General features: G+C 44.1%; 1 protein-coding gene across 2 annotated transcripts; it reads right to left on the bottom strand.

Annotated features, from left to right (window-relative positions):
• Positions 1–29,036: 29,036 nt before the first annotated feature.
• LOC120996008 (transmembrane protein 198) lies at positions 29,037–64,123 on the bottom strand. 2 transcript variants are annotated; one of them, XM_040425603.1, is made up of 5 exons: positions 63,838–64,123; positions 39,579–39,818; positions 36,973–37,548; positions 31,623–31,771; positions 29,037–29,954 (listed from the first exon to the last, which is right to left on the bottom strand). In XM_040425603.1, the coding sequence occupies exons 2-5, from the start codon at positions 39,766–39,768 to the stop codon at positions 29,805–29,807; spliced, it is 1,065 nt and encodes a 354-aa protein (XP_040281537.1). In that variant the 5' UTR covers positions 39,769–39,818; positions 63,838–64,123; the 3' UTR covers positions 29,037–29,804. The 2 variants fall into 2 exon arrangements, with proteins under 2 accessions (XP_040281537.1, XP_040281538.1); XM_040425604.1 differs by lacking the exon at positions 31,623–31,771 and having other exon boundaries at positions 29,818–29,954.
• Positions 64,124–72,089: the final 7,966 nt, after the last annotated feature.

Here is a 72,089-nt window from a genome sequence, read left to right as displayed (position 1 = left end):
AGATCTGCACATGATCAAATTTTTAAGCACCTAGCTCCAATCTGTGGCATATGGGAGGGACATAAAAGCGAGATTGAAAGTTTTTAGTCACATGAAAATTAAAAAATCGTATTAAGTCATGTGGGATGATTGTGTGATGTCTCCTGTGTGTCGACGTGTCAGTTATCGTCACTTATTGCAAACTGAGAGGGACAGAATCCTTGAACTGACAGACCTTGGTTTATCACTCTAAGACCCCTTTCACACGGGCGAAAATTCTGTGCGGGTGCAATGCGTGAGGTGAACGCATTGCACCCGCACTGAATCCGGACCCATTCACTTCAATGGGGCTGTGCAGATGAGCGGTGATTTTCACGCATCACTTGTGCATTGCGTGAAATTCGTAGCAAGTTCTATATTCTGAATGGGTCTGCGTGAAAATTGCAAGCATCTGCAAGCAATTGAGGAAGCGGACAAAGGTGGGAACGTGGTACTGTGGGATATGGGGATGTATATGAATGAAGCCAAACGTCAATTGGGTAATAGAGTTTTCTATACTCCTATTCCATCAGATCCCACTATAACGTTCAAGAAAAAATTGGATCAGCTTTTAAGAAGGGCCTTTGACATGAGGATCATTACTAAGCGGGAATTCCAATTCCTGGAGGTGAGTTGCCCTATTACATTTTACATGTTACCTAAGGTGCATAAACATTTAGACAACCCACCGGGCCGCCCAATTGTGGCGGGCATTGGGGGCCTATGTGAACAAGCCTGTATTTATTTAGATTTCTTTTTACAGTCTTTCGTTCTGGGCCTCAAATCATACATTCGTGATTCCAGGCATCTCATACAGGAATTGAGGGATGTTGTCTTGCCGCCTGGCACTTTGATGGTTACATGTGATGTCAAGTCACTATACTCCAACATTTCCCATAGTGACGGGATAACTGCTGTCAAGTCCTTTCTGTCCAACTCTACCACTGGCGATCCAGCCCACCACACTTTTTTGGTGAGTTTACTGGAATTTGTGTTGACGCATAATTATTTTGTTTTCGATCGCACATTTTATAGACAAATCTCCGGCACAGCCATGGGGGCACGGTGTGCGCCCTCCTATGCCAACCTATTTTTAGGTTGGTGGGAGGCCACCCAGGTATACCCATTGGACCAGTTTAGGGACCATGTGGTGGGTTGGTATCGCTTTGTTGACGACATCCTCTTTTTCTGGCAGGGATCAAGGGAGGATTGTGAGCATTTTATTGGCTACCTGAATGAGAATCTGCTAAACATATTCCTAACATACAAAATTTCGTAAACGGAGGTTAATTTTTGGGATCTCCGAATTGGGGTGAAGGATTCCCATATTGTGACATCCCTGTTCCGTAAAAGTACTGCAACTAACAATCTACTCCACTATGACGCACCCGACGCACTTGAAGAAAGGTATACCTAGGGGCCAGTTTCTACGCCTACGACGTAATTGTACTAATTTGAGTGATTTCAAGGAAGCCTCACAAAATCTGTCATCACGACTACACGAGAGGGGTACCCCAAAAAGGTTATGTCCCGGGCCTTTGAAAGAGCTAAGGAGTCTAATCGTGAGGACTTGTTTGAACCCAGGAGTAAATCACGGGACAATAAAATACGAGTGATCACCAGGTATAACAACCAGTGGTCGGACCTCTACAGAATCTTAAACACCCATTGGTCCCTACTTTTAGCAGATGGTAAACTTGCTCCACATGTTGACAATGAACCCAGGATTATAGCGCGGAGGGCCTCTAATCTAAAAGACACCCTAGTGCGCAGTCACTTTCAACACCCAGGAGGTACCACGGGAAGCGGTGGTACATTGAAAGGTACATATCCCTGTGGTGGTTGTAATATCTGCCAATTCATGCTGAATTCGAACAGCCTTATCCATGGGGAGAACTGTAGAGTTGATTTAAAACATTATGTTAATTGTCACTCCAGGAATATAGTTTATGCCCTTCTGTGCCCCTGTAATAGGATATATGTGGGCCAGACTATGCAGGAGCTAAGGAAGAGAGTACAACAGCGCACATCCAACATTCGGTTGGCAGCACGGGACAGAAGCAAAGGGGAAAAACCTTTAAAATTGGTGGCGGCCCATTTCTTGGACTGCCATGAAGGTAGGTATGACGGCCTACGGGTTGCAGGGTTGGATTCAATCCGTCGAAACATTTGGGGCACACATATCTCTCAGAGATTGCTCCGATCTGAATCAAGGTGGATATTCAACCTGGGTTCACAGGTTCCACGGGGCTTAAATGAGGAACTCACCTTCACTGGTTTTTATACATAGATTCCTACTCTTATGCTGACTGATCGAAAAGCAATAGAATAGGTCTATGTATTATCTATCACTTAATTGCACTTTTTATTTATGTTTGTTCTTACTTTTCAGGTTTCAAAGGCCTGATGACACAGGGATGCAGGACTTATTGTTTCATTGGACTTCCTCTCCTTTTTTTACATAGATATTTGTTCACTGTTTGTAAAAAAATGTATATAGAATGGCACTTAGCACTTTAATAATCATTGGTTATTTGTACACATACAACCCTATGGTCGTTATATCCTATCTGTGTATTTTTGATGTTTTATGGATTTGTATTGCTACACATTATTATGATGGAGTATTTATCCCCTTTGCATTATATATTCATTATTTATATGATATTCATACATGTATTCATCTACTCTCTTTCTATTTTGCGCTTGCTTCTTGGCCTCTTTCTCCCTGGTGCATGGTCCGTCATCCCCTTGGCCCGCTGAAACTTTTGGTTGGAGGATATGGGTTTGGATTGAATACTTGTACCCTTCATTGATTATTAAAAACTACATAGGTTGATTTTTTAAATGATGATAAATAATTCAATATTTAGGGTACAAGAAGAATATAGGTACGGTATGGTAAGTGAACAATGATACATAGTTATATAATAGACAGCCTTGTAAATCAGTTTATATAAATAAAAATAAAAATAAATAATAAAAATAAAAATAGATAAAAACATAATAATAATAATAAATAAAAAATGATGAATCTATCCATGATCTGTTGCACCCATGTAATCATCCATGATCTGTTTTACTTATGAAATCATACTAAGGAGAAAAGTGATTGACTTTATTATATAATTTCTATTTGTTTGTTTATGCACTGTATATCACATATATATATGTACAATACACTTTATGATTATGCTTTATTGTTCATGATGTGCATATTTTATTTATTTAGTACTGTATTTTATATATGATCATGGAGTTATTTTGATTGAATGGCATACAATATTGAATCACGTTTTGATACTATTGTAATCCTATGAATTGGGCTTTCAATTGACATTTGTTCTACATATTTTTTTGCCTTGTTTACATACCGGAACTAATAGTACCTTTCTTTGTTTTGGTGATCCATTGGGGGATGTAATTGTGCGGCTTGGCGCTCTGTGGCGTTGGCGAGGCCGTGATGTGTTTCCACTTTTTGGTACGCATCGCGGCGTCGACTTCCGCTCGGGCGCCATCTTGCGCATGCGCGTTTGTTCATCCAGCACGCCGGTCTTCACCGGCGCCTGCACTCGCGCTCGGACCATGCACCGGGGAGAATCCAGGTAATACCCATGTGCGCCCCCCTCCTTCCTTCATTGTTTTAGGTATTTGACCACAGCCATATTTGATTATTGACTAATTATAAAGGCTATAAGAATGTTGAAACGCTAATGCATATTCACATGGACCTCTGAGGAAGCTAGTATATGCACTAGCGATACGCGTGAGGGTTTTCGCCTTCCCCCCTATGGGTCTATATTTTCCATGTGCCACCACTGTGTTTCTGATAAGTATAATATTGAACAGATTGTAGGCATTTGTTGCTATATCTTTGATAATTGCATATATATTGATTGTTTCTATGGTGGCTCTGGATGAAATTTTGTACATGATTTTACCCATTAGTGGGGATTGCTCCATGAATTGATGTTTTTAATGAGTATGTTTCAATAAATTATGTTTTATTTTTGGAGGTGCGGTCTAGTTGTAGTATTTCTTTACTTGGTTTAGTCTAAGCAAGTGCGGATGCGGTGCCTACTTGTGTGGTTTTCCCGCAATGCACACGCGACGCATCCAGAGCAAATCCGGGACGCCCGTGTGAAAGAGGCCTAATGGTCCATTCACAAGTCTGTATGTGTTTTGCGGATCCGCAAAACACAAACACCGGCAATGTGCGTTCCGCATTTTGCGGACCGCACATCGCCGGCACTCTCATAGAAAAAGTCTTGTCTTGTCCGCTAATGCGGACAGCGCATTCCGGCCCCATTGAAAATGAATGGGTCCGCACCTGTTCTGCAAAATTGCGGAACGGATGCGGACCCATTTTGCGGACGTGTGAATGGACCATTACAGATCACTATGCGTCTAGGCCGAGATGTCAGCACTGTTCAACACTGCGTGTCCCAAGGATTGGGAGAACAATGACAAAGTGGATTGACAGCAAGAGGGCCACAGAGGCAAACCTCTGCACAGACAAATCGTCTGATTACAAGAATGACGCATAATGATCAATTCTGTACTGCAAGTCAAATTAAACGTCACATCCCAAGCCTAGGGTGGCAAACAGTGTCTACACAAACCATCGGAAGGCGTCTGCATGACATTGGGCTAAAAGTCAGATGTCCAGCTACAGGTGTTCCATTGACCTCACTCCACTGCTCTCAAAGGCTATCATGGTGCACAGCAAGACAACAACAAAGGCTTAAAGGGGTATTCCAGTTACAACAGCTATCAGATTGGCGGGGATCCTATCGCTGAGACACCCACCAATCATGAGAACGGGGGCCCTATACCTTGTGGAACCCCCTGAAAGGGGAAGAGCGGATGGTCGGAAATCCATGCCACCGCTCCTTTTATTTCAATGATAGCGACAGAGATAGCAATGCACTTTACTCGCATTCTAGGACAGGTTGCTTGCTGCAATTTTAAATCATTTATGGAGAACCCCTTTAAATGCATATCTGAATGTTATTTGTTTTTGGAGCAGCTGTCTGACACTGATGTCAAATTGCTTATTGCTAATTGCTGATTTTAGATATTGAAAGCTTAAAGTACACTTTAAGTTTAGTTGCATACATCTGGACTATTGCTCAATTCAGATTAATTCCAGATGTGGGACCAAAGATGAGAAGGAGAGCTTCTGTATACGTGGATGGAGGATACTGGTAAGTAGAGAAATTTCCTTTATTGATACAATAATAATAGAATAATCAAATACATCACATGCCAGCTGAGTGTTGCGCCTCCAGCGCAACCTAACCTGGTAGTACCTGTCATCTGGGCGTCCTGGATCTGCCTTATGGTACTCCCTATGTGTCCTCTCCCTTCTTCTCTCTAATTCAGATTAATTGGTGCAGAAATACTTATAACCAGGCATGACATTCAGGATGGCAGGGGGGGGGGGGGGGGGGGAAGGGTTTTCAAAACTGGGACATTAATTGCTCACACCACTGGAAAAGAAAAAGAAGGTAAATGGACTGCAAATGCTGCTCATTATGACATTCAAGTACAAAACAATATAGGCGAGGCATTGGGCTGGCTTCTGAAGTCTCCTCCCTGGCAGAAGAAGGGTTTGATGCTGGGGAAAGGCCTGAGCTAGCTGTCCCTCTCTCTCTTCAGAAGGCTGGTACCAGGGTCCAGGGCTGGTGATCCAGAGTCTGTGGCAGCGTATCCCCATCACAGCGTCTTCTTCTGGTAACTAGTCTGGCAGTCTCCTCTTCCAAGCACTGTTCCCTAACTGCAGAACACTAGGGGCTCTGACTGCTCTCCTTATATACAGTTTCTAGCTAGACTAGAACCTTCTAGTGGGAGGGGTGGAGTGGAGAAACTCAGTACAAACAGATACATTGTTTTAACTCCTGTCTGGTATAGACTTACATTAGAGCTTTAATGATACTCAATGGCAATGACACAGCAGTTTTTCCAGACATAATAACAGAGCTAAAACCAGACATTTAAAAGGTTAGACCGTCTGCTTTTGGTGGTAAACAAGTCTGGGTTTTTCCCTCCAAAACAGGGTGGTAAACTAGTCTGGGTTTTCATATACATATATATAATGCAGTAACATAGTAATAAACAGTATAAGTTAACCCTTTTAAGAGAAATAAAGTAAGAAATTTTACCTTTGCATAGGGGATATAGGCAAATGTCCACAAATGTCCAGACTTCAGAGTGTCCCTGCTCCAGGGCACAACATAACCAATCCTTTTTCTTGTCCTTCGCAGTTTATTTTCTTACACTTCTCTTTTTACACTTCTTGATTCTTCAACCTCTAACTTTTTCCTTTGCCATTTCCTACTATTCCTTTTCTTCTTTAGCTTTCTCCAATTCCTAACTTTAACTACTTTTTTTTCCCCTATTCCTCTTCCACTTCAATTCTCTTCTTTTTCCTCTTGCACCTCTTCATCTGTGACTGTCTTTTTTCATTTTCTATTTCTCTTTCACTTCATCCTTTTTCTCTTCCTTTTTTCTTCCTCATTTTTATATTCCTCCTCTTCCATTTCCTCTTTTCACCTATCTCCTCCTCCACTTTCAGTTTATCTTTCCTTATCGTCCTGCAGGCATCACAACACAAAGGATTACTGTCTTGCTCCTCCAGTCTAGGACAGAAGATAAATCATTAGTAAATCTAGACTAATTAACCCCCCTATAAAGGAGTGTACACCCACTAGGTAGATGTGTTTTTCCCATTTCATCCACCATGACGGCCACAATGAGAGATGACCCTTGACCTCTGTAGGTGCAGGAACACACAGAGAGAGCTTAAATAGCCCCCACCCCACCACCCCCTCAGTGTTTTCTTGCCCCTACGGGGGTTAACATACAGAGAGAGGCCTCCCTATTGTGAGGTGAAGAAAGAAGACAGGAGAAAATTACCTATATATCCCGCTGTCCTCCCGCGGCAGGGGCTAAGGCTGGACAGTGGGGGCAACAAGGACCCTCATTCCGGCTTAAGCTGGGGCCTGCGGTCCTTACTATGAGGCAGTCTCCCTTCCACTTGGTGGAAGCAGTCAGCCAGAGCCGGCTCCAGGTGAGGCACGCGCACAGTGCTGTGGTGTCTCCTATCTTGTTGGGGCCGGCTGACGGGGTAGGTGCGATGCGGCACATGGAGCGAATCTGAGGTTCATCGGGATGGTGCGGCGCATGGAGCGCTCCAAAAATGCAGTATAATACCGGGCACAGTTCTATGTCATAAGACGCTGGGAAATTTACATTACATGGTGCTCATACAGATTGTTACGCTGAGCGCTCCGGGTCCCCTGCTGGCCTCGGAGCGCTCACAGCGTATGCCCCCAGGCAGCACTCCAGCGTCTCGGCGTGTGCGTCCTCGCTCTCTAGGGGGGCGCGCGCCGGGACTCTTAGATTCAAAGGACCAGTGCACAGGTGATTGGTGCCTGGTCCAAAGGGGTTATTAAGGGTTAAGGTTGTGAGAGGCAGTGCTGACTTAATTAGGCTGCACCTGTGCACTGCCCATTTATACCTTCTCCTCCCACAGCTTTCTGCCGGATCTTTGTGCCTTGTGCCTCAGAGAAAGCGTTCCTTTCTATGTTAGTTTGCCTTACCTGTTGCCGTACCCGTTGCTAACGTCCACTCGCCTTTGAACCTTTGCCGCCTGCCCTGACCGCTGCTACGTCCGACTTCGCTCTTGCCTTCTCCCTGTGTACCACGCCATATCACCAGCCAGAGAGGTCGAGTTGTTACTAGGGGACACGACCTGGTAGTTACCGCCGCAGCAAATCCATCCCGCTTTGCGGCGGGCTCTGGTGAAGACCAGTAACTGCTTAGAACCGGTCCTCTAGTACAACCCGCGCCATCGCCTCTCTGGTCCAGAGGATCCACTACCTGTCCTGCCGGTACGTGACACAGATCTTTCTCTGCATCTCCGCCGTGATGTCCGCCTCAGAGACACCTACACCTCGTCTGGAGGGTCCGGATCCCTCTTCAACTGCCAGTACTGTGAATCTCCTGAGGGGGTGTCTATATATATATATATAGATCTTGCACCCGCGCTATTGGACTAGTGCTGCTGTGGAATTTTTTGTTTGCTATATACAGTTGCAAGAAAAAGTATGTGAACCCTTTGGAATGATATGGATTTCTGCACAAATTGGTCATAAAATGTGATCTGATCTTCATCTAAGTCACAACAATAGACAATCACAGTCTGCTTAAACTAATAACACACAAAGAATTACATGTTACCATGTTTTTATTGAACAAACCATGTAAACATTCACAGTGCAGGTGGAAAAAGTATGTGAACCCCTAGACTAATGACATATCCAAGAGCTAATTGGAGTGAGGTGTCAGCCAACTGGAGTCCAGTCAATGAGATGAGATCGGAGGTGTTGGTTACAGCTGCCCTGCCCTATAAAAAACACACACCAGTTCTGGGTTTGATTTTAACAAGAAGCATTGCCTGATGTGAATGATGCCTCGCACAAAAGAGCTCTCAGAAGACCTACGGTTAAGAATTGTTGACCTGCATAAAGCTGGAAAGGGTTCTAAAATTATCTCCAAAAGCCTTGCTGTTCATCAGTCCAAGGTAAGACAAATTGTCTATAAATGGAGAAAGTTCAGCACCGCTGCTACTCTCCCTAGGAGTGGCCGTCCTGTAAAGATGACTGCAAGAGCACAGCGCAGACTGCTCAATGAGGTGAAGAAGAATTCTAGAGTGTCAGCTAAAGACTTACAAAAGTGTTTGGCATATGCTAACATCCCTGTTAGCGAATCTACGATACGTAAAACACTAAACAAGAATGGATTTCATGGGAGGATACCCCAGAGGAAGCCACTGCTGTCCAAAAAAAAACATTGCTGCACATTTACAGTTTGCACAAGAGCACCTGGATGTTCCACAGCAGTACTGGCAAAATATTCTGTGGACAGATGAAACCAAAGTTGAGTTGTTTGGAAGAAACACCCAACATGATGTGTGGAGAAAAAGAGGCACAGCACACCAACATCAAAACCTCATCCCAACTGTGAAGTATGGTGATGGGGGCATCATGGTTTGGGGCTGCTTTGCTGCGTCATGGCCTGGACAGATTGCTATTATCAAAGGAAAAATGAATTCCCAAGTTTATCAAGACATTTTGCAGGAGAACTTAAGGTCATCTGTCCACCAGCTGAAGCTCAACAGAAGATGGGTGTTGCAACAGGACAACGACCCAAAGCATAGAAGTAAATCAACAACAGAATGGCTTAAACAGAAGAAATTACGCCTTCTGGAGTGGCCCAGTCAGAGTTCTGACCTCAACCAGATTGAGATGCTGTGGCATAACCTCAAGAAAGCGATTCATACCAGACATCCCAAGAATATTGCTGAACTGAAACAGTTCTGTAAAGAGGAATGGTCAAGAATTACTCCTGACCGTTGTGCACGTCTGATCTGCAACTACAGGAAACGCTTGGTTGAAGTTATTGCTGCCAAAGGAGGTTCAACCAGTTATTAAATCCAAGGGTTCACATACTTTCTCCACCTGCACTGTGAATGTTTACATGGTGTGTTCAATAAAAACATGGTAACATTTAATTCTTTGTATGTTATTAGTTTAAGCAGACTGTGATTGTCTATTGTTGTGACTTAGATGAAGATCAGATCACATTTTATGACCAATTTGTGCAGAAATCTATATCATTCCAAAGGGTTCACATACTTTTTCTTGCAACTGTATATGCATGTTATAGAGCTGGAGGGTTGCTCCAGAATTAACTGCATAACATTACTGATCTGAAAGTGGTTTCCACGATTTATTTTTCCCATCGGGGGTTTCCATGGGAGGATTGAGCTGAGATTTATCTTGGAGGTTCCTGGTGAGTATCTCGTATGCATCGGGTGTTCCCTGCAAACTATCTATGTATGTTTCAGGGTGTGTCCCTATGAGAAGTGTCGGTTTGACTGTTACAAGCACTGTTATTGCAATCAGGTTTGCAGAAGTGTCTCCATCTCAGGAGCCATTTTGGGGTAGAAGTATACAGGTGCAGCTGAGCTAAACTTGATGGGTAACATGTTAAGTAAAAAATGGCACAAGAGGTTAACTAACTCTTTCAATGTATTTCATTAGTTTGTCAAAATGCTATGAAATAACTCTGTGCCATGTGTTATCAGAGTCGTTTTTAGCTCAGCTACATCTGTGGCTCTGCACAGTGTGAGATATTACTGCAGCAGCGGAATCACAGCAGCTCTAAGGATCCTAGGTTTTGGAATGGCTTATATGTAGCTTTTATGTATGTGTGAGCTAATTATTATGTTACAATTACAGAACTCTGCAAAGAATCCCATAAAGCCATAAATGTCAGTATGTGCACCAACTATAGACAATGTAGGAGATGTCTGACTCTGCACCATTGCCTCCCAGCTGAAGGTCTCCAGCGCAGAGATTGTGGAATGGTTTACTTCTCAGGGGTCAGAAGCTTTCACTCTCTGGTCCTTTCTGCTCATATATCTATAAGACCTTGCTTATCTACAACTCCTTTACCTTATCTCCTGCCTCATCTCACCTGGATGTGGACTCGGTCTCTGTGATCAGGTGGATTTGCAAGATCTTTGTTTCATAATGGCGTACCTTCATTTACCTTCATTATTAAAAGCTGTGCTAGCTCACCTTGAAATGGTTGCACCCAGAGGGGATAAGCCCAAAATGGAGAGAAAAAAAAAAAAAAGAGTATGGCAGGAGTGTGGTTTCAGCCACACAGGTAACATTATGTGGGAGCTAGATTACAGCCGTGTCTTACATATCCTGCAGTCTCAGCTCAGAGGGGTAACCTTTTTTCTGCCTGTCAGGTTATACCTATGGTCAGAAAGATTGTTTCCTTCTGAAACATAGTAATTCCTTGTCTATGGCAGAGAGCAAAGCTTCTTTGGCTTCAGTTTCCTAGTGTCATAGGAATTGCTTAGTCACTAAGATTGGGGGTCCATTCATAGAACCATATCCGATTTTGCGGACCACAAGTTGCGGATCCATAGGACATGGATCCGTCATTGCAGATCAGAACTTCCTGCCCCATATGGTAATGCCCATTCTTATCCGCAATATGGAAAAGGGTGGGACATTTTCTATCTCTTTCGGGGCCTCGAAATGGATGTGCGGATGTGGTCGGCACACTGTGTGCTGTCCGTGTCTCACAGTCCCATGTAATAATGGGTCCGCATAGGATCTACAAATTGCGGGACGTGTCGGAATGAAAAAAATTATTTCATGTGAATGGACCCTGAATGTCCCTCTGAGTTCATGTGATCCCCATAGACACTCTGTGCAGAGGGACATTCTGTTAGAATCAATCGTTGTTACAGAGGGGTCTCCTTTCCACAATATACCTCTAGGTCTAGTTTCATTCTTGTCATTTTCATTCGAAAGATCACCTAAGAGGAGCTCAGAAGGAACAGATAGAGAAAAGTAAGTTCTAAGTGTTCAGGCTCTCCAAGCACTAGAAAGTAGAAATTTTGAACAGGGAAACATCAAATTTAGGACACCAGGCTTCCGGTGGGATTACAGAACCTTTTCTCAAATTGGGCAAGGATTACGTCAGACTCCTGGATAGAATCTTGTACCCAGGTCACTCCCTCAGGTTAAAGAAGTTGCCCCCAAGCCAAAATGGTCAACCCTTCACAAATCCTCATATGGTGGTTATTTCAGGACTTCACAGGAAAATCTTGACCTCTTTTCCAGGAAATTTCTGTGGTCTTTTCAAGAGTGTATGTAGTGTCAATGCCACAGGTAAGATGGAGGTTAGATCTGATGTGTTTAAATAAATACCTTCTCGGAACAATTTCACGATGTAACATTCACCAGCAGGACAATTGTATAGCCAAGATCTCATATACAGTAGATATAAAAAGTCTACACACCCCTGTTAAAAATGTCAGGTTTCTGTGCTGTAAAAAAATGAGACAAAGATCTCAACTCAAATGAAAAACAAACTGAAATCTTTTAGGTAGAGGGAAGAATTTTTTTTAAAATAAAATAATATGGTTGCATAAGTGTGCACACTTATATGAGTCTATCAGCATAGCACATTTTGACTTGGCAAGATTTGTCCACTTTTCTGTCAGATTGTGAGGGCATCTCCTGTGCACAGCCCTCTTCAAATCACCTCACAGGTTTTCAATCGGATTCAGGTCTGGGCTCTGGCTGGGCCATTCCAAAACTTTAATCTTCTTCTGGTGAAGCCATTCCTTTGTTGATTTGGATGTATGCTTTGGATCGTTGTCGTGCTGAAAGATGAAGTTCCTCTTCATGATCAGCTTTCTAGCAGAAGCCTGAAGGTTTTGTGCCAATATTGACTGGTATTTGGAACTGTTCATTTCCCTCTAGCTTAACTAAGGCCCCAGTTCCAGCGGAAGAAAAACAGCCCCAAAGCATGATGCTGCCACCATGCTTCACTGTGGGTATGGTGTTCTTTTGGTGATGTGCAGTGTTGATTTTGCGCCAAACATATCTTTTGGAATTATGGCCAAAAAGTTCAACCTTGGTTTCATCAGACCATAACACCTTTTCCCACATGCTTTTGGGAGACTTCAGATGTTGTAGCCTGGCTTGGATGTTTTTCTTCGGAAGAAAAGGCTTTCGTCTTGCCACTCTACCCCATTGCCCAGACATATGAAGAATACGGGAGATTGTTGTCACATGTACCACGCAGCCAGTACTTGCCAGATATTCCTGCAGCTCCTTTAATGTTGCTGTAGGCCTCTTGGTAGCCTCCCAGACCAGTTTTCTTTTTGTTTTATCATAAATTTTGGAGGGACGTCCAGTTCTTGGTAATGTCACTGTTGTGCCATATTTTCTCCACTTGATGATGACTGTCTTCACTGTGTTCCATGGTATATCTAATGCCATGGAAATTCTTTTGTACCCTTCTCCTGACTGATACTTTTTAACAATTAGATCCCTCTGATGCTATGGAAGCTCTCTGTGGACCATGGCTTTTGCTGTGGGATGAGACTAAGAAAATTTCAGGAAAGACCAACTAGAGCAGCTGAACTTTATTTGGAGTTAATCAGAGGCACTTTAAATGATGGCAGGTGTATGCTGACTCCTATTTAACATGATTTTGAATGTGATTGCTTAATTCTGAACACAGCTACATCCCTGGATCTTCACAAAACAAGTGTGAAAGTACCCTTAGATCACACTCAACTCAGTCCACTTAGTCGCTTGGGCAGAGGAAAGAGAAATAAAAAAATAAAAAAAACAATTATGCAGAGCCTTTACATGGTCTTCTCCATGCATCTTTACAAAACAATAAGTTGGATGTATCTGGTGCTTGCGATTTAGCCTTTGACAGACAAGTGATTATTAAGGGTGAAATTTCGTCTGTCCCCCCCCCCCCCCCTTGTTTAATACTGCTTTTCAGATCCCTGTGTGTTGTGCTGCCTGTAGGACGATAAGGAAAGTCTAAATTAGCTTACCGAAATGTATCTTTCCTTGAGTCCAAAGGCAGCACAAATATCCCTCCCTGAGAAGAAAATGGTAGAAGAGGCAGTTGAGGGAAGAATGTAGAGAAAGTGGAAGTGATTGAAAAAGCGTTAAAAAGAAAGTAGTAGAAGAAGAAGAGAAGGAAATAGAAAGAAGGGAGTGTAGTGAGAAAGGAAGGAAGTTGAGGAAGAAAAGTTGGAGGTAGAACAGAAAGTGGATGAAGAGGAAGAACGGGAAGTGGAAGAGATGGTGGAGAAAGGAGAGAAGAGTGTGAAATGGAAAAGGAAGAAGACAAAAGAAAGTTTCAGTTTAAGAGAACAAGGAGGAGACAGATAAAGAAGAGAAGGTAGAGGAAGAAAATAGAGTGTAGTGAGTGTAGAGGAAAGGTGAGAGGAAGAAGTGGATGAAGAAAAGAAAAAGAAACGGTGAAAGAAGAGAAAATGGATTGGCAGGAAAAGAGAAATAGGTGGAAATGAAAAAGGGAGTGGAAGAAAGAAGGAAGGATGAAAAGGAGAAGGTTGAAGAGTAGAAAGTATAGGAAGAGGAAGAAAAACAAGAGGAAGGGAATGAAAAGGAAGAAATAAAAGAAGGAAGTAGAATAGGAGGAAAAGTTGGAAAGGGAAGTAGAAGAGTGAGAGGAAAAGGAGTAAGATGAAAAAAAAGAAAAGGAGGAAGACAAAGAAAGAAAGAAATAGAATAAGAAGAGCAGTAAGTGGGAAAGGAGGAAAAAGAAGATGAGGAAGAAAACAAAAATTGGACAAAAAAGTGGCAGAGAAGGAGGAAGAGGAGAAAGTAAGCAAGGTTGTCTCTTATGTATATGTGCTGTGTATGGGAAACATCATAGAAGCTAGTCTCTACCCATCCTGAAGTTGGTGATAAGTATAGTTGGTGATAAGTAAAGGAGCCCAACAGACAATTAGATATATAGCCTACAAAGGGTAAAAGTAGTGATAAATGCAGGATACAAGTAATATAATGGTCAGAAAGGGTTATTTCTCATGTGTCATAGTGATAGCCATGCCAGTTTCAAACATTTTTTTAACTTGTGTTTCTTTTTGCTAGGATGCATCTACTAAATCCATTCTACAGTAAGTAGAAAGATAAACTTTTTTTTTTTTTAAAGAATACTGTACGTGGAGGATGAGTTTAATAGGTGCTAATCAGATGTAATATACTGGGGGTTGCCACGGATAAACTAGTACTTTGTGTGGCAGTGGGATAGCACAGCTCACAGATATATACCCAAAAAGAGCCCATACTGGAAAGAGTTCTATGTTGTGGTGGATATGTGTACAAAGTAATGAATGAATTTGTGTTCAAACTGTCTGGATATGAGAGAATACTGATTGAAAATGGTAGAAGTCCAGCTACTCTCCCCATACCCAAAGCAGACAGAACCTACTATGTTAACAGTTAAAAAGCTACAGTTTGGAGATATGTATCCCCTATGCACTATTTTCAGGGACATTCACAAAAAAGGGACTGAGGAAATATGTCTGATAAAATGAACACGGGGGTTAGGAGCTGGACACTCTTGAGGACTATCATTATCTGCGACATGAACCACTCCAAGGTTTAGAAAAGTTAAAGTGTTTAGTTATTTTATGTAGTAGTTGTGCTTCCTATCATGTGGTGATGCTGATGACGTGTCCAGATGTGGGGAGAGAACTGTAGTTCTGGTAGGTTTCCTGTAGGAAGGCTACATCTGGTTCAATTTTCTTTCAATGTGTGAGAACGCTGTTACATTTTACTGGGCAGATCAAGCTAGTCATGACAGAATGAATAAAAGAATAAGGGGATGATAGCGGTGGTTTTGTGGCGTTAAAGGGAGTCCGTCACCACCATGGCCCATTTTTAACTGTTTGCATTGCACAATAGCTCTCTTAATATCACATCCAAATATACCTTTAAATTCTGATCCCTCTCCTTTTGGCCTTGAAAAAAAGTTTTTTTATAAATACGCAAATAAGGATAAAAGAGAGAAGCTATACTTATCAACAAAGGAGACCAGCTGCGGCAATTAGAACGGAGCCCCACTCCTCCCCTTTTCGTTCACCTCCTACCCTTTTCAATGTCATCATGCCTCGCAAGGGCATACATCTTGCTTATGTCTGCGCCCTTCTGTGGCCACGGCTTCATCCACTGAACAGCCATGCACCAGAATTATGTACAGTTCAGTGGATGAAGCTGCTGGCCACACGAGCACAGACTGCGCAGGATCAAACATAAAGGAGATGTGATCCTATGCGAGTCATGATAATGATGGGGGTCTTGGCCCAGCAAACAAATTCAGTCTCTATTAACAGGTGATGTTCCTGAAGATTGGAGAATAGCCAGTGTTGTACCCATCCACAAGAATGGCAGCAGAGAGGAAGCTGGAAACTAGAGACATCTGTAGTAGTAAAAATAATGGAAACCCTACTAAAAAAGAGGTTAATTGACCATCTAAAAATCAACATCTTATTGGACCCAAAACAGCATGGCTTTACTGAGGGCCGATCATGTCAAACTAGTCTTATTGATTTCTTTGACTATATATCACAAAAGTGTTGGACGAAGAAGGTGCAGTGGATAGTGCCTTTCTGGATTTAGCAAAGCCTTTGATACAGTTCTACATAATGAGCTGATTGATAAATTACTGAAGATTGGACTAAATCCCTGGACAGTTCAGTGGATCTGTAGTTGGCTGTTGGATAGATATGACAAGTGGTGTACCTCAAGGATCCTCCCTGGGTCCTATTCTTTTTAATATTTTTGTAGGTGACATGGGAGGTTTGGTAGGTAAAGTTTGCCTGTTTTCTAATGACACAAAAGTGTGTAATAGGGTTGATATTCCTGGGAAAAGATTTAGATTCACTAGATAAATGGTCCAAACAATGGAAACTGCAGTTCAAGGTTTCCAAATGTAAAATAACGCACTTGAGGAAAAGGAACAATCAGTATGAGTATCGCAGGGAACCGCAACCTCTGGCACTTCAGGTGTTGTGAAACTACATCTCCCATCATACACACTTACTAGGCTGTTCTCTGAACTCCCACAGAAGTGAAAGGAGCATTGCTGGGAGTTGTAGTTTCACAACAGCTGGAGTGCTAAAGGTTGCTGACCCCTGGAGTATCGTATGGGCAGCTCTGTGTTAGCAAGGACTTCAGTAGAGAAGGATTTAGTTCTGATAAAAAGCAAGTAGGATGCTTTGCTCTATATCTAGAGGTATAACCAGTAAGAGAGATTGTGATCGCACTGTATAGAGCGCTAGCGAGACCACATCTGGAATACTGTGTCCAGTTCTGGAGACCCCACCTACAAAAAGACATCGCTAAAATGGAACGGGTGCAGAGATGGGCTACAAAAATGGTGGAGGGTCTTAAAGGGAACCTGTCACCTAAAAAACGCCTCCCAAACCACCAGCATTACCTTAAAGTAGCCAGCAGTATGTTCCTAAAGATCCTTTTCTTCCTCCGGCCAGATGCACCAAAATCTTGAAAAACAAACTTTAATCCCCTGCACGCGCTATGTAACAGCAGAGTTTGAAGTCAAGGGGGCAGCGACCTCCTCGCTTCAGTCAGGATAACCACGCCCCCTTTCCCTGCCCCTTCACTTTTGATTGACAGCCGATAGCTTTCGGCTGTTCAGCAAAGCCGGCCGAGTGTGAGTGCGCGTCAGACGCTCAAGTGCGCGGCTGTCAATCAGAGGTGAAGATGTCACGACTATTTCATTGGCTTGGGCATATCTAGCACCATTTACTTCAAGGTTTCCACCCAGGCAATTGGCTCTGTCCATAAGTGTTTTTTTTTTTAGGGGAAAGTCAGTCCAAGGGTCAGAGTTAGATCTTGGGCTAATGAGATCATCCTCCTTGATGGTCCTAAGGATCCCCACTAAACTAAGATCACTTCAGGTGCTTCTGTATTCCAGATTGTCCATTTTGTTCATTGGATGGTGAATGGTAGTCTCAGGTTGAGAAGAAGTTGACTGTACTGAGGAATGGTTAATTCACACTGACTTCTCAAATATCTTTGTAAAATGAGGCAGAAGACATTTTGTGCAACAGTAGTGGCTCGTAGGTGTTCTGAGGGACCCGGCTCTACCCGTCTAGAGGTCGGGGGCCATTGCGAAGAAAAAAGACGCCCTATGTCAGCAGGGTCTGTGCATTCATACAGACAGTAGAGTAGATGATATAGATGGCTTCTCAGTAGATTTTGGTGATGTAGGGTGGGTATCTTTTGTGATTTTTGGGTCATACAGTATATGGAAGACCTTTCTCAAGATATTCATCAATTACTTCACATTGTGAGGGATGGGTGATGTGCAGCATGTGCACTGGTGCCTTACATTGATTGCATTAGGGCAGTAGTGTGTATTGGGGCGAAAGTAACTAATAAGTGGAGGGAGGGCAGGGTGAGCCTGCATTTCATGAGTACATCAGACTCCTTGTTCACAGCACTGACAGCGTGCTGCAACTACTGGACGGTGGATCTAGCCAGAATACACAAGCTGATTGCAGAAAACACAAAGGGCTTCAATTACTGACACCACTGCGTACATCCCCCAGAGGGCAGTATAAATATCCTGACAGGCTCCCTTTACACCGGCTAAATAAATACCCCCACTTCTATACTCAGCTCTGCAATCCTCATAATCACGGCTATACAAATTGAAGAAGAAATAACTATTGGAAGGCAATTGAGTCTACTGTGAGATACACAATACATTTTACAAGTGTAAAAAGGAGTGTAATGTTCTCCAACATCCTCACACGCCTTGACCTTGTGCTTTCCCATAAATATCAGAAGGCATCTTAATGGAACATGAAACATTTGCAACAATAAAATCATATTCTTCATGCTCAGGTTTAAAAGCGCTGAGAAAATTATAGTAAGCTAAGGTCACTGCAGGGTAATCTGATCAATAGAAGCCTCTAAACATGTCCGGCTCATAAAACTCTTAAGCCCCTTTCACACGGGCGAGAATTCCGTACGGGTGCAATGCATGAGGGGAACGCATTGCACCCGCACTGAATCCCGACTCATTCACTTCAATGGGGCTGTGCACACGAGCGGTGATTTTCACGCATCACTGGTGCGTTGCATGAAAATCGCAGCAAGCTCTATATTGTGCGTTTTTCACGCAACGCAGGCCCCATAGAAGTGAATGGGGCTGCGTGAAAATCGCAAGCATCCGCAAGCAAGTGCAGATGCAATGCGATTTTCACGCACAGTTGCTAGGAGACGATCGGGATGGGGGACCCGATCTTTATTATTTTCCCTTATAACATAGTTATAAGGGAAAATAATAGCATTCTTAATACAGAATGCTTAGTAAAATAGTGATGGAGGGGTTAAAAAAAATTATTAATAAATTCACCTTAATCCACTTGAACGCTCAGCCTGGCATTTCTTCTTTCTTTTTTGATGAAAAGAACCTGTGGTGACGTCACTGCGCTCATCACATGGTCTGTCACCATGGTGATGGACCATGTGATGAGCGCAGTGACGTCATCAAAAGGTCTTTTAGCCAGGTCCTGAAGAAAGTAGAAGAGATCCGCTACGCGATCAAGTGGATGGGGCGAGTTAAATTAGATTTTTTTTAACCCCTCAATGGACATTTTACTAAGCATTCTGTATTAAGAATGCCATTATTTTTCCTTATAACCATGTTATAAGGGAAAATAATAAAATCTACACAACAGCGAACCCAAACCCGAACTTCTGTGAATAAGTCCGGGTTCGGGTCTGGGTACCAAACATGCCGATTTTTCTCACACGCGTGCAAAACGCATTTAAACCCTTTGCACTCGCGTGGAAAACCTGCATCTTTTCCCGCAATGGCCATGTGAAACTAGCCTTAAAAGTGCAGGGACAAGGATAGCGTTATTTCTGCACTTGGCCACACTGTCATCACAGTGTCTTTCTAGATCTAAAATAATCTAAATTGATTTATTTGTAGAATTAAACCTATCAATGGCCAATGAAGTCAACGGAAAACTGCAAGTGTGGAAAAAAAAAACTCCTTTATTTGTAAATGTATTTTAATAAGGTAGTCTAAGGCCTCCTTCACATTTTCTTGTCCATTTGACTTCTGTGGAAAAATGCAGATAGAACAAGTCTGTGAAAAGCAGAAACGTGAATAAGGCCTTAGGCTTCTTGCACATGGATTAAAAAAATATGGTTGTGTGTGCATAATAAATAGTTGATTGGAGGGAGTTCCAGTCAGATGCGCCTTCATCAGTCCATGGGATGTGGCAGACACACAGGCTGTGTCTCCCAGACTGCATATGGTTGTGTGCATGAGCCCTTACGCACGTTTGTCTGGCCCTTTGACATGGCTAGCATCATTAGCGTCCTCTGGCCTGGCCCTGTAATCCCACTCCTGTAATGTGTGGCGCAGGCACGGGATTATAGGAATTACACACAAATACAGAAAAATGAACATGTTGATCTTTCAACACCATTTTCCATATGAAATTGCTATACATCACAAAGTAATTATGTTACTTGTACTGAATCCGAGTAGTCTCTTGTATGAAAAACTGCGCAACAGCTATAGGATCTTCGCACAACTTTTCGGATTAGGTCTGTGGACAAGCTTGTCAACTGTTTGCAATAACAAACAGCAGCATTACGAATGCAGCTCTGGGCTATAATACACCCTGTCATTCAAGATGGATACAAGCCTGAAATCAATTATGCAGTCTTTTTTATAGCCAAAGCCAGAAGCGGATCAAATAGGAAAAATATAGAAAATACTTTGCACTTTTGAATCCAATCGCGATTTTGGCTAAAAAAAAAAAAAAAAAAATTAAATAAAAAAAGTGTCGAGAAGGTTAATATATCCTTTAGACAAAACCACAGCATACTTTTTAGATCTGGCTCTGAAGTGTAAGATACAAGACTTTGGCCTGATTTCTGCATTCCCAGTGAAAACTGAATGCATCACACATTTGTCAAGTCTAACAGTTAAAATGCTATATTCAGTTATGAACACAAGGGGGAGACATAGCAGCTGATAATATCCTAGACTGGGCATCTGGTAACCATTATCCACATATCCTAGGAACAAAATTGAAAAATAATTAAAACACAAGACAGAAAGAAGATGTAGTCATTGTGCATCACTGTTTGTTCCTGCAGAGTTTCCAATACATTAGTAATACATACTCATGCAAGATTTAGTGGTTTTCTAGAAGAGCATCGACTACGGAGTGTACTGCACTAAAACACAATATAGAGGACTTTAGTTGCGAAAGCACATACAGAAATGATCAGACATTGGAGGCATCAGTAGATAAGGTAACAGACCATAGGAACAGAAGACAGACTGAGCATGCATTCACACAGATGTATAAATGGATCATTCTTTCAGTGTTGTAAGTTTTGGGCCCCAAAAAAGGAATGGATCCCAAAAGCAAGGAACAGACTGTATGTAAAACACAAAAAAAAAAGTCAACATCCCATTAAGTATAGTATAATGAAATGTGGCTAGGCATGGATGGCTAATATCTCAGCCAACAACAGGAACTAGACATCCCTGGTCTCAGGTGTAGTGGGAGTCACGGCAGCAGGACCACCACCAGTCACATAGTTATAACATATGCCTCACTTAACTATGGTGAGATCATGCCATGAATCTTCAGTATAAAAGGGCAGTCCTCTAATTTAACACAGGAAGTAGTAATCGCACTGGATAATTTACAACATTGTAGGGGACATCATTATCAAACTGAACCCTCGGAGACGACCCATAGTGACAGCCACAGAATATATATTTTCACCACTGGCCATATATTTGGATAAGATACTAGGATTAAAAGCTCTCAATCCTTCCTACTTGACACAGATTATGTTCTAGACAAATAAACTTCTATTGAACACCACAAAAGGTATTAGAGCAGTTTCATATTTTTTAGGGTCAGAGTTTAACCTTGATGCCTCAACATCAGGGATTCTGCATGACTCGAGATGGTACCATCTTAGCAGATCTATATGATAAGCCTACAGATCACAACAGCCTTCTTCATTATTCTAGCTGTCATCCCAGGGCCACCAAAAACTCCTTCCCAAATTCTCAGTTTAAACTGTTGTGTCCGATTCACCCACTAGAGACCATAGATTATATAATATGAAGGAGAGATTTTCTGTACAAGGTTATCCTACCTCATTGTTAGAAAAAGAACTAATGATATCTAACATATCTACCAGTAGATATCTGAAATCCCCTAAACCCAATAGGGTTAGCCTGTGTGACCACTTACCACCCTGTCCTTCCCAAGATACATCAGGCCATAAGGAAACACTGGTCCCTACTTCAGAAATTATACCCCCAGATAGAAGAATTTATTTATCCACCACACACGTTACAAAAGAGCTAGTAACTTACGAGACAAACTTGTAAGGGTAGATATTGGCAGCCTGACCATTACAACAATGTCCTAAGAATGGCATATTTGCTGTTTAGGGTGCGCACAGTGCTCAGGTGTGTTTGAAGGTGACCAAATTCTACACCTGTATAATGGTTGAGGCTAGGGATGAGTATGAAAACATCCAAAATCGATTCACATAAAACTCAGTTTCAATACTGTACAGAGAATGTATTGGCTCAGATGAGCCGTTATCATAAATTGATTTCTACTGTAAAAAAAAAACATTTCCTGAACTCTGGTTCGGTTCCAAGGCACAGTACAGTATTGAAAATAAGTTCTATGCGAATCGAATTCGGATGTTTATCCGAAGTCGATTCACTCATCCCTAGTTGAGGTTTATTAGTTTTTTTTTTCTTAAACTCCACATTTGTTGTATAAATGCTGAAACGTCCGTGTGGCTTTCACAACCTACCGTATTTTTCGGACTATAAGACACACTTTTTCCCCCTACAAGCAAGGGAAAGGTCAGTGCACCTTACAGTGAATGCTAATGTCCACTTTATTATGGAAGTGGTCATTAGTATGCAGGTGACACTGGCTGTACTCACCATTCTCTGCATCAGGGTATAGTGCACTATGACCTAAAGCTGTGGGATGTCAGGTCACAGTGCAGCACTAGGCCGGAAGCTTGGGAGTCCAAGGTCTGATGGAAAAAAAAAAATAAAAAATAGAGAGAGAATATCCCCATCTCTCTCTATCTATATATAATCTCTCTCATATATATATATATATATATCTATATCTCTATATATATCTTGACAAAGGCTCCATAGAGAGAGCTGAAATGTTGCTGCCTTCACATGGGGGAATAAACACCCTATTTTTCACGGATTATTGTGTGCTGCCTTGGATTTTCTAATTATATATATATATATATATATATATATATATATATACACACACACATATACACACACATACACACACAATCTTTTTTCATTATCCTCCTCTATATCCTAAGTGTAATTGTAATTATATAAATCCTCAACTCAATGTCGCAATTTGTCATTACCCATTCCAGCCTATTTTGACTAGTCCCAACACAGTATCTCAATTGAAATTTCAAGTATTGGATCATTTTCTTTCTACCTCTTAGGCCCCTTTCACACGGGCGAGTATTTCACGCGGGTGCAATGCGTGATGTGAACACATTGCACCCGCACTGAATCCTGACCCATTCATTTCTATGGGGCTGTGCACACGAGCGGTGATTTTCACGCATCACTTGTGCGTTGCGTGAAAATCGCAGCATGCTCTATATTGTGCATTTTCCACGCAACGCAGGCCCCATAGAAGTGAATGGGGCTGCGTGAAAATCGCAAGCAAGTGCGGATGCAGTGCGATTTTCACGCACTGTTTCTAGGAGACGATCGGGATGGAGACCCGATCATTATTATTTTCCCTTATAACATAGTTATAAGGAAAAAAAATAGGATTCTGAATACAGAATGCATAGTACAATAGCGCTGGAGGGGTTAAAAAAAAAAAAAAAAAAAAAAAAAATTTTAACTCACCTTAATCCACTTGATCGCGCAGCCCGGCTTCTCTTCTGTCTTATTTGCTGTGTGCAGGAAAAGGACCTGTGGTGACGTCACTCCGGTCATCACATGATCCATCACCATGGTAAAAGATCATGTGACGGACCATGTGATGACCGGAGTGACGTCACCACAGGTCCTTTTCCTGCACACAGCAAAGACGACAGAAGAGAAGCCAGGCTGCGCGATCAAGTGGATTAAGGGGAGTTAAATTATTTTTATTTATTTTTTAACCCCTCCAGTGCTATTGTACTATGCATTCTGTATTCAGAATGCTATTATTTTCCCTTATAACCATGTTATAAGGGAAAATAATACAATCTACAGAACACCTAACCCAAACCCGAACTTCTGTGAAGAAGTTCGGGTACCAAACATGCCGATTTTTCTCACGCGCGTGCAAACCACATTACAATGTTTTGCACTCGCGCTGGAAAAAAAAAATAAAAAAAAAAAAAAAAAATCACAACTTTTCCCGCAACGCCCATGTGAAAGAGGCCTTAGACAAAGAGGTGACCAAAAAGCCTTACTTGGAAGGAAGAGTCACTGTAGATACACAAATTGGATGAACCTAGGGGACTGAACAGGGAATGCGATTTTAACATTAACCTTTGACCTCTTTAAAAACTCATTGAATGGACAGATTTTTAGGGTGAGAGCCAACCCACTAATCCTTTTTTTCTCTTCTTACTCTTTTCAACTTTACCTTCTTACATACAGCATATTTACCTGCATGATCTTATGTCACAATGACTCAATTATCCCACCGCTCTGCATCACCCAATACTACTACCCCCCTCCTCTCCCTATTCCATTGTGTATCATGTTTAGCTTCTTCTACATATACAGAATCGCTCTACACTAATACACATTACATCAGGAACCCTGTGTCTATATTGTTTCTTTTAACATCTTGCTATGGCCCCGACATTAGACATTGCGCATGCCAGTGACATATGCTTACGCCTGGCCGATGTGCCTTTCCACATATGCCATCTTTAGAAGCAAGCTCTTAACATCAGGAGTATTGTGAATATGAACTTTTATTCAGCCAGGTTCTGCTCCTGCAGGTGCCCTTTGTATTGAGCTGCTGCACAAACCCTCCGCTCAGTATGACGGCTATAGCATCCAACCGGAAGAACACTACAGGAGCACATATGACTGCTTAGGAAAGTGATTGAGTGCAATAGTCACGGGACCAAGCCACCTCTGGCTCGGCGGCGACTCAAAGATCCAGGAATGGGGTGGGAACAGCAGGCATGCAAATTTTTTTTTAAAACTGGACACAGGTTCCAAGGATTGGTCTGGTCAGCTTCTAAACTTAAAGAGGTTGTTTGAGATTAAGCCGCCAGCACATAGCCTGGCTTTTTATTTTTATTTTTTAACACTTACGGTATTTTTTATTAACTTTTATTCAAAGGAAGGACAAATAAAGAAAGAAAAAGCCAACTGTGGAAAAGAATATATCAGACAATAATCAAGGAACAAAAAAATCCCCTCCTCCCACTCTCTGCTATTTGTTTTAATATGGCGACTAAGTTGACAGGGCTACTGGCCTGGACATGTAGTCACCCTGCTCTAATGAGCATAAGGTTAAAGAAGAACTCCCGCAAAAAAATTACATGATGTAATCTGTGGTGAATGTCATTTTCTTACCAGTGGCTGTATTTGTGAGTTCTACCTCCTTAATGCTTCTTGTCTGCATCATGTGACCAGCAATTGGACTCTCCAAATAACACAGCATCTTATGTGGGGACAGGAAGTCAGTTTCTCCATGTATTCCTATGGGAGCCTCAATGTCAGTCTCATAAGAATGAATAGAGAAGTAACGGACTTCCTGTCCTGTGTCGGATGGAGATCAGAGAGATGGTCACATGACACAGCTGAGGATCAGAAGGGAGGGCATAGCTCACAAATACAGTCATTGGAAAGAAAATGACGACATTCACTACAGATCACATCATGCACCTTTCTAACAGGTCAGAGAATAACTTTTTTATTGCGGGAATTCTACTTTAATGATAGCTGAAATCTGTGATATGTTAAAAGGAAGGAGTGGAGCACACTTGCAAATGGACATTGCACCAACAAGCTGAATGAGCTCAGCGCAGTGTCCTGGCACTTGTACGAGCTAATAAAAATAGCCATACTATGTGGAGCCGCTAGCCTAGGAATAGCTACACAGACCAGAATGCAATGTAGTCTTTGGATGTCTAATCACACGAGCATCATATATGTTCATTGATCAACGTGTGGACATTGAGGACTAAGGCCTAGTTCACACGAACGTATGGCTTTTATAGTTTTTTGTGGTCCGTTTTTCACAGATCCGTTGTTCCATTTTTGAGTTCCGTTGTGTTTCCGTTTTTCCATATGGCATATACAGTATACAGTAATTACATAGAAAAAATTGGGCTGGGCATAACATTTTCAATAGATGGTTCAGCAAAAACGGAACAGATACGGAAGACATATGGATGCATTTCCGTATGCGTTCCGTTTTTTTGGGCGGACCCATGGAACGTGATTTGCGGCCAAATATAGGACATGTTCTATCTTTCAACGGAACGGAAAAACAGAAACGGACTGCATACGGAACACATTCCGTTTTTTTTGCGGAACCATTGAAACGAATGGTTCCGTATACGGAACACAAAAAAACGGCCCGTACACTCGCAAAAAAAACGTTCGTGTGAACTAAGCCTAAAGAAAAGTTTCCCCAATCACAGCCATATCCAATTTCCAGTCAGCGAAAAAACAAGTCTGTGTGCGCTCACTCCATTAATAGGGAGGGCTAATCTCATCCGCAAATACGGACAGGAACAGGAGCTGCACTGAGATTTGTAGATCAGACATAAAAACTACAAAAAACCATACACATCTTCTGTACAGGAATACAAAAAATGTAAATGGGAAAATATTATCCTAAACAAAGTAGTGGTTATCTGAGCAATCAGAAACGGTCTAGAATGTAGAACGTATGCTTGGTCTGAAGTACAAAGTACCACACACATCATCTCATGTGCACGGATGACAAATTAGGTCACATCCATGGATTACTCTGCGCATGATAGAGTTAAAAATTCCACACATTACAGGTAGAGTTGGTGTTGTGTCCATTAACTTATTAGAATGCTGATGGGGGTCATCCACGGAGGATAGGTCATTAGTATTTAATGCTTGGGGTTCTGACTCTTGGCACCCTCGCTGATCAGCTGGTTGAAGGGGACAGGGCGCTCGGGCAAGCCCTATGACCTTTTCATTGCTCCATACTGCACGCACCATTGAGACCAGCCCTGCGGCCACGTGAAGCAGATCGGTGAGGGTGCCGAGAGTCAGACTTCCACATGTCTAATATTCATGGTCAATCCTTAGGATAGGACATCAATTTAAAGAAAAGACCGCACAACCTCTTTAACTCTTTCATATCCATAGTGAACAGAGGGTAATCTAGGTCTGGGACGAACACATACAAAAGATTGTCAGTCGGAAAGTGTGTACCATATAAAATGTGTGATTAATTGTTTTTATGATCTGATTGGCACATTTTATAGTCCACTACAGATCGTAGTCAATACAGGGACTGGGCTACACAACACGTAATAGGAGAGCTCTGCACAGGTTCAGCTCTCTGAATGAATCGGTCAAATGGACATAAAACATGGCTTGTACAAATCTCAGTCAGTACAAAAATGATAAAGTGTAAAGGCAATATCCCCCCCCCCCCTTACCATCACAGGCACTAGAGCAGGGCTGGCCAACCTGCGGCTCTCCAGCTGTTGCAAAACTACAACTCCCAGCATGCCCAGACAGCCTACAACTATCAGCCTACAGCATGGCATGTTGGGAATTGTAGTTTTACAACAGCTGGAGAGCCGCAGGTTGGCCAGCCCTGCACTAGAGTAACCTAATGGGGACATCAAGGGACAACCTGGGCCATTTGTAGTCATGTTCTAGCTAAAACGTAATTAAACAATGGCTATATGGCACTGGGCAGGCGTACGGAGCTTGTTGCTTTAATGTTTCTTTGCTTACTATAATACATTGAATTCAAACGGTTGTGAAGGCAGTCTATGTTGATGACCTATCCTTAGCCAAATTTTACGAAGGATAGGTCATCAATATATACTGCCTGCACGGCTCCATTAAGATCGCTCGATGGCCCCGATTTATCACGCCTTTACTCCAGAATTCTGGCTTCAAAAAGTCACAAAATGGGGCTTTTGTGACTTTTTGGGCTCACTTACCAAAAATTTTTTTTTTTTTTACTTTTTGCACTTTTTACCCCGCCCACTCCAGTTTGGAAATATGGGAGGGAAAGTGGGCGTGGTTAGCTATATTAAAGAGTGCAATCACTCCAGGAGGAGGGTGGAGTAAGAAAATGGGAGTAGTTTTTCTAGACAAAAATTTTAGGTTTAAGGGCTCATACACACGACCGTATAATAAAAAATACACACCTCACGGATGAAATCCGTGTTACATCCGTTTTTTTTTTTAGCAGATCCATTGTAACCATGCCTGTCCTTGTCTGCAAAAAGAATGGGACAAGTTCTATTTTTTGTGGAACGGACTTGCGGACATACGGAATGCACCCGGAGTCATTTAATTTATTTATTTTTTTGCTACCCTATTGAAATTAATGGCTATGCATATGGGCCGCAAAAAAAAGTGAACGGACATGGACAAGAAACAAATGTGACATAAAAGTACGCCAAAACAGACTCCAGCAAAACTGACTTCATACATTCCCCACCTTTAAGTTTACTAACAGCCTTATCACAATAACGTGCCACATGCCTCCTTGCTTGTGTATTTTTTAATTTTTTATTAAGAATGTACTATACTTAAATTACTGGGCAACAAGTCAGATAGTGGTCAGGTTGTTTAAAATGCATCCATATGGTAAGTTCAATATGTTACATACATACATTTTATACAGAGCTCTTCATATATTAAAGTGCTATAAAACAGTGTAATACATTGGAGTGGTTTCATTTCTTTGCCCTATCGAAAATATATGTTATACATCTAAATTTCACATAAAAGCATCTGAACTAACCTACATCACATTGGTTACCAAAGGAGTCAATCTGACGTTATACAAACAGCACAAAAGCTTAATGTAGAAAGACTATAAACTAAAAGCCTATAACAGGAGCGGCTGATATCACACAGATGAGCGCATATACTGTAAAGGTTTCGGAGGCTTTTCAGAACTGGACATATTGAAGTTAAAGTAGTGAACATGGGGGTAGACATCATAATGAGCATTCAAGACGACTTGTGGAGAACAACAGTCTCCAGCCTCAAGTGACCAAGAGGGGGGCGACAAGTTGTATTAAACTGTGCAGAAAAGATAAAAACATAGTGTTTCTAAAGGGCCCGATACATGGGCCAATTCTTGGCCAGATGACCGCTAACAAGCGTTCATAGGAACGCTCGTTAGCGACTACCTGGAGGTGTCAAGGTGCCGCCGATTACCCGATGAATGAGTGAAAAGCTTGTTCAACGGATAATCGCATCATTCATGCGGCCAACTAAATCAACGTTTGTCGGCAGCAGATCGTGCATCATATGCTGCCCTCAAACAACGAGTCTGTATGGGGACGACAATCACTCCTTCCTGCATGTAAAGGCAATGCTCTTCTTCAACGCGCAGGCGCTTGTCCTGCCAGACAATCGCCTGCAAAACTGACCCGTGTAAAGGGTGTGTTTCTACACATTAAAGAAATGCAAAGCAAATCTGAAGCAGATAACTCGCTACAATCAATTGGCTTTCATTTTTCTAAGGCACATTAGAGAATGTACTGTAACATCGAGGGGACTGGTGACCATAGCCAACTGTTTTCCCCATGCGTTTGTGAGACTGATGGGCATCTTCTGGATCCACTAGGTTATAAGATGAACTTACCAATAAATAGGGCAGACATTATACTTCTTAAAGAGATGCCTCTTGTATATTATGCAAAAAAAAAAAAGGCACAAAATCAGCACTAGCGTTAAAGGCTTCATCACGTGGTTTCGTTTTATATGTGCCGATCTATTCTCTTCACAAGTACTTTACAGGCATGTGGTGGCCTGGTACCTCTTGAAGACACACGGATTCACTCATCCATTCGGCAGAATTAGTAAAAGGCTATCATCCAATAGGTGTCTACCAACCATACAGAGTATTAAAACAGGCTTGGGTAAAATGGGCCACAACTTCTCCGTTGCCTTCATTCATGGAGTCCACACAATCAAGGAGATGAGAGTACTGGCTCTGGCAAATGAGAGGATGAGATGTACCAAGAGCTATTACGTAAGGCACAACACTTTGGCCTACTATCTTGAGTCAAATGCAGGTTGACTGCAAAAGGGTGCTGAGGGACACCTCATACACGGATCACAGGAGTAGTGGCAGTGAGGGGCACAGTAGAGCCGCATTCATAGTCCATGTCCACAATGGTCTGCGTATTGGTGTTCAGGCTGCTCATGGATGTGCCAGTGCCAGTCTGACGCTCTCTTAAGCTCTGCAAGTAACTCTGCAAGAGAAATCAATGAAAGAAATATAATGAATAATTGAAGTAGACTGCATCCCTCTCCTATAGGTGACCTGCCGTGCACTTGCTATGGTAACGGCAGTTTAACATTAAAAGGATATTGTATCTTAAGATTCTAGTGTTGCGAGTGAAGAGTCTTCACAATACCCTCTTCATCGACAGCCATGATGAATATTCCCCATACAAAGCAAAGGCATCCCTATTCACTCGTCTCCAGACAATGTCCATTATGTTTCAAGCCACAGCAGAAGCAAAGGACGCTCTGTGGATGCAGCACGTGTTTCCCCATGCTTAAATCTGTCCCCTGGGAATTCTGTACCTTTAGTTAATACAGTACATGAATAATTTAATATTTAAGGTTTTCCAGGAATTAAATATTGATGAACTAACCTCAGGATAGGACATCAACATCTCACTGGTGGGTGCTCGATCAGATGATTAAAGGGGCCTCAGTGTTCAAGCAAATGCCATGGCCTCTTCAGAGCATACCAAGCACCGCGTCGTACACTGTATAGCGGCTGTGCTTGGTAATGAAGCTCAGTCCCATTCACTTGAGTGTGATAGAGCTGCACAAATCTATGTCACTGATAGACCTGACGCCACGGGCTGTGGAAGAGGCTGCAGCATTAGCCCAAGTGGGAGTGCTGGTTGTTGGACCTTCACCGATAAGATATTGATTACCTATCCTGAGGACAGGTCATCAATACTCTCATGGACTGTGGGGGGTTTCTAGAGATAAGACCCCCACCGATCTAATCCTTAGGATAGAAGATAACATAACCGGTATACCGCCAAGTCCTGGAAAACCCCCTTTAAAAAATTAACACTCTATAAAGAAATCAACAATATAAAACGCAATAATTCATATAACACTAGCTTTGCTTCTATGGATTTTTTAAGACTGTGCACAAGACTTAATCTCAATTCCACAGGTCACAGTACGTAAGGCACATGTTATTACCAATGTTTATGTCAAGTCTTAGAGGCAAAAATCTAAGGCGAGAGCTCCAAAGCGGACAACACATGGTGAGTTACCTACATTCATTTTCAACTCATTAAAACCGTTACCATCAATAAGTAATTACTTATCTACATAAGTCTCCCATTAAAAGCTGAAACAAACAGGCGGACATTTAAAATAGTAATAAGCACTTCAAAGTTAAAGGCTATGTACAGCTTTTGGGAAAGTTTTTTATTTTTATTTATTATTATTATTGAATTTTACTCGATTGGTCTTTATTAAACATTTGCATCCCTTTTCTCTGTACAGGGCTGAGATGCTCTAGTAGCAGGATATGAACTCTCTCTCTGTTCCTGCTAATAGGCTTCTTATCTCTGCTCTCTGACCTTATAAACACTCACTATAGCCCAGTTCTCACTCATAACAATGTGGCTTAAATAAGCGTTTTAGTAATTTAGAGATGAGGCTTATTAGATGACCGGCACAAAGTGAAAGTAGGATGCACACAGCTAGAAAACCACTAACCCTTCGTGACAGAACATCTCAATATAATGACCAAACGAAAAAATGGACTTTTAGCCCAAATTAAGTAGCATGCAATCATAAAAAAAATGCCCCCAAAAAGGTATACATAGCCTTTAATGTTGGCTCTATGGCCTTCAAAACTCAGAAAAGAAACAGACTCTCACCGGTGCAAGGATGTCTCCGGTGTACCTTTTCATGGGGTTGGCCTTTCTCCGATAAGTCCCCTCTTGAGCAGTCACACTCTGACGTTTTTTGGCCTCTTTCTGGCGGATTCTCAGAAGCTGGAGGCGCTTCTGGCGTCTGCTTATGATCACTGTCAAATTAGGTAAGAATCATACACAAAGACTTCGTTTTCAAAAGGTAGGACATAAGACAGAAGGCAGAGAAATTATGCCGCTAGCATTCACATGCACACAGTACCAAGCTGGGCGTACAATACGACGTATCTGATAACAAGGCGAGTACATGACCTTGCAATGTATCTCTGGCTGTGTTAATCTGGGTTTAAACAATATTTTAAATTCTTGTCCAAAGGAATATGAATAGATGTCCACCAGGACAGGGTCAGTCACAGGGGTGTTCAACCAATGCAGTCACAAAGGGCACATCACCTTTCTCTAATGAAAGATGCCCTACTGATCTCACTAGGGGCAGTTCAGTGGTAGGGGGCCCATTCCAGGCTTTGCTCTGTGGACCCTCTCAATTCTAGTATTTAAACTAAATAAAAGGAAATACACACAAAATAGGTCATTCATATTGAAGTGGGGTTTGATTTAGGGGCTGTTCACATCTCATTTTTGCTGTACGTCAGGCAGATATCTTTGTAAACAGAATAAACGTATGGCTTGACATATCCATAGTCTATGACTGGGCAAACTCAGTTGAAAAGTACACACTTTTCTGTATTTATTTTATTTTTTTCCAGGACTTAACGTAGCATACCACGCTTTTTGGTCCTGCAAAAAAAGCACCCTATAGAAACATACTTTTTTTTTTTTTTTTCCATTGCATTGTATAGTAGATGGATGGAAAAGTAAGGCAATAAGTTTGTTAAACACATCTGTTTTTATCCAGATAATTCCTTTGATACACTTCAAATCTTTATTTTTTTTAAAAAAACAAAAGGATTAAGAAAAAAAGACTAGTACAAAAAAAAAACAAAAAAAAAACAAAAACACAAAAACGTATACAGAAAACGTACGCACATGCGTCAAATGTATACATTAAAAAAGAGAACTACAAAATTGCATACGTTTGTATACTTTTTTTTTTACTGTATGTCTAAATGTATCTGCTTGACGTAAAGCAAAAACGAGATGTGAACAGCCCCTTAGTTCTACTGAATGGGACTTATGGGGCTCTTCACAATAACCACACACTAACTCTGATCTGAAGCCACATATACATGGACGCTGCTTTGGCAAGCAAGGAGCAGATCTCCCATTTATAATGTCTTCCATGTAACAGATGCACTTTGTTCACAGCAGGAATTGTAGCAGACACAGAACCTGTGAGGTCCTCGGCTCCCAGTAACCTTAGAGCAGGAAGCCACAACATTATCAACCCTTCCCATTAACCTCTAACCCTTGTTAACCTCCATAGACGCTCCGAGCGTCACACAGATGGTAGCGGTCCAGTAAATGGGTTCTAGGACTCGAAGCCTACTGCAATGTGTGACCTACACAATGCCCTATGAAATATTCCCATAAGGTTTGCTTTTGGCACATAAAGCTTATATAAGTTAGATCATCACTTAAATGTATATAAAAGCGGAACAATGCCAGACAGACTAATAGTCAAGACAAAGTAACCAGTCTATAGAATCCAGATATATATGTCCAGGGATAAAAACATGGAGATCTACTTTGATGTTCAGATCTTGGCGATATTTCGGCAACATTTTTTTTCAAACATTACTTGAAAAAGTCTGCATCATAACTTTTTACCATAAAATTAAGATAAAAACACGGGAAATGGGTCAAATAAAAAGATGCATGTATACACACCCTTAGCCCTTCCCTCTTAATTACACAGCAACTTTTCTGGGACTCGATTGCTCTTAAAACAGGCAACGTTCCTAATTTTGAGAATTCATATAAAAGGCATCAAAGTACAGTTTTTTCAGTCCGTGTACACCTGCAGACTATGGGGAGAATAGATCATAGACCGGCCTAATTTATGGGGAGGAGCAGGCCTAGTCCTAAAATAGACGCATCCACCGACCATCCATGCATCTACATCTGCGACTTAATCAGGACAACTCCGCCCATTAAAGGGGGTTACCCATACTTTATTGCTGGTTGATCTAGAGCAGGGCAGGCAACCTGCGGCTCTCCAGCAGTTGTAAAACTACAATTCCCACCATGCCCTGCTGTAGGCTGTCTGGGCATGCTGGGAATTGTAGTTTTGCAACAGCTGGAGAGCCACAGGTTGGCCTGCCCTGCTCTAGAGGGTTGTCAGGTTTCATCCAGAAACTGGAGAACCCATGTAAGATCCAAATGGTCTGCTCATAAATATCAAATGCTCTGTATACATTTATGTTGGAGGCGCTCATGGAATTACAGGAGCTATGACGGAGCATGACTGCCCCCACTGTATCTTCATGGGGGACCATCAAAGGTTGGTAATACCCACGCTACAACAGATCTGGTATTGTGTTGTCCCATTATTAATGGAAGAAGCCATGTTGCAAATGTGAACAGAGTCCAAGACTTGCATTGGGAAGTCAAGTGCTAATGAGAAGGGTATTACAGTGTAAATATGCATTTATCAGCAGCAGCTTACTGACAGGTTCTAGGTAGGAAAAGATTTTAATATATATATATTTTTTTTTTTACAATACACGGGGACATTAGACCCACAGAATAGCTACATTTTCATATTTTAGTCTATCATGAGATCCACCATGCTCAGCCTTAGGGCTCCCTTTGTGCTATTTTTTAACAGAAAAACGTTTCCCTTTTTCCTATTGAGATCTGTTCTTTTTTCAGGTTAAAAGGGTTGTTCCACAATTTTTTTTTTTCAAACCAGCACCCTTATCTGAATACATTTGTAATTACATGTAATTAATAATTTAGTATAGCCAGTGAGTTAGGGGTGGGCGATATGGCCGAAAATCTATATTGCGATATAATTTTAAGCATGTGCGATATGCGATATATTGTTTTCTATATTTGGGGGGCGAGTTTAAACTTTTTTTTACTTTTTATTTAATAACTATTAGTCTCCTTAAGGGCTAGAACGTAGAACCCTTGTCATATTCACCCTAACAGAGCTCTATTAGGGTGAATAGGACTTTACACTCTCCCTGCTGCCCTGTGCTTTGTGCACACAGCAGCAGGGAGCTGATCCCCCTCCCCTAAATGGTGCCATCCCCAGATCCCCCCCCCCCCTAAACGGTGCCATCCCCAGATCCCCCCCCCCCCTAAACGGTGCCATCCCCAGATCCCCCCCCCCCCCCAAACGGTGCCATCCCCAGATCCCCCCCCCCCCCAAACGGTGCCATCCCCAGATCCCCAGATCCCCCCCCCCCAAACGGTGCCATCCCCAGATCCCCCCCCCCCCCAAACGGTGCCATCCCCAGATCCCCCCCCCCCCCCAAACGGTGCCATCCCCAGATCCCCCCCCCCCCCAAACGGTGCCATCCCCAGATCCCCCCCCCCCCCAAACGGTGCCATCCCCAGATCCCCCCCCCCCAAACGGTGCCATCCCCAGATCCCCCCCCCCCCCAAACGGTGCCATCCCCAGATCCCCCCCCCCCCTAAACGGTGCCATCCCCAGATCCCCCCCCCCCCCTAAACGGTGCCATCCCCAGATCCCCCCCCCCCAAACGGTGCCATCCCCAGATCCCCCCCCCCCCAAACGGTGCCATCCCCAGATCCCCCCCCCCCCCAAACGGTGCCATCCCCAGATCCCCCCCCCCCCCCCGGTGCCATCCCCAGATCCCCCCCCCCCCCCAAACGGTGCCATCCCCAGATCCCCCCCCCCCCCCAAACGGTGCCATCCCCAGATCCCCCCCCCCCAAACGGTGCCATCCCCAGATCCCCCCCCCCCCCCCAAACGGTGCCATCCCCAGATCCCCCCCCCCCCCAAACGGTGCCATCCCCAGATCCCCCCCCCCCCAAACGGTGCCATCCCCAGATCCCCCCCCCCCCCCCCAAACTGTGCCATCCACAGACACCCCCCCTCCCCTAAACGGTGCCATCCACAGACACCCCCCCTCCCCTAAACGGTGCCATCCACAGATCCCCCCCCCCCCCCCCCCTCCCCGACGCTCACAGGAATACATTTAAAAACTAATCAGTAACTTTAACTTTATTCATTGGTGATCTCTTTACTGTATACCTTACTAGGTCTTAGCTCCGATAACAGCAGGCAGTGCGGGGGGCGGCGCTCACTCACTGACGTCACACGCCTGCGCCGCCTAGTGGGAGGAGCAGGCGCGTGACGTCAGTGAGTGAGCGCCGCCCGCCCGCACTGCCTGCTGTTATCGGAGCTAAGACCTAGTAAGGTATACAGTAAAGAGATCACCAATGAATAAAGTTAAAGTTACTGATTAGTTTTTAAATGTTCTACTGTCAGCGGCGTGGCCCTGTATATTCTAACCCCCAGGCAAGCGTCCCTGTCACCATGGGAACGCCTGGGGGTTAGAATATACCATCGGATTTGAGTTTTCACGCGCTCACTGAGATCGTGAAAACTCAATGATTTACTGTCAGTCCCTCCCCTCCTCCTCTTTTGTCATTGGTGGTCAGCGGCAGCCGCGCACAGTGGGGAGGGAGGGACTCTCTCCTTCTCCACTGTGCCCAGTGTGCCGGCTCAAGAGAAGATGGTGCGCGCAGAGAGCGCAATCATATCGCGGTCCGGAGATATAGGCGATATGCTCAAAATCCATATCGTGGCACAAATTTATATCGCATATCGCCTATATCGCCCACCCCTACAGTGAGTTATTCAATAAAATGTATCTGTATAGTCCTGCTCACTGAGATGGCCGCACATGCTCAGTTTCATCCTTCAACTGCCTCCTGAGTTGTGATAGGGAGAGCATGGACACGCCCCCTGAGCTGCAGCAGAAAGAACACACCCCCTTGAGCTGTCAGCTTGATATAAATCTAGCAGAGTGATGAATGGGGAGATCTCTGGATCCATGTGAGGTACAGGGCTGGTTCTAGATTTGTTAGAAAGAGATGGTCATGAACTAGATTATGTCCGTTTTAAAAAAATTTTTTTACATTAATCATGGGATAACCCCTTTAAATAATAAGTGGAAACAGAGTTAAATTAACGTTTACTGCTGAGCACTTCTCTCCCCTTGTTCTAGGGAGCATTCAGACGGCCACAGATGAAAACTTTTTTATAAGTCTCTATGACATCTCAAACGTTTGCCAAAACCTCATTGACCCTTTAAAGTAGCTTCTCATGCATTTTTGTGCCTCAGCCTAAATCTTGACCGTTGTCTCCTTTAACATTGTGGGTGACTGAGTGCGCTGATATAACACACACTATACTCACCATCTGTATGTGAGAAGCCTTCGGCTGTCAGCTTCCACTGGACTACAATTCCCAGAATGCTTAATACTGGCCAGACACCAAGAACCACCCAACTGAACCAGCAGAGGGGATGAGACACTTCAAGGCTGAGGCGGTCGTAGACATACTGCACCAGCAGCATCATTTCGATGAAATAGTCTGTGCAGACAGTCAAAATAGCAGCTCCAAACGTGGCGGTGGAGATCACAGTGAAGAGCTTCTGCCACTGGAGAGTCAATACAGCAAAGAGCATGGTGGAGCCCATCATCACTCCTACAGGAATCCAGGCTGTGGGTGGATGGTAGAACTGCTCCAAGCCCACAAGACAAGCCATGGCCAGAAGAAGTCCAAGAATCAGGCCAGTCATAAAGAGGCCCACGCTGTGCACAAGCATAGTGACCAGTCCGCAGAGCAGGCCAATGCCCAAGGCGATGCCCGCACTTAGCTCCAGGCTCAGCTGAGTTTCCAGGATTCGCTCTTTGTAACATAGTAAAAAAATGACTGCTGAGCCAGCCAGCAGACCCGAGAGAAACATGATGGCTTTGAAGCACCTGTAACCTGCAGAGGAAGAGCAGAAACTTAGGTTACAGTACACACACGGGGCAATACTCAGCGCTGAGCCTGTAGCACAAATATGCCTCTTTCTAGTAGTACGATAGCTTGTCTGGATCTATTCCAGTGACTAGAAAAATGTTCTGTTACTCAATAAACCCCCCACATCCATGGCCTGCAAGATGGTGGCAACCGCTTCCTCTGGCTGCTCCTGGGAGTCTTGTATTCTGCACAGGCGCCAGACAGCAAAGACACAGAGATACTGCTGCCCATGCGTCAGATACGTCCATTTGCTGTTCAGCAACTTTGCAGAATACAAGATTTCCAGCAGTAGCCAGAGGAAGCGGTCACCACCATCTTGCAGCCCATGGACACAGTGGGTGATAGGCCAGTATGTTCTTACTGGAACTGGGGCAGCTGGGGACCTCCAACAGGTCAGCTGGGGGACAGTATACAGCTTGTTTAGCGCATTTTGACACATTAAAGTGGAAATTGGCCATCCCCAAAACCGTCTCTAGGTATACATTTACACTTGGTGTTATTTCGGCATCACTTATATATTTTTTTTTTTAACTTTATTTGTAATTTTTACCGTAAAATGAAGCTAAAAAACACTAAGTGTGGCGAAAAAACTGCATGTGTACATACCCTTAGCCCCTCCACCTCAATTACACAGCATCTTTTCTGAAACTTGGTGAATCGATGGCTCTTAAAAACAGGCAAAGTGGACGATCCCTAATTTTGAAAATTCATATAAAAAGGCATCAAAGTAGAGTTTGAGGGTGAAAACACACCTAGGTATTGTGTGGCACTTCTCTGCGCCTTTGATGCCATTTTACGCGATTTTTACATTAAAAGCGCCAGCTGAAGTCTAAGGGAACTAGGCAACGTAGGACAGACAAGCATTTTTTGCCTAGTAGTGTTTTTTTTTATTTGTGACATCTTTTGTCTCTCTGGTGTCTTTTTAAAAACGCAGCATGTTGAAGCTTATGGCTTTCTTCATGAGTTTTTCCATCTCCTTCTCTGTAGGGGAAATGCAAATTCATGTGTGTAGGAGCCCTAAAGATGTACGTTATCTATGGAACTGCATTTTTAGAAGAAAAAAATAATTAAAAAAATATTTGGTGCATCCCGAGAAAGAAAATGCCATGGCTTCACCCCTGTTAAGATTTTTCTGCTTCTCTACTGTTAACATAGTGCTAATCCAGATTTGAGCCAAATAACTAAATCATGTTTAACCGTTTGATTACTAGGATTACACTGCTCTGCAACCAAAGTCTTTTCATTGGGGTTACCAGGCGCCATGAGGACTAATGGCCACATCTTGAACCACAGGTTCCTCTGACTCCTTATTATACTAACTATATTTCTTCAAAAACAGAGATGTACTAACAACTTTCTATTGTACTATATCTAAGACTGCTCATGCAGCCAGCTAAATACTCAAACTCCATCATATGACTGAGCATGCATGTTATTTCAACAGCAACCCTTTGACAGCCGCTTGTCCCTGTGGAAAAATGGATTAGACATGTTTGATTGGTCTTTCCTTTTATATCTGACATCAGGGTCCGGTCAGAAGGTTCCCATAGTGTGTTTGCATCAAATTAAAGGTGTGTTGCAGGCTCCTGATATTGATAATGTAGTCTCAGGATAGGTCATTAATGTCCAATCGGCAAGTCTGACACCCTGCACTCCCACCAATCAGCTGTTCCCTGCGGCCTCCGGTTCTGGAAATAGCTCCAGTCAAAGTGTAGTGGCAGTGTCTGGTTACTGCAGCTCAGCTCACATTCGCTTCAATGGTAGGTGAGCTCCAACAACCCAGCATGGCCACTACACTTTGAATAGACCTGTGCTTCCTGCTCTATTTAAAGTGCCAGTACCAGCACCGGAGGGTGCAGTGAATATCTGACTGGTGGGGGTAACAGGGTGTCGGACCCTCACCAACTGGATACTAATGACTATCCTGAGGAAAGGTCATTAATATCAGAGGCAAGGTAAACCCCTTCAAAATCTAATCAAGACATTTTACTTACCAAAAAATATATATACAAGTCCAAAGAGGCAGCATAAGGAACAGACCACAGTGGGAACCACATCATAATGCCGGCCGTTTTCCAGACTACATAAGTCCTCAAAAGAATCTTCTTGCCCGGTGTCAACAGTCTGAATATTGAAGTGCTGAGAGACGCCCGGCAGGACAAAAAATGACGAGTCAAATGCCATTGCGGAATGAGATGCTCAAGCCTAGGTGAGGGTGTCCATTAAGGACCAGCCTGCAAGATGGAAACAGATAGTTGTCACATATCCACTTTTAAGAATTAGTAGAAGCAGTGAAGTGTGAAGTTAGTATTTAGTCTTTATATACACAGTACTAGCAGAAGGACCCGGCTTCGCACAGGTATATTTCATTTCATCCAGCCCCTTTAAGGCCCCATTCACACGTCCGCAATTTCGTTCCGCATTTTGCGGAACGGAATTGCGGACCCATTCATTTCTATGGTGCAGCACGATGTGCTGCCCGGATACGGAATTGCGGACCCGCACTTCAGGGTCCGAAATTCCGTTCCTGAAAAAAAATAGAACATGTCCTATTCTTGTCCGCAATTGCGTACAAGAATAGGCATATTCTATTAGTGCCGGCAATGTGCGGTCCGCAAAATGCGGAACACACATTGCCGCTGTCAGTGTTTTGCGGATCCGCAAAACAAGTTACGGACGTCTGAATGGAGCCTTACAGTGACTTCCACAGTACCCCTCTGCCTCAGTGACCTCCACAGCACCTGACCCTTTACCAGTGACCTCCACAGCGGTCAACACTTTATTAGTGACCTCCACAGTACCCAGTCTCCTTAACAGTGATTTCCAGCAGCCTCCCCCCTTAACGGAGACCTCCACAGCAGCCTCCACAGCACTTCGCACCCTTACAGTGTCCTCCACAGCGCCCTGCCCCTTTAAAGGTGACCTACAGCAGTGAAGAAAAATGGCTGGGTTGTTATGGAAACCTGGTGTAAAACTGTGTGTATGTCGAGACTAAGGGCCTGCAAGCTTCTATTGGCTGATAAGGGACATGTGAACATGTGTATGGCAGTTGGGATATGAGTGAAAGACCTGCAGGTTTCTATTAGCTAATGCAGGTCATGTGATGTGCCATATTTGCATTTTTTGGGGAATCTCAGGAACGGTATGTCCCAAAGAGCCGAGACCAGGTCTAAAACTTTCCCCGACACCTGATGTACCTGTGTGCCAAATATGGTGCAGATTGGTCGTGCATAAACAGACAAACTCATTGGTCAGATTTAGGCCTTTATCACCCATGTTCATACTGTGACTCATTTCACAGGACCAAGATTATGTAGCACTAATAGTGCGTCGCAAAACATTTTACTGAAAACTGGTAACCACAGGTAGATGCCCCGCTGGCTACCACTTCATCAGAAAGTATGTCTCACATCGGCGCTTTGACTGCCAGAATTCACTGTATCCGGCGTACATGCCGACTTCTGGCTAGACAAAAATAATACTACACGCAGCGTTTTTTGTCTCTCCGAAAGCTGGCATATATGCCAGAAAGCGTCTGAGTCCCATTACCGAGAATGGAGACCCGGCAGTGCATGGTAGTATATCCAGCTATGCTTGATACGGTGAACTTCGGCAGTCTGTTCCTCCGGCGGTACCAACTGGCAGAGCTCACAGCGCAGATGTGAACCCAGCCTACGGAAAGAAGAAATGGAAGAGAGGACTTCCACACGTCTCACATTCTTTCCATATAAAAGCATCAAATGTGGATGCATGTTACTGGGTCACACAGCAGGAATCTCCATCTGCAGGAAACACACCCTGTGGACGCTCAGAGGTCCATGTCTGTGTTCTAGACATGAAACAGGAGAACAAGGTAACAGCTGGGAATCCCAACCATTTGTGAGCCCTTCCTAACCCAACATCTGTTGAACACACAGAACTGGTGGGCTTTCCCCCCCAGCACGAAACATGAGACCGCTCTGAAATCGTATACATGCCCTTGAGAGAGTAGTACGCCTGCAACCCAGGGCAAGCGTATGTGTATCGCTGCTTTCACCTTATCCACCAAAGGGAAAATATAAAACCTCAGAAGAAAAAAAAAAGAAAAATATATCATAAAAAAGTGCAAAATAAAAATAATCAGAAACCACATTTAATACATCATCCTAGTGCCCGACTCAAGAACGCATACATGATCTAGCAAAATGAGGAACATCAAGACCGTAGCTAGAAGATACACGGTGCAGGGGACCAGCCAGCGAATAGTATCCTCCGAACATTCATGACTTCCTCACCTGGTCATGGTCACAAAGTACCAGCACCGAGTAGACCATAGGACACTGCTCAGCACTAAATCAGTGGTGCTAGTATGGGACTATTCACAGGTGATCGATCAGGTCAGGGCGGAACTCAATCCAGAGAAAAAAAAAAAAAACCTCACGCTTCATTAGATCTGTATGGAGCTGGCCCCGCTGCATTTCTGTGTGCCTCAGATTTCCTAAGGAACCATACATATCAGGTGCTGTCTTAGAGGAACATACAGTAGCACAAGGTGAGCCTATCTGCCAAAGAGTGAATTCACGGGCTAAGGATCTGCTGCCGATTAGAAAATTCCATCCACACGTGGTGGTAGAAACCTGCACAGAAAAAAGCAAGCTACACTCGATCTACAGGCCATGGAAAATAAATCTGCCACATGTGAACTATTACCAGAATGGGGTCCTCCAATGCCATATCCTGCTTGGTGCCGTGGCCTCTGTGGATGGAGGGGAGGCCATGCATGCAGCTTAATATGGCAAACAGGAGCGGATACAAAAAGTAGTATTAGGGCCGTTTTACAAGAGCGAGTCCAATGCGGGAATCACGCTCCGTGTGCGAGTGTGATCCTCCGCTCTGGATTGCAGAAGCGCACGGCATTATCATGATTTATAATGCTATGTGTCTCTGCATGGCCTTTTTTCCACAGAATCATAGTGACATAAAGCTGTAGAAATAAAGGTCAAGCAGAGACACATCGCATTATAAATCATGATAATGCCGTGCGCGCCTGCAAGTCCAGAGCGGAGGATCACACTCACACACTGAGCGCGATTCCCGCAATGGACTCGCTCGTGTGAAACAGCCCTTAGTCTTTCCGTTGGTTAATTGGTAAATCTGCAGCATTTTACAATGCCAGCCAAATGGATGAGAAATCTCATCCACATGCTGCAGAAAAAACATTTGCAACGTAAATTGAGCTGCGGTGCAGGAGGGTGGAATCTGTGGCAAATACACATTTAACGAGTGTTGATCACGAATATTCGAATTTTTATCGCAAATATAGGTACTTCGAAAATTCGCAAATATTTCGAATATAGTGATATATATTTGTAATTTCGAATATTCGATTTTTTTTCAGTACACATGATCCCTCCTTGCTTCTAGCTTGTGGGCCAATGAGAAGGCTGCAGTATATTTGACTTTAGGAGTAGTGTTTGCGAATTTTCGTAATGCGAATTTTTATACTTACAACTATTAGACAAAGATTATAGCACTATATTAGCTAAATTGCTCTATATTCGTGTTTTTCAAATATTCGCTATATTGCTATAACTTTGTTTTTTCGAATATTCGTAATATTCTAAAACAAGAATATATAGCAAATATTCGAAAAAAAAAAAAACGAATATAGAGCAATTTAGCTAATACAGTGCTATAATCCTCTAATAGTTGTAATTTTTTTCTCATCTGAAGTTCAGATTGGAAAAAAGTTACAACTATTAAAAAAAAAAAATAATAATAATATGATTATAGCACTATATTAGCTAAATTGCTCTATATTAGTACTTTGACTTCTTACTGGATCCTCTCCTGACATCGGCTCAAAAAACTGCATCAAGGACTGTCACAGAAAATACATGTGTGGTTCCTGCCTAATGGTAGATGGGTGACTGTTCGATCAGACAACTGCCTGGGAAGTCAGTGGCTATATTGGTGTTTTTTGGGAGTGGGGAGGAAACCAGAGTACCCAGAGGAAATTCACGCAAACATGGGAAGAGCATACAAACTCCATACAGGTGCATGGATTCTAACCCAGGATCCCAGCGCTGCAAGCCACCTGTGCCAACCACTGAGCCACCATGCTGCCTTTTAAGCAAAATCCGGTAAGATTAAGGATAAAAGCTGTATTACTTGCATAACTCATTTCCTCTTAGGTTGTAAGCTCTTGCGTGCAGAGTCCACACTCCTGCTTCAATTCTCAATGACGTGTCAGGTTACATGCACATTTGCGCCACAATTCCAGTATTCTGTTCGACACAGGAACAGAATTCAGGAACCACTGGATCCAGCATATACCGGACACTGCCAGCACTCGACTGACCCCATTCGCTATGGGGTCCATCAGATGAATGCTGGCATTTTGAATTCTGAATGCAGGGGTATCTCGTCCATTTTTTTTTTTTGCAAGAATGTGCGACAGAGGCATCTGCCAGAATAGTATATGCCTAAAGCCTATGTGGCAGTAGAATGGCATAGGCGGCACTCAATTACGTCATAATGCACCGCATGCACCAATAATGCAGGCAATTGAGATAGTGCCCAAAAGACGCCTGTAGCTGCATAGAGAGGGAATCAGGCGAGTATTTTTTTATTTATTTTTTTATCACTTTGGGGGGCGTTATAACTGTTAGGAACACTACGGGGGTGGGGGGTTATAAGTACTGGGACACTACAGGGGGGAATCCTAAGTATTGTGCCACTATATGGGAAATTCCATGTACTAGGGGCACTGTGGGGGTATAATAAATACTGGGACCTCTATATGGGGCTTTATAACTGAGCATTATAAAAACTGGGGTCATTTTAGGAGGAGTGCATGGCAACTACTGGGGGCACTATAGAGGACATGATTACTAGTGGCATTATAGAAGGTATTTAACTACTGGGGACTCTAATGTCCCATTATAATTACAGGTGGCATTGTAGCTACTGGACCACTAAAGTGAGGCATTATATTTAATGAACACTATAGGGGTATTATAACTACTGTATGCACTATGGAGGAATTATATCTACTGGGGGCACTTTGGGGAAAATAAATTTCTACTATGGGGGCATTATTATTGGGCACTACTACTAATGGGGCATTCTATGGGAACACTGCCGCTATCAGGGGTACTCTTACAAAAGAGGTCACACTTGGAGAGAATTATTACTATCGGTGGGACTTTTGGGAGTACTGTTACTTTGGAAGGAGAGGGGGGCTATTCCATATATCCCTATTTCTGCAGTATAGTATTTGGGAGCATGGGGAGCACAGCAGGCATAGACAGAGATGTGGCTCAAATAGGTCATCATGGCTGTCTGGTCCAAATGAAGAAGATGAGGAAAGAAAACATCTAATCAGAGGAGTAGTCACTGGATTTAACAGTTGTGTTACTGTATTCTCCTGTATGTTTGATAGCACTGAATATAATGTCCAAACAAATGTGTCTTTAGTGCTAGGGCCTGGGTGGAGCAAAACCTACTGAACACAGAGACGTGCCTCTGCAGTTCTAAACAAACTTAGGGGGCCCACCCAAGCTGAACCCTTCGCCTCAGCTTTATAATTTTACCAAATGCCTTTAGTGCTTTCCACAATGTTGACGGTGACATTATATACTGTGATATTGAATATCCTGTGTACATACAGATGATGGATCGAGCTGTGAACTGTGTAATTTAAGGATTTCTCGGAGGCGATATTTTCAGGTGAGCAGACACAGTGTAAGTTTATACATATTCAACCTTTTTCTTTGCAGAAAATAGGAGACATCTTACAGTCTAAACTCATTGCATTATCATTGTCCCAACACACAATCAGTATGTAATATATTGTGTTCCAGTCCAAAATCTCCAGCAGTTAAGCAGTAGGAAGACAATCTGTACAGTGGGAAAAATGACAAGTCTATTCAGGCTCTCTCCGCATGGAAAGTATCGTGTTCTCCTCGAAAACATCTGGTACTGGAGGTGCAAACAAAACTGCTGATGAGAACACAGATGAAGCCTTCACTAGGCCACAGATGAGCACGCTTTTTACCTGTTCTGAGAAATCTGTGCCCACAGTAAAAGGCACAACTTTGCGTTTATATGGGTCAAATTGAGGGTGTGGTGCAACCAATATAGAGAATTCAGCCCTTTGATAACCAAGAACGAACCGTTAATGATGAAGATGCAGATAAAATTGGATATTTCTTGGCTTACAACATACACTGTACTCTTGCTGTGAGGACAGGACTGATACCCAAGAAGCCTTATTTTGATGATGAGGCTTTGCTACTATGGGAATTTTTCATTCACCTGGTTATTAAAACATCTCAATTGTGGGGTATCTGGACATCGGCCATATCTGGGATGGAACTGTAAATGAGCCAAAAAGCTGTAACTCCTTACAGGGAATCAGTCACCATTTTTTTGTAGACTACAAAAAATGGCTTGGTGTCAAAAGGCAGGAAGTGCTCAACCCCACATGCAGTTGTGCATCTATGCCCAGGGTGGCAGATCATGCACTTGTGGCCCGTTGCTAATGGCAATCCCCAGCATGGGCGATCCTCCCATTGCAAGCATGGCTGCATGCTGGAGGTAACTGGGAGTTTGCTGCGAGTTGGACCTTACGCTCCTGTAATTCACCCACTGGCTCCTGGTATTGCCCATACGGCACAGGTAGGTTAGCGTTAGGTCCCGAGCTACTTGAGATACCTCGGCGCGGTGCTCTGGCTCAGATATGTCCTGCATATAAGGATATATTGGCTAAATTCTCAATTTTAAACACCAGTTTGAGGGTTTAGTCCGACTTGTTCGTTTGCATCCACAGTAGTACACCTTCCTGATTAATGTTTATTTCATATATAGCTATTTACATCCACACATTTTTCTATCATGTGTAGGATGTCTTTTTGTGGTACGCTGCGGGCATCCTCCACTGTATGCATTTTTGCTGGGGTTTGCCATTAGCAACGGGCCACAAGTGCAGGATCTGCTCCCCTGGGTATAGATGCACCACTGCATGTGGGGTGAGCACTTCCTGCCTTTTGACACCACGCCATTTTTTGGTAGTTTGTATATAGATCTGCTTGGAGGTATATAAACTCCATATTTAAATGTGCCCGATTTTCATCTACAGGCAACATTTAGGTGCACCTGTGAGGCCTGGGTCTTATCAGTCTGTCTTGGGTGGGACTCACAGCCTCCTCCCATTGCAAGCATGGCCACATGCTGGAGGTAACTGGGAGTTTGCTGTGAGTCGGACCTTAAGCTCCTGTAATTCGCCCACACGGCACAGGTAGGTTAGCATTAGGTGCCGAGCTACTTGATATACCTTAGGGGGGCTCGGGCTCAGATATGTCTTTCATATAAGGATATATTGGCTAAATTCTCAATTTTAACACCAGTTTGAGGGTTTAGTCAGACTTGTTTATACCATTTTTTTGCAGCCCTAACTAGTGACGGATGCTCTAAACAAAACGCTGGGTCACTTTCTTTAACTGACCCAGCCATTTTGATAGCGGCTGCCCACTGTTTTACCCCGTAGACACAGGAGGCAGAGTCCATGATCGGAGACGACTCCCAACACAGATTTTTAACTCCTCAGATGCCGTGGTCAATTACAAGCATGACATCCGAAAGGTCATTAACGCAACGCTCCTGATGACCGAACAGCTGCCCCGTAACAAGATTGCAGGTTGGGACCTTCTGAAGAACCCCCGGCCTGCCATAGTAAAGTTCATGTCAAGCTCTGCCTCCCTCAATGCATGAGAAATATCGATAACACGAATGGAACTCAGATGCGGGTGACGCTAGGGAGACTCGTTCCCGCCGCGGCCTGCTATTGGCTGCCCCCCCATCACCGGATGTCTTGATCTGCGCGACGGGGAGATGCAGCGGCGGCCATGCCGGCATCAGAAGCGATGCGGGTGCCGGGGAGCGAGGCAAGTACAATCTGTGTGAGGGGCTCATGCATTTGGGGGGAGGGGGGCATTTTGGGGGTTGAATAACCCCTTTAACGCTATAGTTTACAAAGGCTTATGGCAGACTCACGTCTGCAAAAATTTTTAACTGTGAAGTTGTAAAATTTCATGTCACTTTGCACGAGTCCCAGGGAGTTATTAATAAAAACTATGTATTGGATGACTGATCGGCCACATTGTGCTTGATCAAAATCTTACATGTCTGGGAGCTTTATTGACAGACATCAATCTTTATTAGGATCGTTGTATAAGATGGTATTCACACCTGAAGAAAAGAATATCTGCGAAAATAAAAATTAAAAACTGTGACCCTACAATTCTATACCACTTTATAACTGGCACTGATTTGTATGCAGATTTTTATTTAGCAGTTTTGCCTTCAGCCTATGAACTGCAAAGGCTGAAATTCACAGTGAAATTCTGCAACATAAATGGACATGCTGTGGATTTAAAAGGTCAACCTCTCAGTCATGTGGATGAGATTAGTTAAAACCTCATCCACTTTGCTGCTACTAAATGCAAAAATGGTTGCCATTAAAGCTCCCCCAGGAGGATGTTACCCCAAGTACTGAATAGTACTCCTACTAGGCTAGTTTCACACTAGTGTTCGGAAGATCCGGTAGGCTGTTCTGGCAGGAACCAGCCTGCTGATTCTTTCTGGATCCAGCATTAGGCCTCTTCCACACCGTAAGGTCTGCAAGGTCTGCAAAAAAAATACTGATGACATCCGTCTGCATTCTGTAATTTGCAGAACGGGACAGCTGTCTCCTAATAGAACAGTACTATCCTTGTCCGTAACGCGGACAATAATAGGACATGGTCTATTTTTTTGCGGATCGGAAATACGTTAACAGAATGCACACGAGTACCTTCATTTTTTTTTTGTGCGGACCTATTGAAATGAATGGTTCCGTATACGGGCCGCAAAAAACAAAACAAAACGGACACGGGATGAAAATCTGTTCGTGTGCAAGAGGCTTTACTGGAAGCTACGTGATGGCGGAGATCTGGCCGCAACCCGGCAATCATGCCGAGAATCGGCCAGATAAATACTGCTGTTAATGGGGCTGGATGGAATTTATGTAGCTTCCAGCAATGCTGGATCCAGAGTGTCCCAGCAGGCTGTTCTCTGTCGTACCTCCTGAACACTAGTGTAAAACTAGCCCTATGCCTCATTCACACGTCAGTGTTTGGTCAGTAATTTTGAGCCAAAACCAGGTGTGGTTTTAAACACAGAGCAGGTGCAGATCTTTTTATTATCCCTCATGTCTGTGGAGGCTCCAGTCCTGGTTTTGGCACACAATCACTGATGGAAATCACTGACATGTGAATGAGGCTTTAGGGATGTGGTGCCCACATCAAGGCATGACTAGCCATCCTTTAGGCTCCATTCACACGTCCGCAAGTGTTGTCCGCACCCGTTCCGCAATTGTGCGGACCCATTCATTCTCTATGGGGACTGAATGGAAGCGGAGAGCACACTATGGGCCAGATTTATCATTACTCTGACAGCGCACTCCACTTTCACATATGGCTAAAGTCAGTTTTATGATCGGCCCTTTAAGACTGTAATAAATGTGGGTTGACGGTAGTAGTTTAACCGTCAGTAAGCAGCTTTACAAAAGTCGCACATCTTTACGAAAAAGTCGCATGTTCTATTAAAAAGTCTCATAAGATAAGCATGGTCCTCACTGGAGTGAAATTGCGCTTTTTTTGCGACTTTTTAAATATTCGCAATAGTAAATCTGTCTAGAGATTCATTTACATAGAAAACACGCCCACTTTCAGAAAACTAGCGAGCATAGCACAGAGCCAAAAAAAGTTGCACATTTTTTGCACAGTTTTTTAGTGATTGCGCAATTTTTTTTGACTTTATCACTCCATTATTCTGACTTGAGCTAATGATAAATCTGGCCCTATGTGCTTTCCGCATCCGCATTTCCGGAGCGCGGCCCCGATCTTCCGGTCCGCAGCTCCGGAAAAATCTAGAGCATGTCCTATTCTTGTCCGCAATTGCGGACAAGAATAGGCATTTCTATGGGGGTGCCGGCCGGCATACACCACGGACGGGTGACTGGACCCTTAGGGTTTATAAATAGTGTATTGAACGAGTACACCCCCAGCCGTCTATCCCAAATACAGACACCTCCTGGTGACTTGTGACATCAGTGGCATACAGTGAGGAGCACATGACTCGCAGTATGATAATATACAGTATAATACTGAGAGGGAGGCAAAACAACCCTCCGAAAGTTGGAAAGACATGGAAGAATAATGGAGGCCAGATGACGTCTCACCGCCTGAGAACAGACTTATTCATAACCGTGTCACACTCACCCCTTACAATCCAGAAGAACAGAGAGAGGGCTATTGTGTGCCCCTCGTCCGCCTTTACTCCCCCTCTCTGCTGTCCGCCCAGAACCCCAACTCTTCGCTTCAGTCCGCCTACAAGTGCTCGGCTCTGACCTGCTAGCCCTGGCTGAATGTCAGAATTGTGCAGACTCATTAGCTATTCACACGGAGAGCTCTGACAGTTAACCCCATCATACCGGCCGGTCAGCCATCACTGTGATGGGAGGCAGCGCTGCTCAGGACTGGCTGGAACACCCGCATCTTTTAAATTGTGACTAGCCAATGGCAGCATCTGTTCCCCCGGGCATACTTGTCTCGTCTCACAATCTGCTGCTGTTTAGTACGTTTAACCGTTTCATAGACCTGCTGTTAGTTAATTTAGTGATTTACATTGATATGTTAATCAGCGTGCAGAATTCTGCCCAGATGAACTTCAGAACAAACCAGCTGGTAAAGAAGAAAAGGCAAGCACTTGTACAGGGAACCTCCGACCACGTGCCGTATTGTAGTGGATAGCGATAGTTCGACAACCAAGTTCCTGCGCTAGAAATACACTCCGAGCAGTTGTCACTTTTCCTCCCCAGCTCCCTTCTTTACTGAGCAAGAAAGACAACGTGCACAGGAAACCAGCAACACCCGAGATTTGCTTCATTAAAATGTGCTGAACAGGTCTGAAGTAAGTGGAAACATTAGTGCCAGCATAGGGACATGGCGTGATCACTCGTAGTCCTCGTACACTATGGTGAGGACCATTCACTGTACGTGGACCCACCTGTGGCTCACAGATTAAGCAGACCTTCTGGTCCTCTCCATTACGAGCATGATGAGGTGGATGGAGCAGGTCTTGTCCGGTCTCCACTGCTTACTTAGCCTATATCCTTTCCTAAAATTTCCGTTAGTCATGTATGGAATGGAAGTAAGAAGGATATCCACTGAGACACATGTGAAAGTCCAATAGGAGTCGGAACTGGTCAAAATTCAGTAAGTGACATTTATCATGTAGCGAAAGTGAATACAAGCCACTTATTAATGTATTGTTACTATCCATATTGCCTCCTTTGCTGGATTCAAATTTTTCCATCACATTATACACTGCTCGTTTTTATGGTTAGGACCACCCTGTAATCCGGCAGCAGTGGTCGTGCTTGCATGCTACAGAAAAAAAGTGACGGCCTCTCTGGTGGCTGGGACCATGGGAACGCACTTAGGCCAATGCTTTCCCCTATAGTGTGCAAGCACGGTCACCACTGTTGGATTGCAGGGTGGTTGTAACCATGGAAACAAGCAGTGTATAATGGGATGGAAAAATTGAATCAAGCCAGCAAAGGAAGCGATATGGACAACCACAATACAATACATTAGTAAGTGCCTTGTATTAACTTTCTCTACATAATGCTATTTGCTGAAGTGAGACAACCCCCTCTAAAAGGTCACATAAACCCTTAATTGCAAATTTTTAGAATAGATCGGAGTATGTATATATTAGATGCCCTATCTGTCTGCAGGTTTGTACCTATGACACTGGCTGACCTGGTACATGTGCGCTTGGCAGCTGAAGACATCTGTGTTGGTCCCATGTTCATACATGTCCGCATTGCTGAGAAAAATGATGTTTTCTATATGTGCAAATGAGCCTCTAGGAGCAATGGGTGCATTACCATTACACCTACAGGCTCAGCTCTCTCTGCAACTGCAGCACCCTCAGCACTTTGACAGGACCAGCCAGAGAAAACATCATAATGCCTGGCCCTGTCAATCAAAGTACAGAGGGTGCAGCAGTTGCAGAGAGACCAGAGCCTCTAGGTGTAATGGTAACGCCCCCGTTGCTCCTAGAGGCTCATTTGCATATATTAAAACGTCATTTTTCTCAGCAATGCGGGCACATATGAACATGGGACCAACACAGATGTCTTCAGCTGCCAAGTGCACATGTAACAGGTCAGCCAGTGTCATAGGTAAAAATCTGCTGACAGATTCCCTTTAAGTAACGCTTAACTCTTCTTTAAGAAACTTTGAAGATATATTTTATCACTTACACAATATAGCTAAAATGATGTAGCTAAATTATATATATATATATATATATATATATATATATATATATAAAATTATTACGGTCAGCTGTTTCAGCCACTTCTATTGCAAACAGCTGCATAACGTCATGCACACAGTCATGCACTTGCAATAGACGAATGGGTCATACTGAAGAGCTGGGAGACCTTAAACATGGCATGTCATAGAATACTAGGCAAGATGGTTTACCCCCAGCCAACTGCAAGGGCTTTATTTTCTGAAATGGAAGCAGCTGAGGCACAACGTAAACCATCACCGACTGGAGCTGCCAAGTGCTGAAGCAGGTGGCACACAGAAAATGCTCATTTTATCTGCATCACTCATTACAGTACCAAGCTTCATGAAAATGGCTCCGTGGTTGAGCAGCTGCACATAAGCCTACCATGTGTAATGCCAAGTGTCAAGTGCTCCACCGCTGGACTCTGAAGCAGAGAAGATATGTTCTGTGGACTGATGGATCACATCTCCTACTTGGGTTTGGTGGAGAGTCAGAGAATACTACCTACTGGAATGCATATTGGCTAAGCTATCATTTGGTAGAGGAAGCAAAATGGTATGGAGGCAGTTAACTTAGACTTAAAGGGCTTTTCTGGGATTTTAATACTGATGACCCATCATCAGGTCATCGGTATCTGATTGGTGGGGGTCTGACACCCAGGACCCCCAGCAGTCAGCTGTTTGACAAAGCAGCGGTGCTCTTGTGAGCGCCACGGTCGTCTTCATGCTTAGCAAGCACAGCACCGTACCATACATTGTATAGCGGCTGTGTTTGGCATCACAAAGTGAAGTGGCCGAGCTGGGTGACTGGGAACGGAGTGGCAGTAACCAGTGTTTCCAACTTTGTAGCAACAGTTTGGGGAAGGTCCTATCCTGTTCTAGTAATCTAGTGGTTGTTCACCTGTTTGGTGTGGAAGAGCTCCAGGAGCTGTACCTCAAATTCCATCAAACATCCTCAAATTGCCACTGCCCGGCCTTGTCAATCAAAGCAGAGAGGGAGATCTCCACATTCATTGCTCTGCTAGATTTATATCAAGCTGGAAGCTCAAGGGGAGTGTCTTTTCTGCTGGAGCTCAGGGGGCGTGTCCATGCTCTCCCCATCATAGCTAAGGGGGCGTGTCCATGCTCTCCCCATCATAGCTAAGGGGGCGTGTCCATGCTCTCCCCATCATAGCTAAGGGGGCGTGTCCATGCTCTCCCCATCATAGCTAAGGGGGCGTGTCCATGCTCTCCCCATCACAGCTCAGGAGGCAGTGGAAGAATGAAACGGAGCATGTGCGGCCTTCTCAGTGAGCCAGTCAAAGAAAGAAAAAAAAACAAAAAAAAAACAACAGCAGCAGGTGGCGATATACAGATACATTTTACTGAATAACTCAGTGGCTATGCTAAATTATTAACTACATACAATTACAAAAGAATCCAGTTGCTGGTTTGAAAACTGTAGAATATTTTTTGTGGGACAACCCTTTTAACTTTGATCTGTTACAGACTATTGATACATTTGTCTTAGGCCGAGATCACACTTCAGTAATTTGGTCAGTTATTTCCATTGTGAGCCAAAACCAGGTGTGGCTCAAAAACACAGAACAGGAGCAGATCTTTCCATTATACCTTATCTGTGAGTAGGTTTCACTACTGGTTTTGGCTCACAATAACTGAAGTGTGAACTTAGCCTTAGGGCCCATGCACACAACTGTAGGCCACCCATGCCCATATTGCGGACCGCAAAACCCATTGACCTGAATGGGTCCGCAATCCTCAAGATATGGAGCAGGACAGAGGCATGAGATTGGAAGCACTATGAAGCACTTCCGTGGAATTTCAATCCATGCCTCTGCACCTCAAAAAAAAAAAAAAAAAAAAATACATAGAACATGTCCTATTTTTTTGCAGTGTGGACCATCTCTTGAGGATCGCGGACCTATTCAAGTCAATGGGTCCACATACACAAATGGTGTATTGCTATTTGTGGTCCGCAGGACGGGTACAGATGCTAGTGTGCACGAGCCTTTAGAAGTATAAAACAAGTCACAATTTACTCCAAAATAAAGTCAAAACCAGTTTGATAAGTCAGAGTCCGTCTGCTGCGGAGCTAACCCTACTACTGAATTGTACCATGCCTTACAAGAGGACAGTATTTTCATTTTTGCACTTATTTGATGGACAGAAATCCTCCGTCTGTTACAAGTCTGTTTACAGTAAAGCAAAGCGAGATGTTTGTTTGTGAGACTAAGGCCTCTTGCACACGACCGTTGTGGTTCCGTTCATTGGGGACAGCAATTTACGGTCCCCAATGAACGGGCAACATCCGTGCTGCGGCCGGGATGGATCTAGACCCATTCAACTTGAATGGGTCTGTGATCCGTCCGTTCCGCAAAAAGATAGAACAAGTTCAACTTTTTTGTGGAACGGAAGCCCGGATCGTAACGCCACATAAAACACTCCGTAGTGCTTTCGTGGGATTCTGTTCCATGCTTCCATTCCGCACCGCAACTCCGGATTTGCAGACCCATTTAAGTGACTGGGTCCACATCTGTGATGCGGAATCCACACGGCCGCTGCCCAGTGTATTGCGTAACCGCCGTATGTGGCCCGCAATACAGCCACAGGAGCACAACGGCCGTGTGCAAGAGGCCTAAGGCCTCTTTCACACGGGTGAGTTATCCGCGCGGGTGCAATGCGTGAGTTGAACGCATTGCACCCGCACTGAATCCGGACCCATTCATTTCTATGGGGCTGTTCACATGAGCGGTGATTTTCACACATCACTTATGCGTTGCGTGAAAATTGCAGCATGCTCTATATTGTGCATTTTTCACGCAACGCAGGCTCCATAGAAGTGAATGGGGCTGCGTGAAAATCGCACCGCATCCGCAAGCAAGTGCGGATGCGGTGCGATTTTCACGCATGGTTGCTAGGTGACGATCGGGATAGGGACCCGATCTTTATTATTTTCCCTTTTAATATGGTTATAAAGGGAAAATAATAGCATTCTTAATACAGAATGTTAAGTAAATTAGGGATGGAGGGGTTAAAAACAAAAAAAACTAAACAAAACAAAAATGTAAAAATTAAACTCACCTCATCCACATGGTGATAGACCATGTGATGAGCGCAGTAACGTCACCAAAGGTCCTTTTCCTCCCAGGTCAAAGAAGAAGACGATCCGGGCTTCGCGAACAAGTGGATGAGGGGTTCGGGTCTGGGTACCAAACATGCCTATTTTTCTCACATGCGTGCCAAACGCATTAAAACGCTTTGCACTCACGCATTTTCCCGCGACGCACCCACATACTATCCGGCCCTCACACGCCACGCCTGTGTGAAAGAGGCCTAAGGGTCTGGAAAAGTGGTAGAGCTCCACGGTGACGTGTCTCGAAACCTTTATATTGCAGCAATGTTGCTCTACGGTTTTGGTAATGATAGTTAATAGTGTAGCAATGCAACATGCTGCGATAGTGACACGACAGTTGCAGAATTTTTTATTTTTTTCCTGACTGTTGTGTCGCCACAGTGCAGCCGGACCCTATGGCCAGTTTATATGACTAGCTGCACATGTGCTGGTAAGAACAAATGCATGCAGCTAGTAATAAGCATTATTCAACTATTGGCGCCGAGGTCCGATTTGTTTAATCATGATCTGCCTGGGAAACATAGTCCATGTGTTGGCAGCATCTCCTGGACCAAACTGACTGCATCATAGTAATTTATGATACAGTCTATCTGATCGCAGGGCTATTGCACTGTACTCCCGGGCTGATCACGGTTGTTTGCATGGGCCTTAAATGGGCTGACCAATTTATAATACTAGCTTCCCATCTGCTGGTAACAGCGCAAGCATGCAGCTAGTAATAAGCATTACTAAACTATCGGCGCTGATGTCTGAAAGTTTAATATGAATTACTGATGGTTACATTGAGGTCCCCCAACCTTCGTGCCAGTGATGCCCTTGGAACATGGTCGCTGCTGGAGTATTCTACCCATCAGAGACCTACATTCAGTTATAATGGGGTCCTACTGCGCATGCGCTAGTTTCCCTGTCCATCCCCAGTGTAAGTGAATGGAGGCTTCTGAAAGATGGGACTCTCCTACAGCGGCCATGTTCCCAGCACAGCGCCCTCACGAAGGTCAGGAGACCTCTACACCGGGGCCGATCAGCTGTTTGAAGGGAAGGCTGCTCACCGTTCACTACCATGCACTTCGTCTCAGAAGTCACTTGAATGGAGCGAGTGCTTGTAACCACACTAGGCCAGTGCTCAACTGGAGACGATGCGTAGTGTAAAGACCAGAGGCTCCCTTCTCTTACCATTGAGAACACATGCATGCTTGGCCGAACCAGTCGTAAAGAACATCTGTTGGCGGAAAAAAAAAAAGTGTTCAGCGGACAGTAATTGAAGATGTATGGACTCCTTTTTTCAGTTTTTTTTTTATCTTATGCAAAATAAAAGTAAAATTGTACATCAAACCCCAAGGATAGTAAAATATTGAGGATTAAAGCAATTCCCTGTTGCCTAAACCTCCCTAAACCATAACATACTGCTGTTTATTGGAAAATTAGACCGTGCCCCATACTAATAACCATGTGCTACCCAGCATAAAGGTCCATTATTAACAAATGCTGCATTGTGGGCTGAAGGCAATCATTGGCTCTGCAGAAGTATCTGAGGTCACTTTCCATGGCCTACCAACGTATTCCAGGAATCCTTGGAAGCCAGAGCTCAAATATCTATCGAGCCCCTCAATGCATTACAGCGTGGGCTTCAAGGGGCTCAGAAGTAAAACTGTATGTGTGGGAGGTCATGCAGGAGGATTTCTGAAGGAAACCGATACGCTGGAAAGTAGTGGGTGCAGCAAACTTTGACAGGAAAGAGTGGCGAGGGTGAATGACATTGTCACGTCGCCAATGTGGACAAGCAATCAGCTATAAAATCCCACCCTGGCCGCGTGCACCCACAGACGGCTCAAGTGGAGAAGGGTCTCTGGATTAGGAGACATAAGTTCCAGGTATGAAAGCAATGCAGAAGTGGCGTCGCAGTTTGTCAGTAATGTGGAGTTCAGACAGGACGGAGTAATGCGAGTCTTCACTATGAAAAGCCAGGCCTCCACACCAGCTGCTGCCATTCCCACGCTAACATGGGGAACAGAGGCAGCCAAAACCAAGTCTGGCATGACACAGTGATTCCATGGCCAAAAAATTACCAGCCCGACATGGGAAACACATTAGTGTGCCAGGTGGGACAGGGTCCCCTGATACTCTTAGGATGCCAAAGGACTTAACCTCATTCACTAGGCAGAGCACTACCGGGGTTACACAACTCCAAAAAAAGGATTTGTATACTCCGACTGGTACAGAAGGACGTCCCATCAGTCACATTTCACTTAATGAATAGAACAAATAAAAAAAAATCCACCATGTATAGTACGAGGGTTTATTACTACATATATAACCATCATGCTATATACCCTTCTATGGTTTACAAAGAATGGAGTGATCCCAACACCCCAGTCACACGTAACTCTTTCACTGGCTACATATATAATGTTAAAAATAAATTTATTTTTAATATGGTTTTGGGACGCATAATTAAAAGGGAACCTGTCATATTGAACACTGTGTCTGAGCTGCAGGCAGCATGCGATAGAGCAGGAGGAGCTGAGCAGATGGTTATATAGTTTTATAGGAAAAGATACAGTAAAACTTGTATTTCATTCATTCAGCTCTCTGCTCCTTCTATGCTTAGGAGTCCAGTGGGCGGTCCTACTCAGCAAGTGACAGCTACTTATGTATGCACACTCCTATAGAGAACGTCAGTTGCTGAATAGGATCACCCACTGGACTCCTAAGTATAGAAAGAGCAGAGATTTACATGAATAAATGATAAGTTATATTGAATCTTTCCCCATACATAAATCTGCTCAGCTCCTCCTGCTCTATAACATGCTGCCTGCAGATCAGACACATGTTCAACGTTATAGGTCATGCAGAAAAAATATCAAGCACCGGTATTCGGGTCCATTCACACGTCCGTAGTGTATCCGCAATACACCCGGACAGCACCCCCATACCCACTATAGAAATGCCTATTCTTGTCCACAATTGTGGACAAGAATAGTACATGTTCTATTTTTTTCCCGGAGCAGCGGACCGGAAGCTGCGCGCTCCGGAAATGCGGATGCGGACAGCACACTGTGTGCTGTCCACATCCATTCCTGCCCCAATTTGCGGAACGGATGCGGACCCATTCTGCGGACGTGAATGGAGCCTTAATTATAATTAAAAATAAAAAAAATTATTTAAATATGCTGTCAGCAGCAGGTCTACCTGTTTCAGACAATCCAGTATCCTTAAAGGGGTTATCCCCAAACATTTAAAGGGTTCTGCAGTTTTTTTAAACTTAGATCATCAGCATCTGATCAGTGTGGGTCCAACACCCGGGACCCTCGCAGATCAGCAACAAAGTGCAACGATGATGCTCTCGTTGCACCAAACATCTCACACATAAAAAAAAATATTATGATTTCTCTACAACAGAGTCACAGACAACAGAAGGAATCCAACAATGCACTTGGTTTAATACTGAGGTATGTGGTGACAGATTATCTAAGAAAGCAATTTTAGACAGGACCCGTAAACTGGGGCTAAACACAGACATTTAGAGTACGGACAAACATAGCAACCGCATTCAGCCAAAATACTGCCCACCCACTCGGGCTAATGGCTGCATCATTTTGAAGGTTATGCCTAGGTTTAACCTGCAAAATCATGCAGCCAATGGCTGGGGTTCTGTTCCTACCCTTAGTGGATATAGTTGGCTTATTCCCATAAAAGCATAAAAAAAAAAAAAATAATTTAATAAAATCACTTGAAGTTCACACATATTGGGATTTTCATATAACTATACAAAAGTAAAAAGGCTAAAAAAATAAAATAAAAATTTAAATCTCAGAGAACCTGATCATAGTGGGCAGCGACTGTCGTACTGTATGTTTGAAGGCACTGATGACATGCCTGCTTGTAGCCCTATTAAAGAAGCACTCCCACTAAATATTTTATTCTCTGACCTCTTACAAAGGTATATGAAGTGAAGGTAATTTTCTTATTTCTAAATGTATTTATAACCTCCGTTCTGATCCTCATCTGTGTCATGTGACTATGTATTCCTATGGGAGCCTCGATGTCAGTCTCTTAGAAATGAACAGAGAAATGACTGACGTCCTGTGTCAGTTGGAGATCAGAGTGCTGATGACATGACACGGCTGAGGATCAGAAGGGGAGGTTATAACTCACAAATACAGCCACCGGAAAGAAAATTACTTTTACTTTACAATTAACATCGTGTACCTTTCTAAAAAGGTCAGAGAAATAAAACAAACATTTTGTGGGAAAGCATCTTTAAAGGGCTTGTGTCAGCAGTTTCATAGCATTAGAACAGGCAGACCTTAGACCTAGGCAGCGGTCAGCAGAATTGGTCTGTCTTGGTCCCAACCCGATGTGGCCTCATTTCGGTGACAAAAAAAAAAAAAAAAAAAAGTTTTAATATATGCAACCGGGCGTTTCCATTACTCCTAGAGCCCATGTTCTCTCTGCTGTTGCCACGCCACTTGCACTTTGATTGACAGGACCAGGCACTGTGAATGACATCATGCCTGGCCAGTCCTGTGCTGCTCCGTGCGGTTCAGTGACCGACGCAGGTGCAGTACAGAAGAGAACGCAGCCTGTAGGAGTAACAGCAACGCCCCCCAAAGCACATATTAAAAATTATTTTTTCACCGAAATGCGGCCATGTATCAAAATGGGACCAAGACAGATCCATTGTGCTGACCAGCGCACAGGCTTAAAGGGAACCTGTCACCAGGATTTTGTGTATAGAGCTGAGGACATGGGTTGCTAGATGGCCGCTAGCACATCCGCAATACCCAGTCCCCATAGCTCTGTGTGCTTTTATTGTGTAAAAAAAAACGATTTGATACATATGCAAATGAACCTGAGATGAGTCCTGTACGTGAGACGAGTGAGGGACAGGACTCATCTCAGGTTAAATTGCATATGTATCAAATCGTTTTTTTGAGACAATAAAAGCACACAGAGCTATGTGGACTGGGTATTGCGGATGTGCTAGAGGCCATCTAGCAACCCATGTCCTCAGCTCTATACATAAAATCCCGGTGACAGGTTCCCTTTAAGGTCAGCCTGTTATGAAACTGGTGACACAGAAGCCCTTCATTGGGTCAATTATCAGGAAAGAACAGTCCTACAAACATTTGTATCCCAATAACTGTCCCATGTACATGTGCCACTGATCGCCCTACAAATCCGCAATAGCTCGTTTGTCGGGTGAGAAATCATTTAGGCTGCACATAAAATAGTCATTTGCAGGCGGCACATCGCCCTGTGTAAACATGGGGTGTGCCCCCGACAAACAATGACACTGTATGGGTGCCAAACTGCTAATAAAAAGGCAACCTATAGAGCAGTGGTCTCTAAGGCCTCGTTCACATTTCCGATTTTCACCAACGTGTGCTGTCCGCATTTTCCACGGACATACCCATTGACTTTAATGTGTCTGTTCACACATCAGTATATTTTTTTTAACTAACCGTGGGTCAGTAAAAAAAAAAATACTGCTCTACTTTGGTCTGCGATGCGGACCAAACACACCCATTACAGTCTATGGAATGAAAAAACAGATGTCATCCGTGTTTGGTCTGTTTTTCTCGGACCATTGGTAGGAGATGCTCTGGACATTCATTTTCAGCTGAGCAGTGTCCATGGACTGACACACGGAGGGCAAAGAACAGACACACGAACCAAACAAGGGTCTTAATGGATAAAACACGGACGCCAAAGGACATGGAAATGTGAATGAGGCCCAACGCTGGATTCACATCTGCACTCATATCCCCGTTATTCTGTTCTGTTAAGAGTTTTTTGAAGGAGGTTTTCAGACAGATTTTCAACCACAGCTAGAAGTGGATTCAAAGGGAATCGGAAATATAATGGAAGGACTTCTTCCTCCTGCTGGATGCTCTTCTGGCTGTAGCTGAAAATCCTGCCTCAAAATATCCTCCAAAAGTCTCTGTGTGAACCTACCCTTCTAGGAACAGAAAAACACAACCAGCAGTAGTGTCATCTCCATCGTATGACGGCCAACAGTCTCTGCTGACTAGAACGTGGTCTCTTGCGGCAAAGGTTGGAGACCACTGCTCTAGAGGATTATATCGCAAGGGTACAAAATAGAGACAGATTCTCTTTAAAATGTCAATCCACATCCCTGGGGTCTCGTAGACCCCAGATCTGTGTATAGCAGGACCAACAGGCCATATAGAGTATCATGTGGAGTAGCTAGATTTCCGCAGAGGAGAGGAACGCCTTCCATGCCAAAGAATTCCAGAGGAGCATGTACGGCCTGCAAGTCTCCTCACATCGATTAAGGCGGTCGCCCCGAGAAGAGATGGTACCCCCAATTCCATGCCAAATAAACACACTACGAACACAGGCAAATGTCCCTTCTGAGAAGGCTGCGGCTCTGCCTCAGTCCATGCAAAGTACATTCAGATGAGCATCCTTCAACATTTGCAACTATGCAAAGCGCACGCAGGCAAAGGAGAGACACGCCACCACATCTGTGCATCACCGACTGGACGGAGAGGGGTCACTAGAGTGTATGAGCCTTGTGGGGAAACTAGATCAAAATGGTGCATACTGGGATTTTCTCTGCACAGACTGATGGTCCATGCAGAAAACCACACACGTGGACTGGCCCATTGACTATGATGCATCAGTGTTTGGCCCAGGTGATGCCCGTCCTGCACTTGGGCAACGCCCTGGTGTGAACATTACTGATCTGAATCACTTGTGTGGCACAAAATGCGCTGACGTCTGTGGCCTCATAGTCTATTCCCACTGGACAAGCAAAATGGGAGGATATTAGAAGGCTTTTATGGCGTAAAAAAGTTGCAAATTACGGTGCACACCATATCTGCTTTTTGCACTTTTTAAAAGGAGGTGAGAAAAGGGGAGGGACTTCGCAGGATGAGGCGAAGCCTCTGCGGCATATGAACAGTTAATGTGATGTCCCCAACTTGAGGTTAAACAACTGTTCATGCGCTGATTGTACCATCGCTGAAGCATGCACAAGATTTCCCTTTTCTGAGACACGTCACCGTGTAGCCCAGGGGTGGGCCTGCGGGACCATTTCATGTGGCCCCAGGCCCCCTGCCAGAAAATGCTAATGATATTAGCATGCGGGAGGCACAGGAAGGTAAGAACAGCGCATTGCTAGCTGTACTCACCTTCCCTGGTCTTCTTCCTGACACGTACAGTAGACGGGAACTATGACCCGACGCTGTCAGGTCACAGTACAGCACGGCAGGAAGACGACCAAGGAGGGTAAGTGAATTTGCCAAGAGGCAGCGCCATCCAGAGCTGGAGTGGCAAGTTTATTTTTTTTAATTTATTTTAAATGTCTGATCTGAGGTCTGATGGGGGCCTGATCTGAGGGGTGGGGGGGGTCTGATCTGAGGTGTAGCCTGAGCCTGTCAATAGAGAGATAGTCACAGTGTAGCTGTTAGGGTTCTCACGATACCAAAATTTTGATTCGATTTCGATACCATAAAAAAGTATTGCGATATACCATTCAATACCACTCGAAAAAAAACTTTTTTTTCCCTTTCTGTTACGGCATTCACCACATAGGAGATATATTTTGATAGTTCAGACTTTTTTGGATGCGGTGATACCTAATATGCTCATTTTTTCTATTGTTTATTATTATTTTTTTATAACTATTAGCCCCCTTAAGCCTCATGCACACGTCCGTGGAACACGGACCGTGAGATACCGGCCTGAATTCCTGCAGGAGTGCACGGCGTCATTGGTTGCTATGACGCCGTGCGCCCGCTGCTGTACAGTAATACACTGGTATTATCTATACGAGTGAATTACTGTACAGCAGCGGCGGCACGAAGCACACGGCGTCATAGCAACCATTGACGCCGTGCGCTTCTGCACTCAGCAGGAATCCAGGCCGGTATCTTACGGTCCGTGTTCCACGGACGTGTGAATGAGGCTTTATGGGGCTATAACCTGGGATCTTTTTAATCCCTTGTCCTATTCACCTTAACAATTTCAAACGGATGCCAACTGTGCATAATTGATGCACAGGACCAGTTTTTTTTTTTCTGTTCTTCTGATGGATCAGAAGAACGAAAAATGAAACGGAGATGTGAACCCAGCCTAAGCCCTCTTCCTCACGTCCATGTCCGTAATGACATCTGTGAAGACACCCATGAAGGATCCGCGTTTGGTACATGTGTGTCTGTTTTTTACTCTCCATGTGACATCCGTACTCCATGGACACCGCTAGGCTGAAAATTAATTTCCAGAGCATCTATCTGTGAAAACCACGAACCAAACACGGGTGGCGTCAGTAAACGATAATGTGCATGATGTATAATCACAGACAAAGATAGGGCAGGCTTCTGTAGTGTCACCACATACCATAGAAAACCAGTGATGTGTGAATACACACATTAAAGTCAATGGATGCGTGAAAGAGTGCCCCCTCCAAAGTTACAGGCATATCAGTAACATCTTTTTAGAAATCATTATAAACACAGATTTCCCACAACTTCAGCCACCAGCCCAATGCCACCTCATTATCAAAGCTGCCAGGAGGGAAAAGCAGAGCAGCCAATCAAGTTGCAGCTTTCATGTTAACAACTGCCTCGAAACGATGAAAGCTGGAACCTAATTGGTTGCTATGGACAACTAATCCACTTTGCATAAATCTCCCCCAGGCCTGCAGCAGGACCACTGAAGATCGGTAAACACAGAAAGGGTTAACAGTAATCCAGGGATTCCTACCAGATCACTGCAGACCAGGGGAAGATGATCTCCAGGCAGAAAGTTGTCACTTCCTCCGCCAGCAGCCAGCGATCCTTGAGAGGGAGGGGGCGGGGGGATGCTGCCGGACAGTTGGTTGTAACTTTTCAATGTTGCAGCCGCTTCATCATGAGAGACTGTGGTAAATGGCCGCGGGGCGCCGCTCCGGGAATAACCGCTCAGCAGCTTGGTGTAGCGGCCGGCTGCACCGCCACCTCCGCAGCCCTCACACCAGCCATGTCCCGCTGTCTGTGACCACAATCAAACTCACTCCAAGCCTTTCTCCTCAGAACAGCTGAAAGGTGACGTCACCGATCACGACCGCACCATTCTAGAGGCCGAGAGGGGGACGTCAGGAATTGTTTGGTGTTCTGCGTAGCTTTAACCGAAAAACTCGGCGGGGAGTTAATGGCAGAAGATGACAATAATCGCTTTACATTCTCATATCGTCACCCGTTGGTAGTGAAAGAAAATGACTCACTCCAGGCCCCCCCGCTTGGGTTGTGAAATGGACGGATCTGTAGTTGAATGTAACGTGGTGGGAGAATGAGGTGACTTCAGAGCAGAGGATGTGATGCTGCTGTTTACACGGGGACCTGTGCAGGGACTGCGGGGCTCGTCCTGGGGAGCCGCCATGTGCTTGACGGGGGAGCCTAGGGCAGTCACATACTGCGGCTCAGCTGCTTCACTTTTTATTTTATTTTTTGACCACTGGTATGATTTTTATGCTATTTTTCTGTGCCCAAAGTTCAGAAAAGGCCATTGGAGACTTACCGTAATTATTTAGCGGTTTATTTTTTGGATCTGGTTCCTTTCTGTAAAAAACGTGTCCATAGCGGGGATCGCAAAATACAGATACCTTCTGCATTTTTCTCACTCCCATGGCTAGAAATGGCTATTTTTTACCGCAATATGGAGGCAGACAGCACACAGATAACATTAATGAAATGAATGGGTCTGTGTGAAATCTGCAAACAATGCGGACTAGTTATAGATGCAAAATACGGTTGTGTGAGTGAAGCCCGACTGCAGCTGCCTGCATATACTGGCAGGGCCGTCTTTAATACTGATTGGGACCTGGGCAAGAATTGACGCCTTCCCACACCCTAGCATGCAATCGCGCCCCCCACCACAACACACACAAAAATCCACACACCTCGTAGAGTAGTACACTTTAATAATGATGAGTGGCCACTAGAGGTGTTCTTTGGCAGTAATGTAAATACTGCTTTTTTGCTATAGACACCAGAACTACTACGTTTAGCTGTTGTGGTTCTGGTGAATATAGTGTCCCTTAAAGGGGTTCTGCACTTTCATTTAACTGATGATCTATCCTCTGGATAGATCATCAGCTTCTGATCGGCGGGCTGTTTGAGAAGGCAGCGGCGCTCCAGCAGCGCCGCAGCCTTCTCACTGTTTACTGACGTCACGACTAGTATCAACTAGCGTGGGCGCGGCTAAGCTCCATTCAAGTGAACAGAGCTTAGCCCCGCCCAAGCTAGTTGATACTAGTCGTGACGTCAGTGGGCCGGCGGTAAACAGTGAGAAGGCTGCGGCGCTGCTGGAGCGCCGCTGCCTTCTTAAACAGCTGATCAGCACAAAAGTATCAAATAAAATGGCTGTATCATTATTCTAAAAATTAAAAAAGCACAACTTCTGACGAAAATATATAGTATTTTGCAGATTACTTTTTTTTTTTACAATGTGCAGATAGTACTGTACTACTAAGCCCTCCATCCACCCCTACATACAGGGTAATACAGCCACATACCTCTTACATCCAGTGACGTCTCTTGTGATGTAGATGTTCTCTTTCCTCATCTTCTCCTTTCAGACCAGACCACCATTTTTCAGCCATTTCTCGTCTCTGCAGTTTGACAGACAAAATCTTAGTTTACTACTTTTCCATCATCCTCCCATCTTCTGGACAAATCATCCTACCGCCCCCAATACTGTGCCGCTGTGCTCCCCAATACTATACTGCAGAAACAGATAAACCCCCTGATAATTGTAGTACCATGCAGATAGTGCCCCCAATACTGTTCCGCTGTGCTCCCCAATACTATACTGCAGAAACAGATAAACCCCCTGATAATACTAGCACCATGCAGATAGTGCCCTTCAATAATTATTGGCACACAGTACCCCAAAATAACTGTGCCCAGCAAATAGTGCCCCTGACACTAATAGTGTAAACATAACGTCCCCCAAAAATAATTGTGGTAAGCTGATACTGTGCCAAGATGGCCCCACAGTAATAGTGCTCCCAAAAGTCCCACCAATAGGAATAATTCTCTGCTAGAGCACAAATGGTAGTAATGGTGCTCCTACAATGCCCACAACATCCCCACTGTGCCCCAGAAGTAATAATGCTCCCATAGTGCCCATACTAGTAATCATGTTCCCCATAGACCCCCAGTAGTAATAATTCTCCTTATAATGTTCCAGTGCAAATAATACCCCCTTTTAAGTCCCCCAGTTGAGCTAATGTCCCTATAGTGCCCCCATAATGTGCCAGTATAAAATACCCCCTATATAGTGCCCCCAGTAAATGCCCAATAGTGCTCCTCTTCTTCCTACTGCCTTCCATAATGTACCAGTATAAAAATGCCCCATATATAGTGCCCCAGTAGATGCCCTTAGTGTCCCCCATAATTTGCAAGTATAAAATACCCTTTCTTAGTGCTCCCCATAGATGAGCCCATAGTACTCCTCTCTCCCCTTTCCCATAGTACCCACCATAATGTGCCCCAGTATAAAATGCCCCTATACAGAGCCCCCCATATAAAATACCCCTTCTTTGTGGCCTCAGTAGAAGCCCCCATAGTGTTCCTCTCCCCCCTTCCCCCATATAAAATACCCCTTCTTTGTGGCCTCAGTAGATGCCCCCATAGTGCCACCCAATAATGTGCCAGTAAAAAGTCTCCCATAGATGCCTCCTCAGTGCCCTCCAATAATGTGCCAGTAAAATGTGCCCCCATAGATGCCCCCCAATCATGTGGCAGTAACAAGTACCCCCATAGATGCCCCCAATCATGTGCCAGTATCAGGTACTCCCGTAGATGCTCCCCAATCATCTGCCAGTAACAAGTGCCCCAATAGATGCCCCCAATCATGTGCCAGTAACAAGTACCCCCATAGATGCCCCCAATCATGTGCCAGTAACAATTGCCCCCATAGATGCCCCCAATCATGTGCCAGTAATAAGTGCCCCCATAAATGCCCCCCAATCATGTGCCAGTAACAGGTGCCCCCATAGATGCCTCCCGATCATGTGCCAATAACAAGTGCCCCTATAGATGCCCCCAATCATGTGCCAGTAACAAGTGCGCCCATAGATGCCCCCCTAATCATGTGCCAGAAACAGGTGCCCCCATAGATGCCCCCCAATCATGTGGCAGTAGTAGTACCATATAAAAAAAAAATAAACACTTATACTTACCTCCATCAGGCTGGCAGCGATGCGGGCCTTTTCCGGCCTGTGTCCCGTGCTGTATGGCTCAGGCGGCGCGTTGACGTCATTGTGCCGCCTGCATCGGCCTCTGATAGGCTGCAGCCTATTAGAGGAACGGGGAAGGGAGACGCTCTCTCTCCCCTGCCTCGCCGCAGCACCTCCATCTGTATTGCTGTCCTGAGGACGGCGATACAGATGACTATGGAACAATGGAAGTGCTCATCTCCTTGTGCCACCCCCCACGTCACCAGTGGCCTGCGGGGCTCAAGAGGCAGCTGCCTTGGGCCCACCAGGATCTACTGGGCCCGGCGCAGCTGCCCCTTTTGCCCTTCGTTAAAGACAGTCCTGTATACTGGGATCCTGGCGATTACCCGATTCACAGAACACTGTACGGCAGGGGTGCACAACCTGCAGCCCTTGATATCGTTCTGTGCGGCCCCCCACCATATGGTAACAGACATGTATGTCTATGTCTTGTGGTTGCTCACGTATTATTTCAGTTGGTAATACCCCTTTAACTTTTATTTTTGGCCCTTGGGATTCCTGACTGTGTGCTGGATGGGCCTTGCTGCGGACCGCAAATTGTGGTCTATGCCTTGTGGTTGCTCACGTATATTTTAGTTGGTAACTTTTAACTTTTATTTTTTGCCCTTGGGATTCCTTCAGTCTGACAATGTGGCCCCCAACCAGAAAAGGTTGTGCCCCCCTGGTGTATGGCCTCTTTCACATGAGCGAGATTTCCATCAGGGTGCGATGCGTGAAGCAAACGCTTATCATCTGGACTAAATCCTGACCCATTCATTTGACCCATCAATTAAATTTTTCACGCATCATTTCTGCATTCAGGAAAAATCACAGCATCTTCTATATTCTGTGTTTTTCACGTAGCCCTGGCTCTATAGAAGGCAGTGGGGCTTGTGTGAAAAACGGACAACATCCAGATGCAATGCATTTTTCACTGATGGTTACTAGGAGATATAGATTGGTATTCTTCAGTTTTTTTTCATGCATCTGAAAAACGTATCAAAAACTGATTGCACCTCCGTGGAAAAAACAAACATCGAATGCAATCGCAGACAAAATTGACTGAACTTGTGCTCAAAACCATCAGTTTTTTCCTGAACAGACTGACACAATCCGTATCGCTTGTGTGAAAGATGCCTATAGGGATGGTAACAATTACTTCTGGCTACGTGGCAGTCTCTGCTGGGAACTCCGCATTTAGCGCTTGTTCTGGCAGCTGGTTTAAAGGGTCACTGAGTTGTGAGAAAACTTTCAATATGTGATAGAGACATATCAGTACGTTTTGATCGCTGTGGATCCAAGTGCTGAGACCCCCACTTATCCCTAGAACGAGAAGAGAGTAGATCTTGCATATCGCACGCTTCTAGCTGCAGAGGACGTAATCGAGACGGGCCCATAGACTTTCTATCAAGCCCGTCTTGCTTCCTCTTCTTCAGTGAGGAGACAAAGTGTTCAGATGGCGCAGTACTGCGTGGTGGCCTTTGTTTTTGTGGCGCTGTGCTGGTGGGTTGGTGGGACCCAGTGCCATGGGTGGCATTGTCAGATAGCAGGGTTGCTGTTTGACTCCTGGGTCTTGCCGCCTACTAGGGCAGTGCCGCGTTGTCACCGCATTGTGCTGCGCCTATTTGTCAGAGTAGGTCCCACTCTAAGAGGCAACCTTGACGTGGTGAGTGGGCTTATGCTTTTTGATCAAAATGTACACTAATGCGTCTTGTACAGCATGCAGTATGGGGGGCTGTACACTTAATATTGTGCTAAGAAGAGAGTTTATTTAGATCTAAGCATTGCATTGTGGATGTGCGATCCAGTTCTGTTTTTCTCCCCGTGATATGCAAGTGCTCCTCATTCTAGGGATTGGTAGGGGTCCCAGCCCTCAGACCCCCACCGATCAAAACTCTTGATATCTCTATGACATATCAAAGGTTTTCTCAAAACTCATAGGGCCAGATGTATCATTACTCTGACAGCTCACTCCACTTTCACATGTGGCTGAAGTCAGTTTTAGCCAAGTCAGATTTATGATCGGCCCTTTAAGACTGTAATAAATGTGGTTTGACGGTAGCAGTTTATCCGTCAGTAAGCAGCTTAACAAAAGTCGCACATCTTTATGAAAAAGTCACATGTTCTATTAAAAAGTCGCATAAGATAAGCATGGTCCTCCCTGGAGTGAAATTGCGATTTCTATCCGTGCATGTCCGCATCTCTATAGGGTAAAACTAGGTGACAGATTCCCTTTAAAGGACCTCTGTCATGAGACGACTCTTTAAAGCGGTTGTCCACAGTTTAGATATTGATGACCTATCATCCAGGTAGGTTATCAATATCAGATCACACCCGGCACTGCCAGTGAAGCACAAGGCTCTTTCTACTGTGTAGTGGCCGTGCTGTCTTACTGCATCTCCGCTCCCATTCAAGTGCAACAGCTGCCGCAAAGAGCTGGCCAGTGGGGTTTGCTGGGTGTCAGACCCCAAAATCTGATACTGATAACTAGTGATGAGCGAAGTTTTCAAAAATTTGATTCGGCTACTTTGGCCGACTTTGACAAGAAATTTGATTATTTATGAATCACTTCGTAACGAATCGCATTTCATTGTATGGAGCAGGCGCAACGACGGGGAATGATGATCGTGCTGCCCCATCATTTAACCTCTCAGATGCCGCTATCAACGCTGATCGCGGCATCTGAGAGTCACATTCCACCTATCAGGGGGTCATCACGTTGAGTGGGTGTGGTGACATCATCACCCAGCGCGATGACATGGTTTTGTCACACGTCAGCTTGTGCAAGGATTGAGCATGCTTTCTTCAATAAAGATGGCTGCAACCGCCTCTGTGCAATCAAATGAATGAAGTATGTTTGTTTTTTTTTACTGCCATTTCCGTAAAAATTGATTCATTACCACAAAATTGATTCATTACCACAATTTTTTTTCTAGGAACTCGCCATGCCCCTCACGGAATACCTTGGGGTGTCTTCTTTCCAAAATGGGGTCACTTATGGGGTAGTTATACTGCCCTGGCATTTTAGGGGACCTAAAGCGTGCGAAGTAATTTGGAATCCAAATGTGTAAAAAATGCCCTGTGAAATCCTAAAGGTGCTCTTTAGAATTTGGGCCCCTTTGCGCACCTAGGCTGCAAAAAAGTGTCACACATCTGGTATCGCCGTACTCAGGAGAAGTTGGGCAATGTGTTTTAGGGTGTCTTTTTACATATACCCATGCTGGGTGAGAGAAATATCTCTCTAAAATGACAACTTTGTATAAAAAAAATGGGAAAAGTTGACTTTTAGGGTCCATTCATACGTCCGCAATTTCGTTCCGCATTTTGCTGAACGGAATTGCGGACCCGTTCATTTCTATGGGGCAGCACGATGTGCTGCCCGGATCCGGAATTGTGGATCCGCACTTCCGGGTCCGCAATTCCGATCCCGAAAATTATAGAACATGTCCTATTCTTGTCCGCAATTGCGGACAAGAAAAGGCATTTTCTATTAAGTGCCGGCGATGTGCGGACCGCAAAATGCGGAACGCACATCGCCGATGTCCGTGTTTTGTGGATCCGCGGATCCGTGGATCCGCAAAACACACACGGAGGTGTGAATGCAGCCTTAGAGAGATATTTCTCTCACCCAGCATGGGTATATGTAAAAATACACCCCAAAACACATTGCCCTACTTCTTCTGAGTACGGCGATACCACATGTGTGACACTTTTTTGCAGCCTAGGTGCCCAAATTTTTAAGAGCACCTTTAGGATTTCACAGGGCATTTTTTAGGCATTTGGATTCCAGACTTCTTCTCACGCTTTAGGTCCCCTAAAATGCCAGGGCAGTATAAATACCCCACAAGTGACCCCATTTTGGAAAGAAGACACCCCAAGGTATTTCGTGATGGGCATAGTGAGTTCATGGAAGTTTTTATTTTTTGTCACAAGTTAGTGGAATATGAGACTTTGTAAGAAAAAAAAAAAATCATAATTTTCCGCTAACTTGTGACAAAAAATATAAACTTCTATGAACTCACTATGCCCATCAGCGAATACCTTAGGGTGTCTACTTTCCGAAATGGGGTCATTTGTGGGGTGTTTTTACTGTCTGGGCATTGTAGAACCTCAGGAAACATGACAGGTGCTCAGAAAGTCAGAGCTGCTTCAAAATGCGGAAATTCACATTTTTGTACCATAGTTTGTAAACGCTATAACTTTTGCGCAAACTAATAAATATACACTTATTGCATTTTTTTTAATCAAAGACATGTAGCACAATACATTTTGAGAAAAATTTATATAGAAATGTAGTTTTATTTGAAAAATTTTACAACAGAAAGTGAAAAATGTCATTTTTCCAGGACGTCCTCCATGACAGCACCCATGGAGGATGTCCTTATTGGCTTCTGTAGGGACAGGAAGAGAGACAGTTTAAAGGGCCCCTCCCCACCCCCTTGCTCCAGTGTTCTTCCTGTCCCTACTGGGATAGGAGGAGTAGACAGCTCTCTCCTAGCAAGATTAGGTCGGAAACGGGGCGAGTCTGGTCGGGGTGTACTTACCTCTCCTCTTCAGACTCCTGCAGCCCCTGAACCAGCACCACTCTGGGAAGCGGTCCCCTGGGTAGGTACTCGATTCCCTTCTCTGGCCAGCCACAGGAATCGGGGACGCGGTAGCCGCTTCTCCCCCCTTGGAGCTCTGGGCTCGGCTGCGGCTCCTGCGCTCCCCTACGCTCACTACGTCTAGGATCCCGGCTGCGCCCACGTGACCGGAA

Source organism: Bufo bufo, chromosome 3 (genome assembly GCF_905171765.1).
Source record: "Bufo bufo chromosome 3, aBufBuf1.1, whole genome shotgun sequence".
In the NCBI taxonomy this organism is placed as follows: domain Eukaryota; kingdom Metazoa; phylum Chordata; class Amphibia; order Anura; family Bufonidae; genus Bufo; species Bufo bufo.
Note: the sequence above shows the minus strand (reverse complement) of the source record. Positions and strands in the feature narration are given on the sequence as shown.

What these genes read in the sequence shown, in the direction of transcription:
- LOC120996008 (XM_040425603.1), bottom strand. Translation starts at nt 39,768, where the DNA reads ATGGCATTTGACTCGTCATTTTTTGTCCTGCCGGGCGTCTCTCAGCAC. An exon ending in AGGCTTCTCACATACAGATG is followed by an intron (nt 31,772 to 36,972) that starts GTGAGTATAGTG and finishes CTAATTTGACAG; the next exon opens with TGATCATAAGCAGACGCCAG. An exon ending in CCGGAGACATCCTTGCACCG is followed by an intron (nt 29,955 to 31,622) that starts GTGAGAGTCTGT and finishes TTTCTCTTGCAG; the next exon opens with AGTTACTTGCAGAGCTTAAG.